Consider the following 72,089-nt stretch of genomic DNA (forward strand, 5'->3'; position numbering starts at 1 on the left):
AACACATAAACTAATTTTCAAGAGTTGAGAGAGAATCACCAAGGCTCCACACACCAAAATGAAGTGAAAATAAGTGTTTATAAACTTCTGGACAAAGTGCATGGTCATGCACAAAAAGTGCATGGTCGTGCGCCAAATTGGGTAACTCAAACTTTCACTTTCGGCAGCTTAGAGTTGCGGGTTCCAAAATAGTGCACGGTCATGCACAAAAAATGCATGGTTGTGCATTTCCGGCACTAGCTAGTGCACTTTCAAAGTTGATATGTCTTGTTCTCGGCATCGGATAGTGCATGGGCCCGTGCCCTCGGAAGTGCACGGTGGTGCACAAAAAGTGCATGATGGTGCAGTTTCACTTTTGGCATGATAGTAGATGTGCACGAATTTCAATAAAGGTGCACCATCATACACATAAAGTGCATGATGGTACAGTTTCTCAGCATGGTCATGCACTTTCCTTGAATGGTCATGCACTTGCTCAACATGGTCATGCACTTTCTCGGCAAGGTCATGCACTTTTGGCACGGTATCAGATGTGCAAGGTTTCCAATAAAGGTGCACCATCATACACATAAAGTGCATGATGGTGCAGTTTGGGCATCATGGTCATACACTTTCTTAGCATGGTCATGCACCTACTCAGCATGGTCATGCACTTTCTTAGCATGGTCATTCACTTTTGACAGATTCTTGATTTTTGTCCGAAAAACGCCATCTTTTCATCGTTTCTTCGTCGGGCAGGCGCCCGGACCTGCAAATTCATAAATAACTCAAATAAGTACTAAATACAACGAATTTGCATGGAGTTTTACCAAAATCAGAGGGAAATTTGATGCTAAAGGTGTACACTTTGTGTTACATCAAACATCCCCACACCTGAACTTTGCTTGTCCTAAAGCAAATAAAACAATAATCATTCAAAATTTTTAAAATTTTTAAATGATTTACAAGAAAGCACTATTGATGTTTCCAAACAAGCCTATTAAAGATGAAGACATAGTCTAAAAAACATTACATTTGTTGCCATTACATTCCCACCTTTCACCCCTCACAATTTTCACTCATACACTCGGCTATTTTTAGTGATCATACATGTAATATTGTATGTTGAGAACACTCGATGCCAAGACGATGACCAGACAAAGCATAGGCTTGCTCAAGGATCAAATCTAACCGACACATACATTGTATAAAACACGAGTACTTGAGGGTTGTAATTTGGCTTAGGGATAGGGTGGGGAATTTTTGGGAAAAGTGGCTAAAAGGCTAGAAAATCCAGAACTAAGCTAGCTATAAATAAAAACTAACTAAACCAAGTGGTCTAAACGAACCGAGAGCTAACTAATCAAAAATTGCTCTTTATAATCAAACTTCATCAATTTAGGATTAACTAAATTTCTTATTCTTTTCTTGCAACATTTTTTTTTGTTTTTATTTTCTTTTTTTTCTTTTCTTTATAGTTTTTTTTTGTTTTTTTGATAAAGACTATACAAATGAATACAAACTAATAAAACACTTCGGGAGATAGCATTGTGCTTCTAATATTCCCAAGTGATAAAATACATGACAATAAGATGAAAAACAAACTAACTTACCCGACTCACTCAATTTCCAGCAAAAACATGAGAAAAAACAACTGACGAGGCTAACTCACAGAAACGGGCGGAATGGGTAATTTTTGCAAAGTAAGAATGTGAATCTTTTTGTTTGTCATGTTTAATGGTATGTCTTTTTAAAGTTTTTCGGCTTGAATGTCATAAACATTTGTGCTTCAGGACAATGCAATTAAAGTTTGAATTAAAAATTGCTTAATGGTTATTATTTGTTACAAAAATTTATTTAGGAGTTTTGCAAAAATGTTTAATTTTAAACAAACAAAGTTCAAATCCCTCCCACACTTGAATTGTACAACTCCCTCGATGTACAACAAAAAACTATAAAAGTAAAGTGCAAAGAGAGAACAGAAAACTCCCCTGAAATCCAGAAAACTGCCAGAATATGACTCCTAAGACTCGGCAATATGACAATCCAAAGACCCGACCATGCGACCACAAGCGTTCAACAACCAACCTGGTAAAGCAACCAAAGAAAAACAAAACAAACCAAAATATGCCCATGACATGCTCGGTAAACACAACAATTTCAAATCCATAACATAACAAAAGAGCCAAATCCACAATACTAGAATTTTTTAGTCCTCTCCTTGTAAATTCTAGAATTTTCATAAGCTTGGCCTCTCAATTCTTCAAGCTAATGAATCTGACCAAACCTGCTTTTGCCCGCACATGCAAGATCAAGATTAGCACTTTTCAAAGCCCAATAAGCTTTATGCTCGAGCTCAACAAGGAGATGACATGCTTTCTCGTACACCAATTTTGACTAACCGTCTTTTCAAGGATTCTTTTGATACCCGATCGGTGACCTCGACCCGTCCGCTCGTCTGCAGGTGATATGGTGTAGAGAAGCGATGATGAACACCATATCGGGACAATGCCTTTTTCCAACTGGGCATTACATAAATGTGTCCCACGGTCACTGATCAATGCTTTGGGGCACAAAAGAGAGAAAACAACTTCTTCAAGAATTTCACAACCGACCAAGCGTCATTAGTAGGCAAGGCTTTCGCCTCGACCCACTTTGAAACATAGTCAACGGCTACTAGGATGTAACAGTGGTTGAATGAAGTCGCGAAAGGTCCCATGAAATCGATGCCCCACACAACAAAAACCTCGCAAACCTGAATCGGTCGCTGGGGCATCTTGTCTCGTGATGAGATGTTGCTTACCCTTTGGCAAGCATCACAGGACTGAACCATGTCATGAGCATCACGAATGATGGTTGGCCAAAAGAAATCAGCGTCAAAGACCTTCTTTGCGGTGGATGTGGCTCCATGGTGTCCTCCGGTCGGGCCCTCGTGGCAATGACTCAGGATTTTGCGTGCTTCATCACCATACACGCACCTGCGCAAAAGCTGATCAGCTCCGACACGAAACAAATAAGGATCCTCCCAAAAATAATGCTTAACATCAGAAAATAATATCTTCTTTTGCTGGTGAGTAAGGCCCTTTAAAACGATCTCACTCGCGAGAAAATTCGAGATGTCCGCAAACCAAGGATAATCTTCATCTCGCGTCTCGACATGCATGATAAACTCGTGGGGAAAATTGTTATTTATGTAGACCCGCACTTGTTCCGATGAAGCTGAGCACTCAAGACGAGAAAGATGATCGGCCACGACATTCTCAGCGCCTTTTTTGTCACGGATCTCAATGTCAAACTCCTACAGCAATAAAATCCAACTAATGAGTCTTGGCTTCGCATCTTGTTTACTGAAAAGATAACGAAGTGCTGCATGATCCATGAACACGATGGTCTTGGAATGCAAAGACAATCGCAAGGAGCTCTTTCTCGGTATCGTGTAATGCTCCTGCGCATCATTTAGAGTCCTGCTCGCATAGTAAATCGGGTGAAAATGCTTATCCCGTATTTGACCTAAAACTGCCCCGACTGCAAAATCGCTAGCATCACACATCAACTCAAAAAGAAGAGTCCAGTCTGGGGCTACCATGATAGTAGAGTTCACCAATTTTTCCTTCAACAACTCAAATGCACGAAGGCACTCGGAGGAGAAAACGAACGGGGCATCCTTCTCGAGGAGCTTAGTCATCTGGCGGGCGATTTGGGAAAAGTCCTTTATGAATCACCAATAAAAACCCGCGTACCACGAAAACTCCTAATAGACTTCACCAAATTCGATGGCGGAAGCTTAGATATGGTATCAATTTTCGCTCGATCGAACTCAAGCCCCGCCTGTGAAATCTTATGCCCTAACACAATGCCCTCCTTCACCATGAAGTGGCATTTCTCCCAATTAAGAACAAGGTTGGCTTCTTCGCACCTGGCCCACATTTTCTCCAAATTTTTCAAACAATGATCAAAAGAACTCCCAAAATAGAAAAGTCATCCATGAAAACCTTCATGGAGTCCTCGATCGTATCATGAAAAATAGACACCATACATCTCTAAAACGTAGCTGGGGCATTACACAATCCAAAGGGCATCCGCTGGTAGGAGAATGTGCCATAGGGACATGTGAATGTCGTCCTTTCTTGATCCTCATGAGAGATGGGGATCTGAAAATATCCAGAGAAGCCGTCGAGAAAAAAATAGAACATTTTTCCCGACAGTCGTTCTAACATCTGATCGATAAAGGGGAGGGGAAAATGATCCTTTCTCTTGGCGTCATTGAGTTTGTGGTAATCAATGCAAACTCTCCATCCTGTGACGGTACGAGTAGGAATTAACTCGTTTTTCTCATTCATCACAACCGTCATACCGCACTTATTAGGGACAACCTACACAGGGCTCACCCATGGGGAATCAGAGATTGGAAAAATCAACCTAGCATCGAGTAGCTTGATGACCTCTTTCTTCACAAAGTCTTGCATATTAGGGTTGAGACGCCTTTGATGCTGCACCACAGGTTTGTAATCCTCCTCCATCAAGATCTTATAGGTACAAAACGATGGGTTGATCTCTTTTATATCCATGATCTCCCAAGAGATCGCATGCTTGTGCCTTTTGAGAACCGTAAGCAATTTAACCTTCTTCTCACTCGACAAACTTGAAGAAATGATAATAGGCAAGCAGGACCCATCCTCCAAAAAAGCATACTCCAAATGGGATGGAAGTTCCTTAAGATCAATGGATGGTGGGTCCTCAACAGAAGGTTTTGCCTTAGGCTCGGCAACACGATCAACATCATCAGTTTTCTCCAAACACTCAGAAGGCATGTGGTCTACACCATAGACCATATCCTCAAGTAGAGGATCAATGGCAAGGTTAGAACCATCTCCACTAATCAATTGAGTATCTAGAGAACTCGCCTCACACGTGTCCTGAAGGTGTTCACACACAAAAGAATCAATGGTATCAATGTAATGTACGTCATCATGATCCTCTGGGTGTCACATGGATTTCCCAATATCAAAGGTCACAACCTCGTATCCAACTCTAAGAGTGAGTCAGCCGGTGCAGACATCAATGAGAGCTCTAGTAGTAGCTAGGAAAGGGCGACCTAGGATTGTAGGTTCCCAGCCGGATCTACACAGGAGTATCTCGTAACACGAGGGTGTGGAATCCCCACGTATATGATACGAATGTTGAGACAATTAACACATTGAATCTATATAAACACACGAGGATATATGATAATACTTGTTGTATTGCGAAGTGTAATAGCCAAAGAAACAAACACGTGACTCAAAGAATCACAAGACTAATCGCTCTCCCAAAACTTACATAAACTGCCGAAGTTATGTGTTTATATAACTCGACAACTTCGCCTAACATACTAGGCGAAGTTGTCTTAACTTCGCTAATCTTCAAGTTCGCTTAACACACTAGCGAACATACAATAACACGTTCAATATAAACTAACAATATAAACGATTACAGACACAACTAAACACGAGATACTGAACTACTGGCACCATGCACCAACAGACTCCCCCTTGGCAGTAGCTTCATATCTTTAACATATTTCTCGTGTCTTGTAATCAAAAAATCACGTACCCACCATCTTCAAGCATGAACGCCTTGTCTCACGCAGACAGAGACCACCCTTTGGTATTTCTTATCATTGAGTAACTTCCATCACAGCTTCAGCAGTCTGGCAGTCGACATACCACCACTTGAGATCCTTCAACGCATCTTGAGGCATAATCTTCATTGCATCCTGAGGCAGAATCACCCAACACATTATCCTCCAGTATCTCACCTTCCTCTAAGTCAGACCGAAACAGAGGACTCCCCTGAGATGTGGAAGCCCCAAGAGATTGTGAAGTTCTTGGCAGCTCACCACCTGCACCTTTTGATGCATTGGGATCATCGTCTCTGTCTTGTCTCTTCTTTGTCCTCAGCTCATCACCCTTGCAACTAGTCTCCCCCAGAGACACAATCCGCTCGGAATCCATCAGAGAAGTACTAAACGCAAACGGCATATGATAAATATCCTTAATAAGTGAACAAAACCAGATTTGATCAAGGTTGATTCCGATATTAAATTCGCCGAGGGTTTTAAGAGTAAAGTTTGACCTATTTTGACCTAACTTGTTTATAAACCCTTTGGAAAACCCAAGAAGTTAAATCAACTTCGCTGGTTTAGAAAACTTCGCCATAGCGAAGTTAATTTTAGAATTATTTTGAAAAAGATCAAAAACGAGTAACCAAGAAATTAAAGAGGAAAAACCATAAGACAAACCACATAATAACAGGACGGGATCAAATTTCAGTCTTGATTGTACCCTGCATGTTTTTAGAAAAGATCCGAACAGGAATCATACTGATTAAGAGGTTGTCACACGGATCCATGTTCAGCAGTATTATGACATAGAGAAACAAGTTGTAGGCAGGTATCAAACTTAGTATGGTTTTCATCGCTTCTGTGATACATATTAGGTTCAATTAAGCTCAAAATTTAGATGGACATCACATGAGAGATTGTGATGCCTCCTATCTATTCTCAAGGCGTATTTGGCTTTCCCCAAGTCACCCCGAGTTGACTTCGACCCGTAGTGTCTGATTAATCAATGAGCACACGTCAAACTTCAGATTCGTCTTCCCGATATATCTTATACTTAGAAAATATTCTTTCTTGATATTTGTAAAGAGACTGGCTTCAAAGGCTCAAACAATGATAACTATAGATATATATTATTTTTTTTTTGTTAAAGACAATAATACTACTGCAAGTCTAATATAACTGCAAATCCCGAATCTGGATCACTGCAGATTACATAACACTATCTTCGTGGGAATCAGAACACTCACGGGCTCGTGTATAACTGGGTAATCACTTTTCTGCCTATCATTCATAAAGATGTATATGGAGACATGCACAACTCAGAATGATTCTTCACATTAAATCGAGAAGATTTAGTTTGTATCACTTCTACTTTTACGCACCATAGAAAGCTACCATAACATACAATGACTGTTCTAGAGTCTTTTAGGCCTAATTACTTCACCAGTTAAGCACACAAAATCAGTTTATCTATCACTTTCCAAGGTTGGATCAATTTTCATTTTAACACCGCATTGAAACTTCTTACGAAGTTATAGACTGAAAAATTATATCATCTCCCCAAAAGAAAATTTTAAAATTCTAGCGCCCCGATCAAGTCAAAGTCTTTAGGTAAACGGCTATCCTGAAGATCCAAAGGATCAACCGGACCGACCACATACGAGTGTGTGTCCCTCTGACTAAGTATGAACGACTAATTTTAAGCGAAAGAATAAAACCCATCATAAACCGCCCCGGTCACTTTCAGTCATCTAGTTAATGGCTATCCTTATAATTTACACGTAGAAGTAAGGACCAACCATATCCTTGGATATGTCCTTCAAACTTGAGCAACCGACATAAATTAAGCGATAATGATGTTTTTTAAGATAAAATAATAGAGAAAACACGGTTTCTCGGGATTGATCATCCCATTAAGCTCAACAAGATTTTGAAAACTGGATCGGTCACACGCTTTAGTAAAAAGATCGGCAAAAATATTCTTAGAATCAACCTTTTCAAGCACGATTAACTTCTTCTCAGCATAATCCACGGTTTGTCTTTTATCTTCAACCTTTAAGTTATGCGTGAAGCTCTCTTCTTCGACAGTTAACATCTGAGTGTCCATCCTTTCTCCCATATCAACGCCTGAAATACTCTTTTCACTTTCACCTACAACACTCACTCTTCCTCCTTGTATGACTTTCCAATCACGTGACAATTTCTTGTTACCAGTCATGTGCCGGGAACAGCCACTGTCAACAACCCACATATTGTTTACAACCCTGTTTGACTGTTTCTGCACAATTAAAGAAATAGATTAAAATGTGGGGACCCAAGACCTTCTGGTCTTGGGTTGATTAAACCTGTTATCCGGCATCCAGTACCTTGGTTGCCCAAAGTCAGTTTGAGGAGAGTTTCTATAAGTTCTGAAAGGAAAATTTCTAGATGACTGGCTATGAGGCCATCCAAACCTTCGTGAATTAACTGAATTATAATTGTTGGTTTGGTAATTTACCAGGAAAAAACGAGACTGGTTTCTTTGAAATCTTGGATTAGTCCAATGATTGAAATTTGGTGTGTTCACTTTCTTACCAGCATCATAATTTGTATTCGTTTTATTCTCAGTTTTAGTAGGCCTCATATTTCTAGATTTTCTCTGTTTCAAAGGACAGTCAGCGACATGGTGTCCTATCCTGTTGCATCTAAAACAACTTCTGTTCAGACTATTTTGTTTGTTTTGAACTTTCGTCTCAAAAGTTGTTGCAGATGTCGAGGTTGCGTTACTATCCGTTTGTCTCACATATGGTGGGACGAACGGATTTATGGAAGATTTCTTCTCATCAAACTTATAGTCCTCCCCTCATTTTAGTAACACAACTTCCTCTTTTATCTCACCCGATTCGGACGACTTGTCCGAATCTGACGAGACAGAATTAGATGCAGAACTGGTGACATTAGAACTTGTCTTACTTGTTTCATTCTCATTAACTTCAGTTTCTTTAGCAGAAACCTTTATTGGAACTGTCTGACTACTGTCAACATTTGCAGATTGCTGATTACTAGGATCATAAGTATAGTTATTATTGTATGGTGGTGGTACTTCTGAGAATCCAATTCCCCCTTTGTTAACCGGGGAACGTTGAACACTTATAATGTGATCTAACATAGCAGAAGAATTTCTAAATTGTTCAATTTTTCTGTTCATTTCCACCACTTTTACCTGGTAATTAGCTATCTGTTTATCTTTTTCAGCAATTAGTTTGGTCTTTTCTTCCAACACTTCATAACTAAGATCAATCACTTGTATTTTTTCAGCTAGGGTTGCTTTAAGACTTCTGATATCCTTTTCACTAGCTTTTATTTTTACCGAGTAACTGTTTTCTTTAGTTTTAGAATAGTGATGTTCTTCTTTTAAGTTTTTAAGTTGAGTTTCCAAACTAACAAACTGATCAGTTAATGTTTTCAATTGATCAGACAGGTTTTCACATTTCTCACAATGGAGTTCAGAACTTACCTCTGAAAGTTGATCATTCACTTCTGCCATGTATGCTTGATCTTCTCCCATTTCTTTGTCACTTCCTCCAGTTTCGATGTTTACCAGATTTGCCTGTTCGAACACCTCCTCAACTTGTATATTCCAGTTGTATCCATCGTTCTGTTGAGATACCATTGCCTTATTTTCACTACCACTCCCATTCTGTTGAGTAGGCCTGTTTTGGATTGGTTCGACCCTCTCATTTGTACACTCTTTAGCAAAGTGACCATTTTGCTTATAGTTATAGCAACGAACTTTTGACTTATCAAACCCCGGTCTTTCGCCAATGAACTTTCTACCAGTTTTCTTCATAAATCTTTTTACCCTTCTTACTATCATAGCCATCTACCACTGCAGATCCATTTCTTCCAGATCATCAGCGTCGATCTGATCATAGTCTTCATCCAAAGTTGCAGGGTCGACTATTTTTCCTTTTATGTAATTCTCATATGATGCAATGAAGGACGCATAAAGAGCAAACTGTTGTTCAGCTGATTTCACACTCATATGCATCTGTGAGTAGTTCTTGCTAGAAGCATTGGTTGAGAAATTACCAGTTGTAGTTTGAGGTTTTGAGGAACTACTACCTCCTGCTACGAAACATACGTCACCATCCATATTGAGAATCACATGACCATCTGGAGTGGAGTTTGGTTCCCCTTTTGAGTAGTAGGCTGTGGATTCTGTTTTAGAACTTGAGTTTGGAGTGACTTTAGCACCATACATTCCCGGATCCTAAACCTGATCAGTCGGTGTCTCTTTTCGAGCCATATTTAGTTCAAAATTCCGTAACTTATTTACCACCGTCTCCAAATCAATCTTATCAAAGTCCTTGTCTTCTCTCATCAGAACAGTGTACATCTCCCATTTTGGTGGGAGAGCATCAATAAGCTTTTCTACTATCTCTTCTTCCTTGTATTCAATGGAGTAGTTATTTAGCTCGGTCATCAGATGATAATATCAAGTGATTCGTTTATAATAAAATATTAATATATCTTTTGAAACATTAATTTACTTATAAACCTTTATTTATAAAAATATTTAATTTATTTGGAAAGCTTCTCGGATAATAAATACCCGAGTTTTTGATTTATAAACCTCATTTTGATTTTAAAAATCATAAATATTTTTACAATATTTTAATGATTTAAAACTGAGCCATCTCTATCGTGTGAGTGTCTATCTTCTTGAATGACTCTAATTTTTTGCTACTTGTGCTTAACTTTATTTCCTGTAAGGTTTGGGGAAAAATACGTCAGCGATTTGCTGTTGAATCGTTGACTCTAAAAACAATTTAATAAATTTTTCTTTGACTGAAAAGATATTTTCTTGAACACACTCAACAGAAACGTCTATTTCTGGGATTGTGCCACTGCCATACACACACAATTACGGTTCTTCGGGAACTGACGCCCATTGGAGAACTTTTATTACGATCCCTAGTCTGCGGCCACGTAGCCTTGATTGATAGACTAGATTAATTATGTTTGGATCCAGACACATGTGTACTCGGTCTGAGTTGCTTTTATTTTCTATGTTGTATTTTAATAGGGATCACGTAATCCCATAAATCTTTATTTAACTGACTTTGTTTAAGATAAACAACCCGTTTATCTTGACTGAAAAAGGTTTAACGTTATTCACCTCTGATTGTCTTTTCTGAATGATGTGGTGATCTCGTTTGAAAATCTTTGTGAATGAATGAATGATTGACCTATAATAAATTAGGTATATATAAATATCCGGATCGTCTTTTAATCTGGCTACAAAACTTTAGTCTGGTTTTGATAGCTTTAAACCTTTATTGATCTTTTGTGTGAATAAAATATTTAGATCTAAATCTTTCTCTTTATTTTCTTAATCAAGTACTATATTTCTTCTTTAAGAATAAATGTATATGATATGTTTCTTCTTCAAGAAGAAACGTCATTGTCTATAATCTTTCTTTATAATTCTTATGTTTCTTAATCATAAAGAGACACTATTTTGACTATAACCTTTGTATGTAAACTTTTACTTTTCTTAAATATTTCAACTATACCAATTGTATGTAAAAGCTTAGGTTTCTTAATTATGAAGAAACTATATTTTTGCTATAACTCGTGTGTATATTATTTTGTATTTCTTAAACATAAAGAAATCTTATTTAGTTATTTTCTTTTAATTTGATCAAGGTCTAGGCTATACCCCCGACTAGGGTCTAAGCCTTTGGAATAATAATATTTTATTTGGTCAGAACTCCTACCTTGCTTAGCTTAATAATTACCTAGACTTTCGGCAACACTTCCGCACTTGCACGAATGTCGGGGTATTCTTGATCTACCTTTCTTGGCACGCAAATTGAGGCATTGTTCAAGGGTCGCCGGGTCATGCATGTACTTCGAGGAAGAATTTTGGGTTCTTTTAGGGTGGCACACACATCGAGGAAAAATCGGGTATTTGACACAGGTTACGAGGTTCGACGCGCCAAACGATTCTTGGCACACAAAACGATGTAGAGAGAGAAAGTGATTCTATAGAGAAAGTGGGATTTTGGTGTGTCGAATGAATGTCGTGACCCTTTCTATTTATTGAAATCCGGTCCGTCACGATACGCAATGGACCCTTTCTTATGGTCATCGCGTATTGCGATGACTCATATAGTTCAGAGGTTTCCACGTGTCGCCACATGGCCTGATACATCTGCTACGTGGTCTACCACGTGTCACTTGAATGCTACATGTGTGTGATGCTTCATAATGGACCATCGCGTTACACGATGGCCTTGTTCTTGGACTCATCGCGTATCGCGATGGATCCATGGATATATTTTTTTCATTTTTGGTCTCTTGTCTTTTGGTAGCTTGTCACGTCGGGGTCTAACTCCGAATGTCCAAAAATACTAAGGCGGCTCTCAAGTGCAAAGTGCGCCATCAAAGAGCCACATTGCGCCCTTCGACGTCGCCATAGTCCTCGCCCGATCTCAAGCCTGTGCGCGTGCGCGTCGGGTCTCCACACCCTCTGCTAGGACCACTTGGTGCATGCTTGACATAAAAGAATATTACTATGGAAACTTTCTTCCTTATAAAGAGCTTTCATTTCTTTACCACTTTCCATGTGGGATGAGTTTTATCTTCCTTATTTAAACCCATGTGAAATGCTTCCATTTTCTTCCATCTTTCCATGTGGGATAGATTTTCCTTTATCTAAAACATGGGATGAGTTTTTTATGGAATATTTTTACTTTCCTTATTTCCTTTTTATTTCTTTATTTATTTTTTTTCCATCACTTAATTTTAAGAATAAATTTGATCCTTCAACTTTCCTAAGTTGTCAAATTTTGATCAAAATTTGGGGGATGTTACATCCTCCCCACCTTGGAATGAATCTCGTTCTCGAGATTCGTTGTGAGTGATTTCTTGCTTATCGATTAGCTATCAGACTCTTTCTAATTTGCTGCTTGAGATTAACTTGAACTGTTTGCATGGTTGCAATTTATGATTTGTTGTTAACTCACATCTTTGGATGATGCATTCAGTTAATAGTTCAGAATATCATAAATAATTGTAAATTGCTAAGCACAGTGGCCAGTTGTGTTTAACTATTTACCTTACCTTTTGTATTCTTAACATTTACTGATGTTAACAAGATTGCTTCTTGGATTCAGTCTATCGAATCCTTTAAACTTATTCATCTTGATACCTTTCAAGATATTCATACTTGAGTAATGATATTCTTTTACTTCATGATCTTGATAGATTTCTTTCGTTTATGTCCATTAATCATTTCTTTGAACATTCGAAGTTTGGATAATTGATCTTCTTTGAAAAGACATGTTCTTATGTCTTTGTTTAATTCATTTATTTCATCTTTCTATAGATGATGATTGTTAAATAACATAGTTTCTTGTATTTAGAAAATTTTCGAGATTTAACTATATCTTTTCCTTTGCATATAAGCATTCTTGTGTAAAGACACGATCTGTATGCTGATATCTTTCTTTATATACGTTAGGGGTTTAAATATCCTTATATGATTACAAAATTTCTCGTTTAAAACGAGATTACAAACAGTTTACAAGAGCTAACTAAACTATTAGTTATTTCTAATGCCTTTGGATCTTGAGCATTCATTTGGCATACTGTTGGGATGAGAAAATGGATTAAAAGAAGATTGGAATCTTCTCAACCTCCATGAAAATGGCTAAGTATGGACATCTGGCACACTTGGACATCTGAGTAAGCTTTTACTTAAACCTAGCAATGTATTTTGCCTTCCGGGCAAAGTTATCTTCTTGAAGTCTTCTTTAGTGACTATCCGAGCAGGGTTCACAATGTCTAGCAAGGTGTTCTTCATAACCAAGCAAGTTTTTGCTTCCGAGTAAGCTCCTGGCTAACCAAGCTTTTGAAGCCAAGTACTTTGGAAGATCTAGCAAGGTATTCATTAATAAACAATGGTTCGAGTATGCTTGAAGAAAGTTGATAAAGAATGATCTTAAGGAATTTTTCAGGCAAGGTTCAACTCCGAGCAATCTACAGTGTTACCACCAGGTTTGCTAAATAAGTTATTCTTTAACAAGAGTTGAAAGGATCTCTGAAGAACAAGTTTGCTCGTTGGATCATATCGAGAAAAGTTTGCTATGGTCAAGAAGATTGAAGTCTGCTAGATGAATATTTTCTAATCAAAATATTCTAAGTAAAATCTACCCGGAGAACTGTTCCCCAACACACTTTGGTTACCAGGTCTATGCGTAGAAGACAAAGGCTCCAAACCCTACCCGAAGACCTGGTTTACACTTAGAACATTTTGTAATATGACTTACTGAAAATGTATCATTAATTAGGGTTTCTAGAAGGAACGACAGTCACTACAACAAAAAGGGCTTTTTAGTACTCACAAAAGCGTCCTAAAATGCTATATTATAGGACATTTCATTTAATAGGACTAACGAGAAAAACGTTTCATATAAAAGGGTCGTAATAAGTCTCGGAACTCAAAAAGCGTCATGATATCCCAAATAAGATTATGAAACCAATTTTATGGTCGCATAATATATCCATTAACACCCAAAAAGCGTCCCAATAAAAACATAGGATACTTTTACAATGTTTTAACATGTACTTACCTACCTTTAATCTTTTGATACACATACAAGCGTCCTTATAAATTAGTTTATAGGACACTTATGATGTAACATTATAGGTATTTTAGTACCAAGAAAAAAGTCCTGATATCCCAAATAAGATTATTAAACCAATTTTATGGTTGCATAAAATATTCATTAACTCAAAAAGCGTCCCAGAAAAAACATATTGGGACGCTTTTGCAGTTATTTTAACTAGTTTTGTCCTTGGTGCGTTGCGCCGATGTACTCTGGTTGCGATTGTTCGGTGAAATTGTTTTGTTATGTAGTGGGTTTGCATTTAAGCATTGGTTTATAAATTTCGTTACAAAAGTTTACCTACGAATTTATAATTTAATATTTACATATACACACTGCCTAATTTGTTGATTGTTGTAGTATTTCCTTCTATTTATCGATTTAGGCAGCTGCGTTCTTGCAAAAGCTTGTTGTCTTCAGATTACATCCCAGTTTGGGTTCCTTGATTTTTTCGTTTCGCTTACCCCTGTTTATGTTTAACAATGTGTTACTGTTTTGCTATTGTAAAATGATGTATGTATAATAGGATTGTGACATTTGATACCTGTTTCATTAAAGGTGGGTTGTCTTTTCGCACTTTTTTCTTACGTGTTCTGCGTTGTGCCTTGAAGTACCTGTTCCGGTGGTTGGCTTGTTGTATATGCCACTGTTGCAGTTTCATTGATGGGAACCAGTTTGTTGTTGACTGGTGTTGCTTAATTAATACTGAACAACCGACAGACTTAAATAAGAAAAAGTATACCTTAAACCACCCAAGTAGCCTAATTAAAGCCTTCAATCGTAAGAACCATCTTCTGTAACAACAAATAAGTTAAAAGAAATCATTAGACAATGCTTTAAAGTTCAAACCAAATTATAAAAACAATTAAACATGCAAGAAAGAAAAAATAACATGCAAGAAAGAAAAAATAAAATTATAATCACAAAACCCCAAATGAAGGCCAGAAGTACCTGCCATAATATGTACGTAAGTTAACATTAACTAATGTACATTATACAGTGTAGCATTTCGTAAGTTATGTTAAGTTGTTTGACCCAAAAATTCAAATGACTTACGCTTTTGACTTATAAAGTTAACAAATAAAAACACAACATGAAAGATATTGGGGTTTAGCATAGCATAACATGAACTGATGTATATTATACAAAGTAGCATATCCTAAGACATACAATTATTAACCTTAAAAGTAAGTTGTTGAGCTAAAAAGTCAAATGACCTTTAGCTGCACAAATGAGGTACATTTGTGTAATATTTCTTAATTTCATATCTCCTTAACTTTGCAGTTGTACAAATGAGGTAGAGGTGTGTGCTCCAAATACCAATTGTCTTAGTTTTTGATGTTTTACAAATGAGGTAAATTTTTCTTAACTTTAGGTAACTAAATTCACTTTCCAGGACATACTCGCATAACACGCAGTCGCACAAATTAACAGAATGTGTGATGCTATCCAATCAAAATAAAAATATTAAGAAATATATAATCCATAACATGTGTGTACATGCACCGTTAATCTTTGGTCGTTTATGAAAATTTAATGAGCACATTAGCAACACAATGACACGGCCAACAACAAACTATACGACAGTAACGTTTATTGGATTTGGGAAGACATTCAATTCTGCAACATAGATTATGTGAAAATGAAACAGCTATTCAATGATAAGATTATAAACAATAATACCATAAGTTAAGGTAACACATTAGCAATATATGAACAGGATCAACATAGATATTACAACTATAGTATGCAGATCAAATCATACATATCATATGCAGTAGGGATAAATACGTGTAATAGCAATGATACAAACCGTGAAACCAAACCGTTAGTAACGATTCGGTTTGGACAACCTTTTCATTTTGGACAACCTTTTCATTCTATATTTTATGCACTTTTATAGAGACATAATTAGTCCAAACCGTGAAACCAAAGCGTTAGTAACGATTCGGTTTGGTTCGGTTTTTATTTTCAGTGGTTCGTTTCGGTTTTCGATTATCAAAGCCATTACTAACGGTCAGGCTTACGGTTTAACTTGAAAACCATCAAAACCGTACCATGAACACCGCTAACTTTTTAGTTGCTATATATTTTGAAGTTTTATACCCGGACGTAGATCATTAAATTGCAAAATTTCTAATAATATTCAATTAGGAAATTACATAAGTAATCTATCCATATGCCCAATTCTTTTAACTTTTTTTTTAAAACACAATCCTAAATAATATGTAAACGCACCAAAACAATTTGCAGCAAATAACACATACTACAACACATCAACTATAATGGACCGATGTGTACCTGCAACTCAATTGTTAATCAACTTCTGATCAGCTGCGATTCTTAAAAATACAGGTCAATATGAAAAACCATAAAACCTCTGTTTATAACTTAACAAAGTTAGTTGACATGCCTACAAAATTTCAGAAAAACAACAATTAAGGCCACCGACAATGGAAAGAAAACAACATAGAAAGGCAAACTAGAAAATAAAAAAATCCAATGATGAAAGAAAAGTAAACGAACAGAAGTGCAGACATATGGAATTGACTTTGCGATAAAGATGTTGTAAACTGAGAACCGTGTGGGTGAAATGAAGCAATCCATTTCATTCTAAACAACAAACAAACATAAATGCAAATAACAAACTACAGCAAACAAAACAAAACATAAATGGGAAGGAAACAGAATTGTTACCTTCATCTTTTATATCTAAAACAAAAATTAAACATTTATACATGTTGCAAGTAACCAATATGTTGTAAAAATATTTCTTAAAACTAAAGCAAATAAACACAAACGTTAAGCACAAATCGGTATAACCATACACAGTCATGGAAAATGAAACACCGAAATTATAAAATCGCGATACATAAATGACAATTAGAAATACAGAGGAAGACATATTATGATACAAAATCATGGAAATCGAATGTAAATGAAACACCCAAATTACTTGTAGAAACACAATAACCACCCAATAGAACTTAAGGAGAAATAAAAAAGGCAAATCTCACCCAATCAAACAGCAATCGAAGAAGTGGATTATAAATTAACAATCAAACGTGCACCAAACTACATTAAATATTGCAGGTTAAATTGAAACCCACATCAGCAATCGCAAGAATGGAGACTAATCAGAGTTTAACCATACAAGAAACATAAAAGAAAAAATAATTGACAATTTCTAAACAATCATGCTACCCTTCCAGCTACTCAATTGCAAATTACATAGATGAAATAAACAAACCCAAAAAAAATGCAAATTGTGGGAAAAGGGGATTTGGTGAAGAAACCCCAACCTACAGGACTGGATTATTTAACATGTATACAAATGTTTTATCCTATAAAGAGTTTTTGTATACCACCATCACCGTTTAACCCACAATTACAACTTCTAATTTTTTTAATCAAAGTACTTCCTCCACTACAAAATCACTGTTCTACATGACGAATTAACTATCAGTTACATGTGTATCAATGGTGAAGAAACAATTAATTGGAGAAAAACTAACTGAACACATGTTGGCTGTCGCCGTCGAGCCACCTCTACCTTCACCAAACCGTAGCTCTTCCTTTTCTCTCCCTATGTCTTCGAACGATCCATTGCCGGAGATGTACATGTGTGGTTCTTCGCAGTGTTGGCCGCTGGTGAATTTGCAAAATTAACTAGCAGTTAGGTTTTCCTTTAATATATAATATAACATATAATATAATTATAATGTGCCTCTGGGGATGTACCCCGGAACTAATTCATCATCCTTATTGACAACGTCGAATATTAGGCGATGTCACAATCTTTAGCGAAAGGGTTTCTTGATGCTACAATGCAACATTGGTGCCAAATGTAAGTTAAAATTTTCTTTGATAATCATATTTATTTAAAATATAGACTTGAATCGCAGGCTTCACCACTGTCACTGGTGAGGGAGATCATCAAACGTGCAGTCCAACCGGTATAATAAAATTCTAACGAATAAGCGTTATATAAAAGTGATGTTTAATGAATCAAATATAAAGTATCCTATTACAGTATATTATAATAATACCACAATGATTAATTGTGTTATAAAGTTTAAAGTTATAAAACCAAGTGTCAAGTGTCACAATAAGTTATGCTACAATGAAATTCTAGCGAATAAGCGTACTATAAAACTGATGTTTTATAACTCATATATCAAGTGTCCTATTACGGTGTCTTACAATAACACCAAAATGGTTAAACGTCTTGTAAAGGTTAAAATTATAAGACCCAAGTGTCAAGTGTTATATTAAGTTATGTTATAATAAAACTCTATCGACTAAGCGTCCTATAAAACATATGTTTTATGACTACAATATCAAGTGTCCTGTTACGGTGTATTATAATAACACCACAATGATTAAGCGTCCTATAAAGGTTAAATTTATAAGACTTAAGTGTTAAGTGTCCTATTAAGATATGTTATAATAAAACTCTAGCGAATAACGTCCTATAAACCAGATGCTTTTTGACTAAAATATCAAATGTCCTATTACGGTGTATTATAATAACACCACAATGATTATGCATCTTATAAAGGTTAAAGTTAAAAGACGATAGTGTAAAATGTCCTATTAAGTTATGTTCTTATTTGATTTCGACTAGAAAGTGTCCTATAACACCGAACATTTATGACTTAGCTACAAAGTATCCTATTAACTTATGTTATGTCACACCCAACTTAGGGCCTAGGCGTGTGACCACAAGTTGGTACCTGTTTTGTAAATATATCAGAGTTTATGGGTTAATTTTTAGCGGAAGACTTTAGGTTGAATATAATATTAATTTACATTGAAAATTTACTCGGGAATTAAATACCCGAGTATTGGTTTACAAAAGATATGTTTTCATATTACAAGGATTTTATATCAAAAACGAAGCCATCTTGTACGCGCTTCTATCTTCAATAAGACTCCAATCCTTGTTAACGCTACTTATGCTTAATTATCTGCAATGGGTTTGAAAAATACGTCAGCTATATGCTGGTGAACACGTATGACTCAATAAAACATTTTGAATGACGACTATAATACAAACATAGTTTTCTTGACAAACTCAGCGGAAGCATTTCTACTTCCGGTATATGTACCACTGCCCTACACACACAACAGTATTCCCCGAGCCAAACGACCCTAAACTGAGAACTGGTCATGATCGTTTAAGCTCGTGGCTTCATTGCCTTTGATTGATTGATTGAGCTTTCACATTTGTTTGGATCCAGACACATGCGTATTTGGTCTGAGTTGATTTTATTCTCTACTTTGTATTATAACGTTTTAGAGATTACTCGATCTCATGTAGACATTTGATTGACTCGTTAAGACAAAACACCCTTTCGTCTCATTGAGTATAAATATGTTTTGACTGATTGAAAAGGTTTGAACGTATTCACCTGTATCGTCGGTGTTGTAAACCTTGACTGATCGATTGATTGATTGTGAATGATATTAACCTATACACAATAGGTTTGTATAAATACTTGAATGATGTTTTGATTAAGCTATGATTGCTAAGCTTAACCTTGAAATCGTTTATCTTAGATTGTGAATGAAAACACTTGTTTTATGTGACGTTTGATATAGCATGCTTTGGCCTAATAGGTTCTATCACGTTGGTAAGTTGCTCCAAGTAAGTAAACGGGTCCCTCGGTTCATTGGGATTTATACGAATTACTTTTCCTTAGGCAAGAAACTTATTACTAGTGATATCCCCCTTCCAGTTACTACATGCCCGTCAAAATATATCTTTTGTTTAACATTACTTAATCATGAAGTAACATTTTATGAAAACTTGATTGTGAATGAATGTTTGTAAAATACGATCAAGGTTAAAGGCCATAGCCTCGATTGATAGTCTAAGCTATAATTCAAATAACTTAAACATAACTCCTATCTTAATTTGGATGCTTAGATTGATAATAAGAAAATGGCAGGATCTTGATCTACTCACTTAAGCGATTTCTACTTGATAATAACTTCGTTTCTTGCACGAAATACGAGAAAACAGCATGTCGTCTTGTTACGGCAACGGGGCACGCTTTCCAATGCTATGTGTGTGTAAATAGAGGTGTATTTTGGGATGAATAGGTTCAATCCCGTAGCCCTCTATTTATAGGCTGGAATCGGACCCTATCGCGGTACGCAATGGGTTCTTTGAGACCTGTCGCGTACCGCGGCACCGAAATTTTACGCCGCCTTATGCGGTGGTGACACGTGGCCTTTCATATCGTGCCACGTGTTGACACGTCGTTGGACACGTGTCCACTGACTCAGCAAGCCCATCACGCTACGCGATGGCTTGATTGTTACCCCGTCGCGTACCGCGGTTGAAGAAGATTTTCAGAATTTGCACTTTTAGTCCTTATACTTTCTAAGTTAGTGTATTTAGGCTAAAACTTACAGGGTAAAAGACGCGGTGTTACATCCTCCCCACCTTTTGAATAATCTCGTCCTCGAGATTTATTGGAATAGATAGGGATATTTCTTCTTCATTTCTGACTCGAGCTCCCACGTATACTCGGGTCCTCGTCTTGAATCCCATTTGACTTTCACGAGCTTGAGTTGTTTGTGCTTGAGAAACTTGATCATACTGTCTTCTATTTGAATAGGTTGTTCCACAAACTTAAGCTTCTCGTTGATCTTGACATCTATTAATGGCATTGCATGGGTTTTGTCGGTTAAACACTTGCGTAGATTGGATACGTGAAACACGTCGTGAATTCCTTTCATTTCCTCGGGTAACTCTAGTCGATAATTCTTTAGAGTATCTTGAATGGTCCAACGAATCGTGGACTCAATTTTCCTTTCATTCCAAATCGGACTACACCTTTCTAAGGCGACACTTTCAATAAAACTCTATCGCCTTCTTTAAACTCTAATGGCTTGCGACGAACGTCCGCATAGCTCTTTTGTCTATCTCTTGCTGCCTTTAATCGTTCTCGGATTTCTATGACTTGATCAGTGGTTCTTTGAACAATTTCAGGTCCTGACAACTGACTATCACCTGTTTCTGACCAACATACAGGTGTTCTACACTTACGCCCATACAATGCTTCGAATGGTGCTGCTTGGATACTCGTATGATAACTGTTATTGTACGAGAATTCCATCAGCGCAAGATGAGTGTCCCAACTTCCTCCTAATTCGATAACACAGGCACGACGCATGTCCTCTAAGGTTTGAATTGTACGTTCACTTTGGCCATCAGTTTGGGGATGGTAAGCAGTACTTAAGTTTAATCAAATCCCCATAGCCTTTTGAAAGCTTGACCAAAAATTCTAAGTAAAACGACTATCTCTATCAGAAATGATGGATAGCGGCACGCCATGTAAGGATACTATGTTTTCGACATATAAGTGTGCTAACTTATCCATACTAAACGTTTCTTGAATTGGAATGAAATGGGCAGACTTGGTAAGTCTATCGAAAATAACCCAAATCGCATCATTTTGATGAGAAGTTTTTGGTAACTTCATGATGAAATCCATAGTTATCATATCCCACTTCCAAATTGGTATCTCAGGTTGTTGTAACAATCCTAACGGCTTTTGGTGCTCATCTTTTACTTTAGAACACGTCAGGAATTTAGCTACATACAAAGCAATGTCATTCTTCATCCCGATCCACCAATAATCATCTTTTAAATTGTGATACATCTTGTCGCTTCCTGGATGCATCATATACTTTAACTTGTGTGCTTCTTATAAAATCTTATCTCTTAAACTTCCGACCATTGGTACCCAAATCCTAGTACCAAGTCTAAGGATTTCATCACTTCCTTTTATCAACTGGTCAATTGTGTCGTTTTCTTTTTCAGCCTTAATATTTCCTTCTTCCAGTGCTAACTTCTGAGCTTCTTTGATCTGACTATCTAAATCAACTTTAAGTTCTATTCTAAGAGCTCGAACTCTCTTTGGTTTCTCATGTTCTTTTCTACTTAAGGCGTTAGCCACAACATTCGCCTTTCCTTCATGATATATGATCTCACAGTCATAATCATTAAGCGTTTCCATCCAACGCCTTTGTCTCATGTTCAACTCTTTTTGATCAAATATATGCTTCAAGATTTTGTGATCAGTGTATACTGTGAATCTTACACCATACAAGTAATGTCGCCATAACTTCAACGCGAAGATTACAGCACCTAATTCAAGATCATGTGTGGTGTAATTCTTTTCATGGACTTTTAACTGCCTCGAAGCATAAGCTATCACTTTCTTCCCTTGCATTAAACACATCCACTTCCTGTGTGCGAGGCATCACAGTGAATGGTAAAATTTTCTAGCCCATCTGGCAAAGCCAGAATCGGTGCATTGGTTAACTTTTATTTTAGTGTTTCAAATGCTTCCTCTTGCTTCGGTCCCCATTCAAACTTAACTGCTTTCCTTGTGAGTGAAGTTAATGGAACAGCTATTCGAGAGAAGTCTTGAATGAATCTTCTATAGTATCCGGCAAAGCCTAGAAAACTTCGGACTTGAGTCGGTGTCTTGGGTTTCTCCCATTTGGTTATAGCCTCAATCTTTGTTGGGTCTACTTGAATACCCTTCTTATTTATAACATGACCAAGAAATTGTACTTCGGACAACCAAAATTCACATTTCGAGAATTTGGCGTATAATTTCTCGTTCCTTAGGGTTTCAAGTATGATTTTAAGATGAACTTGATGATCGTCTTTGGATTTTGAATAAACAATGATGTCATCGATGAAAACAATAACAAACTTGTCTAAATATGGCTTACAAATCCGATTCATCATGTCCATAAAAGCTGCCGGAGCATTAGTGAGTCCAAAAGGCATAACGGTGAACTCATAATATCCGTATTGGGTTCTAAATGTTGTTTTAGGGATATCTTCTTCTTGCACCTTCAATTGATGATAACCCGATCTTAGGTTAATCTTGGAAAAACAACTTGCTCCTTGAAGCTGATCGAACAAGTCGTCGATTCTTGGTAATGGATACTTGTTTTTTATCGTGACCTTGTTCAGTTCTCGGTAATCTATACACATCATCATCGATCCGTCCTTCTTCTTTACGAACAAAATTGGAGCTCCCCATGGTGACGAACTCTGTCGTATAAATCCTTTCTCCAAAAGTTCATCTAACTTTTTCTTTAGTTCTTTCATTTCCGTTGGTGCTAGACGATAAGGTGATTTGGCAATTGGTGATGTTCCTGGCACGAGGTCAATCTTAAATTCTACTTCCCGATCAGGCGGGGCTCCTGGTAGCTCATCAGGAAATACATCTTGAAATTCGGACACGATTGGCACTTCCTCCATTTTCTTTGGTTCGGGTTCTTTGGTTACATAGGCTATGAATGCGAGGCATCCTTTACCTATGCAATGACTTACTTTGATCATGGAAATGATTCCTACTTTTCATCCTTCTTTATCTCCGGTTATACGAATGGTTTTGTTATTGGGTGTTCGAATGTCGATGGCTCTATCGTTACATAGGATACGGGCTTGATTAAACGATAACCAGTCCATACCTAAAACTACATCAAAACCTGCTAATGTCATAGGTAACAATCGTACAGGTATGACGTCATTGGCTAAATAAATTGTGGCATTATCTAAAGCCTCGGTTATTCTACTTACATTTCCATCAGCAATCTCGACTTCGTAATGTTTATCTAATTTAACTAAGGGCTCATTTAATAGACTACCAAATTTATAATCTATAAAGCTTTGGTTTGCACCCGAGTCAAATAGAACTCTAGCATAAACATTATTTATAGGAAACGTACCGGTGATCACATCTAGTATATCGGCTGCTTTCTGGGTGTCTAGCATAAAGACACGAGCGTTTCCTTTTTTGTTATCGGTCTTCGCACCGCTGCCACTTGCACCTGCTGTATTTGTCATTGGCTTCTTCTTTGGGCACTCAGTACTATAGTGTCCCTTCTCACCACACTCAAAACATACCCCAGTCTTCTTCCTACAATCTTCTTTCGAGTGTCCTAATTTCTTGCAAAATCCACATACAACGGTGTTAGTTGGTCGAAGTCATCTAGCGAAATGTCTCCTACCACATGACAAGCAAATGGGGCGACTATACACAAATCCCCCTTCTCTTTTATTCTCCGTCTTCTTTATCTTTCCACCCACATTTGTCTTTCCATCATCTTTCTTTTTCTCATCACGATTTCTAAGCATCCCATCTATCAGATATCCGGCCAACTCCATGGCAGATTCCGTCGTGGAAGGCATATGTGAACGAACTAAATCACGGATTTCTGTAGGCAACCCGTAAATATAGCGCTTCACCTTGTTGATTTCAGGAGTGACCAAGTGAGGTACGATTCTACAATACTCAAGAAACTTGGTGTTATATTCCTTGAGATTGGTTCCAACAACTTTGTGATTCCAAAGTTTAGTCTGAATCTGATCCATTTCGTTGATTGGGCAAAACTTCTTCACTATCAAGGCCTTAAACGTTTCCCAGTCCAGATTATATAAGCTTTCTCTACCCTTGATTCCAATCAGGGTATTCCACCACTATAATGCCTCCCCCTTGAACATATGGGAGGTATATTGCACCTTCTCACTTTCCGTACACTTGCTAATCAGCACAATCGATTCCATTTCCTCCAACCATCGGAGGGTATGCATCGCTCCCTTATCCCCATGGAACTCTTTGGGGTTATAAACTTTGAACACCTTGAAATCACAACCTTCGTGTATCTTTAACTTCTTGGTTTTATCACGGAGGTCGTTCTCAGCATTTAAGCTTTCATCACTCGCTTCTTTCTTTTTCGGTTCTTTCTCTTTCTTACTTTCTTTTTTTCCGATTCCTTTTTCTATTCTTTCTTTGATTCTCTTTTTGAAGTAGCAGATTCGTTTTTACTTCGACTTGTTCTTTTGTTGGAATGCGAGGCGGTACGACTTTGATCATTTTTCAATATTTCATAGATTGGATTCACAGCCTCTTTTATTAGATCACGGATACCAAGCACATAATTTTGTGGTATGACTTGTATATTTTCCGCAGTTGCTTTTTCTTGAATGTTTTCCTCGATAGTCTTTCCTTTATTATTTAGTTGAGTTTCTTGATTACAGTTTGCTTTAGACATGCTGTTACATGAATAAAACAAAATTTTAGAAAGGACACACTTTATATCACATTATTTATCTTACAAGAAAAAGATCACAACTACAACAATACATAGCTATGATTTCTAATCCTTAATCCATTTTGTAACAAGATTTTTCTTTTTGTCGCATTTCTTGGCAATCTTTCTCCCTATTCTCTTTTTGTCCACTTTCTCATTTCTTAGCTTGTCCATCACCGAATTTGGCGGGTTCGGATATCCCGTTGGTGCGGATGCGGCTGGAAAGAGATAAGCGTTCTCTTGTGGATAGAGATGCCGGTTAGCAACGTATGCATGCATTTCTTCATGGGGATATTATTGGTGTAAAACTCCTCGATAAGATTTGCTTCCTCCCGAATCTCTTTTGCTTGTTGGGAGATTGAAGGTCTCGGTCCTAAGTATGGAGGAAAATCAGGATTCTCGTCCTCCTCTTCCTCGGGATCTTCCTCGGATTCATAAGGATTCTTGATTGTTGCTTGAAAAGTTATCTTTTCATGGGGCATTGTAACCCTCATTTTTGGTTTCTGACTTGGTTCAGCGATGGTCGGTGGGATCTGGTATTGAGAACCCAGTAGTGGTGATCCGAATTGCCATCTCTTTTGATCAGAGTGACAATTCATCCAGCTTGATGATTCTGATTCAGTTTCTTGTTTGATTTTACTCTGCACCTCATGTTCCTCGGAAGGATGGTATGTTGGAATGTCAGAGGGGTAATACTGGGAACGTTGTCCTCGGTATTGTCAGAGATTTCAATTGGAAATTGTTGACTGCCTGGGAGATACACGGGTTGGCTCCCATACGGTAACACCAGATTGATGGGTTGTTCACGATTGAAAAAGCTAGTGTAGTAACTATTGCTACTTTCCATATCGGATGGTTCGTGAATGCTTGTCGGTACTGATCGAATGGCTACTCGGTGTCTACGACCAAAGTAGTTAGTATAAGACATCTGCACTTTAGTTAGATTAGGGATAGGAGGTTTACCAATCCTATCTATCCCTACGAATAATGATAATAATAATGGTTAAAGCCTAGGTACTAATGTTTAATACCTAATTCGCTGAAACCGATGACTCTGATACCAACCTGTCACACCCCAACTTAGGGCCTAGGCGTGTGACCACAAGTTGGTACCTGTTTTGTAAATATATCAGAGTTTATGGGTTAATTTTTAATAGAAGACTTTAGGTTGAATATAATATTAATTTACATTGAATATTTACTCGGGAATTAAATACCCGAGTATTGGTTTACTAAATATATGTTTTCATATTACAAGGATTTTATATCAAAAACGGAGCCATCTTGTACGCGCTTCTATCTTCAATAAGACTCCTATCCTTGTTAACGCTACTAATGCTTAATTACCTGCAATGGGTTGGAAAAATACGTCAGCTATATGCTGGTGAACACGTATGACTCAATAAAACATTTTGAATGACGATTATAATACAAACATAGTTTTCTTGACAAACTTAGCGGAAGCATTTCTACTTTCGGTATATGTACCACTGCCCTACACACACAATGGTATTCCCCGAGCCAAACGTCCCTAAACTGAGAACTGGTCATGACCGTTTAAGCTCGCGGCTTCATTGCCTTTGATTGATTGATTGAGCTTTCACAGTTATGTTTGGATCCAGACACATGCGTATTCGGTCTGAGTTGATTTTATTCTCTACTTTGTATTATAACGTTTTAGAGATTACTCGATCTCATGTAGACATTTGATTGACTCGTTAAGACAAAACACCCTTTTGTCTCATTGAGTATAAATATGTTTTGACTGATTGAAAAGGTTTGAACGTATTCACCTGTATCGTCGGTGTTGTAAACCTTGACTGATCGATTGATTGATTGTGAATGATATTAACCTATACACAATAGGTTTGTATACATACTTGATTGATGTTTTGATTAAGCTATGATTGCTAAGCTTAACCTTGAAATCGTTTATCTTAGATTGTGAATGAAAACACTTGTTTTATGTGACGTTTGATATAGCATGCTTTGGCCTAATAGGTTCTATCACGTTGGTAAGTTGCTCCAAGTAAGTAAACGGGTCCCTCGGTTCATTGGGATTTATACGAATTACTTTTCCTTAGGCAAGAAACTTATTACTAGTGATATCCCCCTTCCAGTTACTACAAGCCCGTCAAAATACATCTTTTGTTTAACATTACTTAATCATGAAGTAACATTTTATGAAAACTTGATTGTGAATGAATGTTTGTAAAATACGATCAAGGTTAAAGGCCATAGCCTCGATTGATAGTCTAAGCTATAATTCAAATAACTTAAACATAACTCCTACCTTAATTCGGATTCTTAGATTGATAATAAGAAAAAGGCAGGATCTTGATTTACTCGCTTATGTGATTGCTACATGATTATAACTTCGTTTCTTGCACGAAATACGAGAAAACAGCACGTCAGCTTGTTACGGCAACAGGGCACGCTTTCTAATGCTATGTGTGTGTAAATAGAGGTTTATTTTGGGATGAATAGGTTCAATCCCGTAGCCCTCTATTTATAGGCTGGAATCGGACCCTGTCGCGGTATGCGATGGGTTCTTTGGGACTTGTCGCGTACCGCGGCGCCGAAATTTTTCGCCGCCTTATGCGGTGGTGACACGTGGCATGTTATATCGTGCCACGTGTTGACACTTCGTTGGACACGTGTTCACTGACTCAGCAAGCCCATCGCGCTACGCGATGGCTTGATTGTTACCCCGTCGCGTACCGCGGTGGAAGAAGATTTTCAGAATTTGCACTTTTAGTCCTTATACTTTCTAAGTTAGTATATTTAGGCTAAAACTTACAGGGTAAAAGACGCGGTTTTACATGTTATAATAAGACCTCCATTGATAAAGTGTCCTATTACATTACCACATAATGGGACACCAACAACTGCATGTCTTATAGATTACTTTATTAGGATTTACATTTTAAGTGTCTTATTAAGTTATATAATAATACGACCCCAATGAATCATTCATCCTATTAAATAACTTTTTAGGACACCGGTTCTGTAGCGTATATTATAAAAGGACCCCAAATGCTCATTTGTCCTATTAAATAGATTTTAGGACCCTATTTTACAAACGTCCCACACAAAAGGTCCTAAAAGCCCTTTTTGTTGTAGTGAGTTGTCAGGTAGGCCTATAAAAGGAATAATTAGGGCATGCTTAAAAAGCGACGAATGTAGACATATTATTCTTAACATTGATATTGACGGATGCCCTTTGAATACGACTTGACAAAACATTCCCTTTCTGTAACCCTGATTGATTCCCGTTTGTATTAATATTACTATAAATGAAAATCTTTTGAGTAACAGACTGTGTTTTGTTTACTTTTGTATTTTCAAGCAATACATATAGTGCTAGTGATGCCGCCATTAACATGATATCCTTCTTAGCTTAAAATACCAAGTCATTAACGTATCTTGTCAACACCTCACGGTGTGGGTTAAGAAAGTGGTGTATCGATCGTTATTATATTGAAAGAGGACTGACAAGTGGTATCAGAGCTTGCGTCCTGCTATTTGGGTATAGAACCATTGCTTGTTGTTGAAGATTTGAAGATGAAGCGTGACGTCAGCTGAAGCACTGTTTCATTGATCCGTGTCGTAAGCAACTCTGTTTCTTTTCCAGATCTACAAAGTTTGGTGTTTTCTTTCTCTCTTTTATATTAAAGTTTGAATCTTTATCTTAGATCTTGCTCTTACTTGACCAGATACATCAGATCTGAGGATTTCATCCACAGACCTGATTTCTTTTCAAAAGAATTTTAAGAATTTGTTTAATATTTTCAACTTTTATCACTAAAATATTCTGAAATCACAATAAAAAAATATGTCTGGTTACGAGGAGCTGGATGTCTCTACTAACAAGATACCTTGGTTGCATTGACAGGAGAATTTCATTAAGTGGAAGGTACTCTTTGAGGCTGTTGTTTGTTATAATGATGTTGAAATGTGAACCTCTATCAAAAACGGACCTTACACAGCGCCTGCTGAAGGAACCAACAGTATTAATATTGTTGTAGCACGAGTGAAGAAGGTGGACGATAGAGCGTTGGCCATGTTGAAACTTGGTTTTGTAACAACTCGGGTTTTCCATCTAATATATTATATCCGTTACTCGACCCATTTGCGTTTTTGTTAAACTAATCACTAAAATATTATATTATTTAATTATATATATACTTAATATCCTTTTAACTTTGATTAATAAACAAAATTACCATAAACCAAACTTTAACCCCTTATTGTTTCCTTTCCCATAGTTCAAGGGCCTTATTGCAAATTCTAGAATTTTATAATCCATAAACCCATTTCCCCCAACTTGTATCCATAACCCGGGAACCAAACCCGTAACCCATGTATGTTGCTTGCACCTTAATCCTCGCGTCTATTATGGAATTGATCTGGGTATATTAATCTCCTTACCTTAATTGTTCTCACCGACGATCTTAATTATGTTAAAACAATTAAAAGTGATACGTAATGCCTAATTATAATACAACGTCCTAATTCGTTTCTCAAAACGTAATATACCAATCACCAAAGTTCAATTAAATCTGCATACACAATCATTATTTCATCGCGAAGCAAAGCCCTGTATTTAATTAGTCTATCGTAGTTATTGGATCGTCTTATTGGAACTTCTCTGGCCGTCGCCTGTCTATACAAATTAACCCTCGTCCTTGCATCGTTTAAGGTAATCTAATTCAGTAACATGATCGTTTTAATTCATCAAACGTTAACCCTGTGGTTAATTGAACCATCAATCATCGTACTGATCGATTTGATTATCTAGGGCTTATGTTCTTGTTGGGTGTATTGTTTATAACGTTTGTGTTCTGGTTTTAACCATCTGATACACCCAGCGCAGTTGGTTGGCTGGTTGTGTGTTGAGTTAAGCCATCATACCGACCGTCCACCTGGGTTCGAGTCCTAGCATGATGCGTTTTTGCTGCTTTTATTTTTTTAATGTTTTACTTAATTAAATTATTTATAAACTAATTAGAATTAATATTAGATATAAAATAAACCTTATTATATATAACCGACACCTATAAAAGACATTGTTCCTCGTAAATTTATCTCGTGTATAAGTTTTTATTATATATATATATATATACATCACGTTAATTCACGTATTAAAAATAGAGTTCAAATGTTTTATAAAATATTATATATAAACATTATTATTTATTATCTATTACTTATTATTAACGATAAAATGATATTTAAATACATTAAATCATATTTTTAGTTAAAATAACAATTTAAAAAAAATATCTCTTTATAATCTATAAAGTTTAATGCATATTTGTTTAAGTATTTTATGCAATTAAATCATGATTATTACTATAAAACTTTGCTAATAAAATTAACATTTATGAAATAAATAGGTTTTTTAAGGTTTCACTCGATCATCAAATCCCGAACCTCCATCTAGTTTTAGCTTTGTTATACAATCCATATTTATATTCTCAACTATTGTTATTTAGGATTTCTCATCGATGATTTCCGAAGAGCGTAACGCTTGTTTACTACCATTCTTACCGCATTCGTTTATCTTTTGCTAATTGCTAAGGTGAGTAACACATTCCCCTCTTTTTACTTGTTTTCTCATGTTTTGGGGACATATGCGTAAATATACTTTCTCATATATACTTATACACAAAACTGCAACTTTGTCTTATGTGTTAACAACTTATACCTTACTTGTTTATGTGCTTATTTGCTTTGTATGCTTCCTCATTCGGAGAGGTCCAACATAATCTTAATCTAGTATGATCATTCGCCAGTCGTTAGCCTTTGTGCTTCTCGACATCTCAGTTATACTTGCTCATTTGGTTAATTTGTTATTCTCATATGACTTGTTGCAACTACATATTTTTGTTATATATTATATGTATATTTAAACTGGTGTGTTGCTCACTCAACCTTGTGTTGACAAACTATATTATTTTCAACGCATATGCAGGTTATCGTGTGACGTGATTATCAAGACTGTTTGAAGCAACTTAGGATGCATGTTAGAGAAAAGATACAAGAACTTAATTTTGGATGTCTAATTTAATTATTTATTTATAACATTGATGTACATGAATATTTGTTTTATTTGAAATTATTTAATAGATATTGAAACTTATATTGTGCATGATAGTAACCTTGAGAGATGTGACAATCAGTTCGCGCCCCGGCATTTCCGCCGTAGGTTGGGGTGTGACAGGTTTGTCTTGGGAGATCCTCACTAAAGTTGCTCACCATTAGACAGCAAAGGCAATGTATGATGACATACTTGAAATGTTTGAAGGAAACACTGAATTGAAAAATATCAAGAAGGAAAGACTCAAACCACAACTTGATAGGTTTAAATACAAAGATGGTGAGAGATTGAAATCTGTGCTGGAGAGATTTTTGGCTATTTTGATTTAGATTAAAAAAACTGATTATGTTGTTTCTGACTCTGACCTGAATACGAAGCTATTGTCATCATTGTCAAATGAATGGTATACTGCAAGCAAGTTCATAAGGCGGAAACCAAATTATGACACATTGAAACTTGATGATGTGATTTGCTTTCTTCAAGCTGCTGAAATTGAAATGATTGAGAATGAAATGATCAGAGAAGATAAGCCCTGCTTCCATGTATTAAATGCTTTTATTGCTCCCATGGGTAATTTATCTACTAAAAGTCAGCAACAAATTCCAATAATTGAAGAACCAAGTGAGTATGGTGGTGTAACACCAAGAGGATTTGTAGTTGGGAGCTCAAGCAATCAAGAAAGCCAGTCAAGGTTTAATGTTCAGCTTATTGATGATGACTCTGCCTCAATGGCAAGAGGACATGTACCTTTTGGTGGTGGAAGTGAAAATCAAGGAAATCAAGGAAATGAGTACCAAGCATTGTTTACAATGTTTACAGACTCGCACAATGAATTTGTAGCAAAGATTATGGTTCACACTAGCATCGTTTAAGATGAATTAGAACAGATTGATGCAGATGATCTTGAAGATATGGACTTGAAGTGGCAAGGAGCAATGTTATCTTTGAGAAGTAGAAGGTTGTACAATAGGACCCGCAGATCCCTTTTATCAAGACCTAATGAAAGAATTGTGTTTGACAAGTCAAAGGCCATTTGTTATAACTGTCAACAACCTGGACATTTTGCCAGAGAATGCAATCTGCCAAGACAATTTAACAACAATCAAAGTCAGCAATTCCAATCAAGAAATCAGAACCAATTCCAGAACCAGTACCAACAAGGACAGTCAAGATCATACAACAACAATTTCAACAATAATCCCAACTTTAGCCAGAACTACCTACATCCCCAATAGAATAATCAACAAGTAGTTCCCGAAAATCAGAGCTACCAAAGAAATACCAATTAAAACCCTCCACATGCTCTCAACAACAATAACACCAACATAAATAACAACAATCAACTGAGAAATCAAGGGTTGTTGCACTTGCAGTTAACCAACAAGATGGGAACTTTGATTGGAGCAATCATGAAGATGACATCAGCAAGTCAAATGTGGCATTGATGGCTCAGATAAAAAATGAAGCATCTTCTTCTTCTTCAACACAGGTACATTCAAACTCAACACCTGAATTACTTGAAATCATTGATACTTTAAGTTGAAGATATGAAAACTGGAAAGTGAATGCTTTAGAAAGTAGAGCATGATAAATGTTTATGAATCAAGTGATCTGGCATATGTAGATAGAATTAAAAGCCTAGAAGAAGACTGTATGTATAGCTACAGAATTCAGTCAAGGTATGTCACTAAAGTTGAAGGATTGAAAACAATGGTGGTAGAAGAGAAAGTGAAATATACCAAACTTCAGGTGAAAAATGAATATATGAAGAATCTAGTGTCAACTGGTAATATCAATGGCATCCTGAACAAAATTAAAGAGGAAGATAAGTATAAAGCAGTGCCTCCATCTTTCAATGACAACTACACCTTAAAGGTTGACAAAGAGATAAGGGAGGCTTACCTTAACCAGTTCAGGGATGTTTTTCAAGACAAGGAGGAATTTATTAATAATTAAAATATGGTTGAAGTAAATGAAAAAGGAGAGTTTGTTCTGAAAGAAGATGTGAAAGATGAAAAGTCTGTTGGAATTCAAGTCTCTGAGGATGACTTTGATGATGAGTGTCTGAATGTAGATGATTTGGTTGATACAAGTGATGAAAGTTCAACTGATGAAGGTGTCAAGCACAAAAGAAATGGAAAACCTGACAAATTTTATCAACTTCCATTGTTACCACCTGCTACACCAAAGGTGAAAAGATATTATGAGAAGATGAGAATAGAACATGTGTCAATTGACATATATGAAGGTTCAAAAATGTCTAAGGTTGCATACAATGCAGTAAAGCCACCAAGCAAAGAAGTGTTGAGGAAAATCAAGAATAACAACAAAAAGAAACCAAAGGAAACTTTCTCAAGTGATAAATTTATTCCAGTGTACACTGTTTTCTCTAGTCAATAATTGTTTGACATTGGTGAGGTTGAAACTGTTGACGAGTATGAGAGAAGACAAACCAGGTACAAAGGAGTCTGGATGAGATGCCTATAAAGATGGAGAAAATCAAATTTGTGAAAGGAAAAGTTGATAGAAAAGTGTCACACCCCAAACCTCGGCCTAGGTGTATGACAAATATGTCGGTACCACATTTGAAAATAAATCAGAGTTACGTTTAAAAGCGGAAGTCTTTAGAAACATGTGGATTTAAAATATAATATTTACATACACAAAAGACGGGATTTAAAAGTTCCTTGTTTTAATTACAAAACCACCATTAAGATTATTTAAGTTTAACAAAAAGATCCGAGCCATCGGATATCTTGAGTACTTCGTCATACCAAGCTCTAACCTTGATCACTTGCAAAATGTTAAGAAAATACACCAGCAACGAATGCTGGTGAATATGCTGACGCTAAAAATATTTTCTTTTACTTAATCACCCCTCGAGACTACGTAGGTCTCGGCCCATCGTGGCTTAGGAATAACCAAGTTAAAACAACACAATTCATAAACTCGAGTCTCTACACTCGAAACCCCAGCAAACACCGCAGCGTTCGACTAGTTGAGTACCTATTCGTATACTCAAGGTCATACTCCCCGCAGGCAGCGTAATTGTGACCATGTGATGTGCCCATCACATATGTAAGGATCCAGACAAACATACACGATAGCCTGAGGCCAGTGTTTATACTCTTTGTTTATAAATGTTTTAGAGGCACTTAGTATCATGCAAATCTTTTCATTTAACTTGTTTGACTCGTTTTAAAACAAGTTTGTAAAGTTGGGGTGTATTCACCTTTTCGATTTGGATCGGATTCAAACACCGTCTGAGGGTCTTTCCCGTTGCTATCTCGCACTTATAGTACGAGTATAACCTTTTGTTAGTCGGATATACAATCTGGCTTAAGACCTTTAGTCTTATAATCTTTCACTCGATGAACCTTTAGTTCAAATCTCATTTTCTTTACTTTAAAACCTTTAGTTAAAACATATCCTTTTCTTTTATAAATTAAAAGTCTTTCTTTTAACTTATATTCTTTTATAACATAAACATTTAGTTTATTTCTTTAAACCCTACGTTTCTTCTTCTCTAAGAAACGTATTCTTTTCTTTTCTTTATTATTTAAGAATAGTTATTATTACTTAAATAATATTTTATTACAAAGAATCACATATATATATAAATATTCATAATTTCCTTCTTTTCTTTTCTTTGTTGTATTTTCTTTTATTTTATCGAGGTATCGAGTATAACCTCGACTTAAGGTTTAAGCCTTTATTTTATTATTATTTTATTTGCCATTATGCCTGCCTTGGTTGACTTATAATAACTCTAGACAATCGAGCAGCACTTTGACGCCTTTTACCCTTTTCAACCATTTCTTGCTCAACACTTCACTTTGGCACGCCAAACGATGTACACCAACACTTCACCACTCGTCGACATGCTTCACGAGGTGGGTCGTTGGTACATCGGGAAAGGCAACACCTTCTTGATTAGAAAGCCGGTGGTAAGTGGCACGATTATTGAGGAATCAGGAATGGAGATCGAGTAATATGACACGCTTTTCGAGGTGGATCGAGGGTATGATTGTCAGGTTCTAGAGAGATGCTAGAGAGAGAGAAGTGAGTGAGTTTTGGTGTGAGAAAGGCTTAAAACCGAGCTCATTATATATAGGAAAATGAGGTAGGGCATCACGATACGCGATGGCCTCCTTGGCAAGCCTGTCGCATATCGCGACGTAGCGTTTCGTAGTCACCATGTAGACCTGCCACGTGGCGCCATGTAGCAGGCGTTGTGCCAAGTGTGGACACGTGGAGGACGTGTTGACACGTGGCGACTGTTGTGCCACGTGTGGACACGTGGCAAGCCACATTTTTGTGTATCAGACAACCCATTACGATACGTGATGGGTTTCCCTTCTGATCCATCGTGTATCGCGATGGGTCAGGAAACCAGAATTTTCATTTTGAACCTTAAGGTTTAGAATTTGTCATTTTTGGTCCTTTGACTTTTAAACATGATATTTTGAACTCAAAATTTTCATGGTGTTACAAAAAGATATCAAGATTGAAGAGTTTGTGCCCTTTTCAATTGACTTTGATGGGCTCAAAACACATATTGGTATTGAAATCCCCAAACCTAGTGAAAGGTTCAAGGGAGTTTCACTTGAAAAATTTGAAGGAAATGTATGGTGTAAAAAATGTGATGAGTATGGAAATCACACAGATTCCTCACATGAAAGGTTCATATACAAACTAGTTTTTGTTCCAAATGAAACCAAGTTTGGACAAGATTTTGGTTTGTACAAGAAGATTTATGATGAATACTTAAGCAAATGGAAGATGTGTGAGAAAGTGGAAAAGAAAGGTGAAAGTCCAAAAGCTATGCAGAATGAAAAAGTTACTGTGGTAGTTGAAGAAAAATTTAAAAGGACTACAATACAACAAGTAAAAAGAAACAGTTCCCAAAACAAATATGATGTTGTTATGAAGAAGAATACTCATCCCATCAGAATTGTTACAAGGGGTGATTCAAGATCACTAAAGTTAGATGATTCAGAAAATTCACCAAGAAATGGAAAGAAAAATGACAAGAATGTGTTCTCAAAGAAAAAGGCAAGAGAACTAAAGGTGATGAGAAGTTTCTGATGAAACATGGATTTGAACTACATGGTTTCTTGTGGAAACCAAGTTGTGTTGATCAGGTCTCTAGCAGAAAAGATGTAACAGATGTATCAAATGAAAAGGATTATGTGGTGCAAGAATGCAAAAGCATAATTCCTTATGTGAAAACACCAAGCCCAATTGATAGTGACTATGAAACAGACGAATCAGATGTTTGGGAAGTAGTTTATGAAGATCCTAAGCCTATTTCCAACTCATATGCACCAATTGTCCATGTCACTGATGATTTGCAAGTTGATTCAGCTTGCACTTCATTGCCAAACAGATCATTTTTCTTTGATATGTGTAGGAACAGTCCACATAAGTCAATGGAGTATGGTATACGGACAGTGGATGTTCCAGGCACATGACATGTGACAAGATTTCACTGGTGAACTATGAAGAAAATTTGAAGGCCCAGTTGCATTTGGGAGTGATGAGAATGGTGGAAACATTGTTGAAAAAGGCATACTAACCAATGGCAAAATGTCATTTGATAATGTCATCTATGTAGAAGGATTACAATATAACCTCTTAAATATATCTCAAATGTGTGATAAGGGTTATAAGGTTGGTTTTGATGATTCACAATGTTTCATCCTCAAATCTGAATTTGTAATTCCTCCTGACATGATTATGATGATGGCTCCAAAGAATGGCAATCTGTATGAACTGAATATGAAAGAAGCTGTTTCTAGAGGAGGTACATGTTTTGTTTCTAAAGCCACTGAAAATGAATCCAAATTGTGGCATAGAAAGTTGTGTCATGTAAATCTAAAGAACATGAACAAACTTGTGAAAGGTGAGCATGTAAATGGTTTACCTACAATAGAGTTCAAACTTGAAGACAATTGCATTTCTTGTTAGAAGGATAAGAAACACAAGTCGTCTCACAAAACAAAACTCATAAACTCAATTGATAAAGTACTTGAAATGCTTCATATGGATCTTGTTGGTCATGTGAGTGTACCAAGTATTGGTGGAAAGAGATATTGTTTGGTGATCATTGATGATTTTTCAAGTATTACTTGGGTTTATTTCCTAAGTACCAAAGATGAAGCTGCTGAATTGATTAAGGGATGTGTTACAAGGGTTGAGAACCAATTGAATGCAAGGGTAAAGATTATGAGAAGTAACAATGGGATTGAGTTCAAGAATGGGGTAATGGAAGAATTTTTGCAACGTAAAAAGAATTATTCAACAATTCTTTGTTCCTAGAACTCCTAAACAGAATGGGGTTGCAGAAAGAAGAAATAGAACACTTATTGAAGCTGCAAGGACCATGTTAGCAGATCCTTTCTTTCCTGTTACCTTTTGGGTAGAAGCAATCAACACTGCCTGCGATGTTCAAAACACAGTCCTTCTCAACAAAAGTCAATACAAAACTCCTTATGAGATTTTGTTCAAGAGAAAGCCCTACATCAAGTTTCTCAAGCCCTTTGGTTGCAAATGTTCTTTGTTAAACACAAAGGATTATCTCAACAAGTTTCAGTCCAAATCACCGGATTGCTTCTTAATTTGATATTCAACACACTCAAAAGCTTACAGAGTCTATGTGAAAGACCACTTGAGTGTGATTGAATCATCTGATGTTGTTTTTTATGAAACTCAATTTAATATTGTTGATGGAGCAGCTTGGCTGTTTGATCTTGAGAAGTTAATCAAATCCTTCAAGATTTATCCTGAGGACTTTGATGAAACTTATTACAAAACCAGTGTGCACATGGAAGAATCTTCAAAGAAAATTGATTTGGACAAGTTGTGGTCCAAGGTTTCTTGTAAAAGACTTGAGTACAATTTCATAAAGGTTCCCTCAATTTCGATAAATGAACAAATTCAAGAACAGGTCCAAGACAATGGTAACCAGGATAATCAAAATGACCATGTCTTGAATAAGGAAGATCCTAGCAACCAAGGTGATACTTAAGAAGCAAGAAGAAATGAAAGATTTGAAGACTTGTTTCAAAGTTTGAATATTGGAAATAATGGTGCATCTACCTCACAGCAGAACAATGAAGAAGCACCAGAATTTCATGATGCAGCAACTGATTTGATCATTGATGAACCTGATATCAATGACACAAATCTTGATTCTACTGCATCTATGATTTTATTGTTAAAACCTCTTATGATAAAAAGAATCATCCTCCTGAGAATATCATTGGAAACATTAATGAAAGACTAATAAGCAGTGCTTCTGAATCTGCAAACATTTGTTTGTACTCCTGCTTTCTATCCCAAATAGAACCCAAGAACATTGTTCCAGCATTGAAATACAATAGTTGGGTAAAAGCTATGCAAGAGGAGTTGACTCAATTCAGAGATATACAAGTGTGGGAACTTGTAGACAAGCCAAGAAACAGATATGCTATTGGAACCAAATGGATTTTCAGGAATAAAAGAGATGAATGAGGAATCGTGATTATGAAAAAAGCAAGACTTGTTGCATTGGGATGCCTACAAGAGGAAGGGATTAACGTTGAGGAAGTCTTTATACCAGTTGCAAGACTTGAAGCAACAAGAATTTTCTTGGCTTATGTCGCCTCAAAGATTATAAGGGTATTCCAACTAGATGTCAAATCTGCATTTTTAAATGGAAAAATAGAAGAGGAGGTGTATGTAACTCAGCCACCAGGAATTGAGGACCCTGAATATCCTAAGGTTTCTCATATGAATGCAGTAAAGAGGATCTTTAGATAATTGAAAGGAAGACCTGATCTGGGAATTTGGTATCCAAAGAACCAGTCATTTGATCTAGTTGCCTATACGAATAGTGACTATGATGGGTGCATTATGAGCAAAAAGTCTACTTCAGGAGGCTGTCAATTTTTAGGTGACAGATTGGTGTCATGGCAATGCAAGAAACAGACTACAGTGTCCATCTCAACTGCAGAAGCTGAGTACATTGTTGCTTCTGCCTGTTGTGCACAAGTCCTCAGTCTTCAATGGGAGTTTGAAGAGGTGATGAAGTCCAAGTACAACATGAGCTCTATGGGAGAAATGAACTTCTTTCTTGGATTGCAAATTCAACAGAAAGCTGATGGTACCTTCATATACTAGTCTAAATATGTAAAGGACATATTAGGCAAGTTCAAATGTCATGATATAAAAACTGTTTCAACTCCTATGGACACACATGAGAAAATGATTGCAGATGAAAAGGGGGAGCCAGTAGATGAACATGAATACAGAGCAAAAATTGGATCTCTGATGTATCTGACTGCTTCAAGACCAGATATCATGTTTGTTGTACGTGTTTGTGCTAGATTCCAATCAAGTCCTAAGGTTTCTCAAATGAATGCAGTAAAGAGGATCTTTAGATACTTGAAAGGAATACCTGATCTGGAATTTGGTATCCAAAGAACCAGTCATTTGATTTAGTTGCCTATACAGATAGTGACTATGATGGGTGCATTATGAGCAGAAAGTCTACTTCAAGAGGTTGTCAATTTTTCAGTTGACAAATTGGTGTTATAGCAATGCAAGAAACATACTACAGTGTCCATCTCAACTGTAGAAGCTGAGTGCATTGCTGCATCTGCCTGTTGTTCACAAGTCCTCAGTCCTCTATGGGAGTTTGAAGAGGTGATGAATTCCAAGTACAACATGAGATCTATGGGAGAAATGAACTTCTTTCTTGGATTGCAAATTCAACAGAAAGCTGATGGTACCTTCATATACTAGTCTAAATATGTAAAGGACATATTAGACAAGTTCAAATGTCATGATATAAAAACTGCTTCAACTCCTATGGACACACATGAGAAAATGATTGCAGATGAAAAGGGGGAGCCAGTAGATGAACATGAATACAGAGCAAAAATTGGATCTCTGATGTATCAGACTGCTTCAAGACCAGATATCATGTTTGTTGTACGTGTTTGTGCTAGATTCCAATCAAGTCCTAAGGTTTCTCAAATGAATGCAGTAAAGAGGATCTTTAGATACTTGAAAGGAATACCTGATCTGGGAATTTGGTATCCAAAGAACCAGTCATTTGATCTAGTTGCCTATACGGATAGTGACTATGATGGGTGCATTATGAGCAGAAAGTCTACTTCAGGAGGTTGTCAATTTTTCAGTGACAAATTGGTGTTATAGCAATGCAAGAAACAGACTACAGTGTCCATCTCAACTGCAGAAGCTGAGTACATTGTTGCTTCTGCCTGTTGTGCACAAGTCCTCAGTCTTCTATGGGAGTTTGAAGAGGTGATGAAGTCCAAGTACAACATGAGCTCTATGGGAGAAATGAACTTCTTTCTTGGATTGCAAATTCAACAGAAAGCTGATGGTGTCCTCATATACTAGTCTAAATATGTAAAGGACATATTAGACAAGTTCAAATGTCATGATATAAAAACTGCTTCAACTCCTATGGACACACATGAGAAAATGATTGCAGATGAAAAGGGGGAGCCAGTAGATGAACATGAATACAGAGCAAAAATTGGATCTCTGATGTATCTGACTGCTTCAAGACCAGATATCATATTTGTTGTACGTGTTTGTGCTAGATTCCAATCAAGTCCTAAGGTTTCTCAAATGAATGCAGTAAAGAGGATCTTTAGATACTTGAAAGGAATACCTGATCTGGGAATTTGGTATCCAAAGAACCAGTCATTTGATCTAGTTGCCTATACGGATAGTGACTATGATGGGTGCATTATGAGCAGAAAGTCTACTTCAGGAGGTTGTCAATTTTTCAGTGACAAATTGGTGTTATAGCAATGCAAGAAACAGACTACAGTGTCCATCTCAACTGTAGAAGCTGAGTGCATTGCTGCATCTGCCTGTTGTGCACAAGTCCTCAGTCCTCTATGGGAGTTTGAAGAGGTGATGAATTCCAAGTACAACATGAGCTCTATGGGAGAAATGAACTTCTTTCTTGGATTGCAAATTCAACAGAAAGCTGATGGTACCCTCATATACTAGTCTAAATATGTAAAGGACATATTAGACAAGTTCAAATGTCATGATATAAAAACTGCTTCAACTCCTATGGACACACATGAGAAAATGATTGCAGATGAAAAGGGGGAGCCAGTAGATGAACATGAATACAGAGCAAAAATTGGATCTCTGATGTATCTGACTGCTTCAAGACCAGATATCATGTTTGTTGTATGTGTTTGTGCTAGATTCCAATCAAGTCCTAAGGTTTCTCAAATGAATGCAGTAAAGAGGATCTTTAGATACTTGAAAGGAATACCTGATCTGGGAATTTGGTATCCAAAGAACCAGTCATTTGATCTAGTTGCCTATACGGATAGTGACTATGATGGGTGCATTATGAGCAGAAAGTCTACTTCAGGAGGTTGTCAATTTTTCAGTGACAAATTGGTGTTATAGCAATGCAAGAAACATGTTAGGACATGAAATGTCATGTATATGTCCCCAGTTCTATCAGGATGGTTCGATATGAAAATAACGATCGTGAAACCAAGTTAACGGACTGAAAATGTCAAAAGAAACTGATTCGATCGAATCAGTGACTGATTCGATCGAACCAGGACTCATTCGATCGAATGAGATACTCATTCGATCGAATCAGTATTCGATATATAAGCGAAACTTAGGAAATTTCACGAGCGAGAGCACACATTACACACAGTCACGAACCTGCTACTGCCGAAAAACCTCTCTGCCAATCTTCGTCGTGTCGGCCTTTTCCTCCGTCCCTAGGTGTCAAACCGTCTTAGGAATCGTAACCGTGCGTTGTTGATCACCACCGAATCGCCGTGTTAGAGGATTCCGCACTCTAACACGTTGCCCCGTGAATCGTTGGGAAACCGTGTCCCGCACCGGTCCGACAAAGTGGTATCAGAGCCTTTGGTTCTTGATTCACGTTAGATTCGTGGTGAAATTCGTGTTTTTCTCGCGAAAATCGTAATTTTTGCCGGAAAATTCCGAATTTTTGGTGTTTTTGATCTTGGTGTTCGTCGTGTTCTTGTCAAAAACTGTTAAAATTGTCATATTTTGGTGTTTTGATCTTAGAATTGTGTGTTAAAAGTTCGAGTTTCGTCAAGAACGTTCTTCGCGTTCTTCGTGTTCTTCGTATTTTTGGTGGTTTTGATCCGTTTTTTGGTTGGTCTTAAGTTGTTTTTGTGTTAAAAGTCATATTTCGATCTTAATTTGCCTCTGGATCTTTCAAAATTCGTGTTTTTGATTCAAAATTCGAAAATCCGTCAAAATCTTCTAATTTTAGAATTTCCAGAAATTTCGATCGAACCAGTCTATTTTTGGAACTCATTCGATCGAATAGCCTTCCTATTCGATCGAACAAGTTTGAACTTTGACCGAATCAGTTTTTCCCGCCGAGAATTACTCCTAGTTCATTCGATCGAACCAGATTTGTTCATTCGATCGAATTAGTCACTATTCGATCGAATAAGTCTTTTATTCGATCCGTCGATTCGATCTTTGTCTTATTCGACTGTCAGAACCCGTTCGATTGAACCAGAAACTCTTTCGATCGAACTTCTCAACCCATTCGATCGAACCAGATTCACATTCGATCGAATAACTTTCGGAAGATCAGATCTGTATTTCAGAGAGACATTCGATCGAACCAGAACACATTCGATCGAATAGGTCACTCATCCGATCGAATCAAACTCATTCGATCAACAGTTCAACGTTAAAGCAAAGAAACAAAGATGGCTACAAGTTCGAGTACCAACAAGAGGATTCAATCGATTCTCGAAAGTGATTCTGAATCGGGAAGCTATAACAAGCCACCAAAGCTAATGACTTTAAACGAATTTACAACCTGGAAGACAAGATTTCAAATTCATATAACAGGTGTAAATCCTGGACTTTGGGAAGCTGTCCAGACAAGTTGGGTGCATCCAACGAATGATGATGGTGAGTCGTTGAGCTACTTTAGGCTATCTGAAGAACAAAAGATAGCCTTCGATGCTGAGAAGAAAGCCTTCTCCTTACTATCACAAGCACTCTCCATTGATCTTTTTCATCAGTTTAACCAGTTTACTACAGCGTCAACTCTTTGGAACGCACTGGTTGACCGATGTGAAGGATCTGATTCCCTTAGAGAAATTCACGCACGGGAGCTCAAGCGTGAATTTGATCTGTTTAGTCCAGAGTCGGGAGAAGATATTGAGTCGTTACTGTCGAGATTTTACCATCTAATGTCAGAACTCAAGTCCTATAACGTCAAAACTACAGGGACTGAGAAAGTTAGATGTCTTGCACAAGGACTTCCACCTAGCTGGAGCACCTTCCTGACAGTAATGAGAAGAAGTCATCAGCTGGAGACTATTCTCCTGTCTGATTTTATTAAAGAAATCAGACACGAAGAGGCTGAACTAAGAGCCTCCTCCAGAAAACCGAGATCAACTTCTGACAAATCACTTTACATGTCAAAACCTCCTATGTCAGATTCAACTGATCATGCTCCGATGAAGACCGCTTTTGTCTCCTCAACGTCAAATCAATCAAAGGGGACTGAAACGAGATCTTCCGTCCCACCATTAACTTCTGGAAACTCAAGTACTAACTCCGGACCCAAGTCAACGGAGAAAGCAACGTTGAATACTGAAGGCTTGGGAACAGTAACAGTGGAGGTTGCCAAAGAACACATGGCAACTCTAGGCACGATAATTGAGTCCTACAGTTTAATGGTGGCGGGTAAGCTAGGAAATAGTCATCTGGACAGCGATGACTATGAACAGCTTGACGAAGATGATATGGAACGCATAGACATTATGTGGGCTCTTGGCAGTGCGTTCCGAAGGGCCAGAAAGTGGACGAAGAAAACAGGTCAGGCCCTCTCAATAAACAACAAATCCAAGTTCGGCTTTGATAAAAACAAAGTAAAATGCTACAACTGTGGCGAACTTGGTCACTTTGCCAAGGAGTGCTCGAAGCCAAGAAGGGAAGGTCACCAATATCCCTTCCGAACCACTTCATCATCATCCACTCCTGCTGCAGCAGCTGCAACTGTCAACCTTGAGAGACAACTGGTCCCTCAAAATCAAACCGCAGCAAACAACGTCGACATCAACAACGAAACTGCTCTTGCAGTTCAAGGGGATGAAGGCGAGACATGGAACTTGAGCATCAACATGGCTGATGTCACAATAGTAGATGAAAACTCTGAAACAGAGTCTGTTGTTTCCTCGACCAATGAAGAATATATTGTCGATGAACCAGCTGCTGAAGTCCATGAAGGAGAACCTGAGGTTGAAGTGGTATCTTTGGAGATTAAGGAGGATCACGAAAAAGAGTCAAATGTTCCTCAAATATCTCCATGTTCGACAATTCCCGCAGAGGCTGCTAAAGTTGAAGAAGTCAACGAAGTAGAGTCTAAAGCAACTTCTGCATCGTTTCTGGAAAAAGCTGGGAATCTTTGCTTTGCATTCATGGCAGAGACATCAAATGCCAAGGTAAGTTCTAACCCATCAACTCCCAAACCAGAAAATGTTAAATGTTTAAAATGTGAATTGTATGAACAAGAAATTCAATTTCTAAAAGAGAGAATTGAAGATCTCGAGGCTTACAAACAAGCAGCCTCAAGATCTTTAATGGAACTGACTGACGCGCTTGCACAGAATAAGGCTTGGAAGCAGAAAGAGTCTGTTTTTAAAGAAAAGACTGATAGCCTTAAGCGTCAGAACAAGGAACTTGAAATATGTGTTCTGAATCAACAAGACTCTATCAATTTTCACATAAATAAGAATAATGTTTTGAAAAAAGAATTGGAAAACTTGAAAGCTGATTTTGAATCATTGAATTTCAAATTAAAAAGTTACTCAAATTCATCTTATTTATTAGAACACATCATTCCCGAGTTCCAAGGCAAAAAGGAAAGAGGCGTGGGATATAACAATGTCCCACCCCCGATCCTGAATCAATTTTCAAGCACACCAGGAGCTGTGCCAGATGATGAATCAAATGATTATATACCCGAGGACACAAACCAAATTTCTAAGTCTAAGGGTAAAGAAGTCATTGACCCGGCTCCTGAGTCCAAACAAAATGTTGTTGCCACAGACTTAGGTTCCACAACTAAATCGGGCCCACCACCATCTAAGTCAAAGGCAACAACAACAAGAAATTCTCAGAAGAAAAAGTTTAATCCTAAATCTGAGAAAGTCTATGTGGAACATAGTACCCAGTTTGTAAAGGAGGGTAACGTTAATGAAAAACATAATTTCCCAAAACACCCTCCTAGACAAACTACACCCCAAAATGTCAAAAGAAACTGATTCGATCGAATCAGTGACTGATTCGATCGAACCAGGACTCATTCGATCGAATGAGATACTCATTCGATCGAATCAGTATTCGATATATAAGCGAAACTTAGGAAATTTCACGAGCGAGAGCACACATTACACACAGTCACGAACCTGCTACTGCCGAAAAACCTCTCTGCCAATCTTCGTCGTGTCGGCCTTTTCCTCCGTCCCTAGGTGTCAAACCGTCTTAGGAATCGTAACCGTGCGTTGTTGATCACCACCGAATCGCCGTGTTAGAGGATTCCGCACTCTAACACGTTGCCCCGTGAATCGTGTCCGGATGAGGGGGGAGGCCATGCTCGACCTCCCCCTGCCATAGATCGTGATTTCAGTGTTTAACAAGCATGTAATCTTTCGTTTTTATCAATGAAATCGTTTGTTTCGTGTTTGTTTCTATCCGTCTTTGGTTTTCAAACCTTCCGTCTCGAACGCGCTCGGATCGTCTCGGTCCCGGGCCGAGCCAACAATTGGTATCAGAGCCACGGTTACCGCTAGAAAGGTCTAACAACCGATCTAGCAAGCCGAGCTCTTGATTTTATGCGTTCTGGACGTTAAAAAGTTGGTGTGTTCTTCGTGTTCTTCGCGTTTTCTGGGCTGGCGTTGAAGGAGTCGAATCAGTCCATTCGATCGAACGAGTTCCCCATTCGATCGAATAGGCCTATTCGATTGACTGATTCGATCGAATCAGTCTTCCCGCTCAAAAGTGTCAAATTCAAACGCCAGTTTTCCCGCCCATTCGATTGACTTCATTCGATCGAATCAGATTGTATTCGATCGAACTGGTTTTCCCGCTCAAAATGTCAAATCCAGGGGGTACTATGATAACAGACAAAACCAGAGTTATTTCTCTCCACCAAGTCAAAGGGGGAGAAACTACTGTTTTTCGTGTGGAGAGGTAGGGCATATAGCAAGATTTTGCTATAAGTACACGGATCCTAAGCAGTACATATCGACTCCGGATCCGAGGTATGCCAAGTCACCTCCTAGGAGGCGACCGACCATTGACGTTCAAGGTCAAGAACGGTTTCACACACCGAGGTCGGTTTCTCCTCGGAAACCTCAGCCAACCTCACCACACCAATCCCCAAACCCCTCAGATCCAAATGTTTCCACTTCGACAAGTGAAACTCAGTCTTCAACCAGCTATCTCAAACATGTTGAGAAGAAGACTGACTTTTGGAAACCAAAGAAAACTAACACTGTTGATAACAACGTCAAATCTGAAAACAGTGTTAATGAGGGTAAATGGATTGAATTGTTCATTCGTGATGAAGATGGAAAACCCAAGACCGTAAGGGCTTGGGTTTCCAATGATATTTAAACCTTTTGTTTTTGTGTGCAGGTTGCTCTATATGATCCAAGATTCAACATGTGGATCATAGACTCAGGAGCTTCTAGGCACATGACTGGAAACATGAATCTCCTTTCAAGTGTCAGACAAATAAAAGGAGGTGCAGTTTCCTTTGCAGGAAATCAAGGAGGTTATATCACGGCCCAAGGAATTGTGTCTAATGGGCGAATTTCGTTTGAGAAAGTTAATTTCATCAAAGAGTTGGAGAACAACCTGTTGTCGATAAGTCAAATCTGCGACAAAGGTTTCAAAGTTATGTTTGACGACCGAGATTGCCACATCTTGGCTAAGGATTTCAACTTTCCTGAAGACAAGGTTTTAATGTCAGCTGCACGCCAGAGTGATCTCTACATTCTGGATATGGCTAAGGCAGGGTCATCGTCTCCAACGGCGACATGTTTTGTGTCCAAGGCATCCGAACGTGATACTGTCTTATGGCATAGACGGATGGGACACATAAATGTCAGGAACATGAACAAGCTTGTGCACCGCAGACTAGTTGAGGGAGTTAATCTGAGAAGTTTTCGTCTCCCTGATTCGTGTGTGCAGTGCAAAGCCGGAAAGCAAATAAAAAGGTCCCACAAGTCTAAGAGTTTCCACTCAATTGATATTCCGTTGGAACTCCTTCATATGGATCTTTTTGGCCCAATAAGCGTCAAAAGTATCTCTGGGCACTCATACTGTCTAGTGGTTACTGATGAATATTCTAGATTCTCTTGGGTGTTTTTCTTGAAAGTAAAATCAGAAACGTTTGGGTGTATACAACTGCTGGTTACAACTATTGAGTCTCAATACAATCTGAAGGTTCGAAGAATGCGGTCAGATAACGGTACAGAATTTAAAAATGCGAATGTTGAAAATTTCTGCAAAGAAAAAGGGATCGTTCAGGAGTTCAGTGCCCCATATGTTCCACAAATGAACGGGGTTGCTGAAAGGAAAAATCGTACGTTAATCGAGACAGCAAGAACAATGTTAGCCGACTCAGTGTTACCTGTTACGTTTTGGAGTGAGGCAATTGCCAACGCCTGTTTCACATTAAATCGGGTAGGCATCGTCAAGCGCCACGGCAAGACAAGTTTCGAGCTTCTTCAACGACGAAGGCCTAACTTAGAGCACCTGGAACCATTCGGGGCTCTTTGCACGTTACTTAAAAGGCAAGTCGATAATAAGTTCGAGGAGAAGATCATCAACGGCTATTTTCTGGGTTACAGCATACCTCTCAAAAGGGTCTTCAACAGAACAACAAAATTAGTTGAAGAATGGTACCATGTCGATGTTCAACGCTACACAGAACCAGCCAAGGGGACAGGAGAAGACTGGTTGTTTGATTATGACAAATTGTTCAAGTCATTCAATCTGTATGAGATTGCTATTCAAATGATGTATGAGGCGCAAAATGCACCTCCTGATGAATCTTTGCAATCTTCAACTCATCCTGGTCCGTCATCATCTTCCTCCACAGAGTCTAGCGATCAAGTTCAAGAATCTTCCGAATCTGAATCTGAAGATGAATCTCCAGCAGATGATGTACAATCGGCACCAACTCAGGTTACTTCACAACCTTCATCGTCAAATCAAGAAGTGCCGAATGCAGATCAGCCTCTAACGTCTACTTCAGAGGCACCACAATCCGCTCCAGTTCCTGAGCCGAACTTAACTAACTTGGAACAAAATGTTGTCGTTCCTGACAATCCGGTTGTTTGAACTGAACGTGATCATCCACAAGACAACATTATAGGGGACATTCAACAGGGTGTCAAAACTCGTCGACAGCTGAATTTTGGTCTCTACACAGAAATGATGGAGTCAGGATCAGTTGCTCTTAATGCCCATGAATGCTTCTTAGCACAAGAAGAACCACACAGCACCACAGATGCGCTGAAAGATTACAACTGGGTCTCAGCCATGCAAGAGGAATTATTGCAGTTTAAAAGACTTGGTGTGTGGAAGCTGGTGGATCTCCCTAAAGGACAGAAGAAAATTGGCACTAAGTGGGTACTAAAATGTAAACGTGACGATCGTGGAGTGATTGTTCGCAACAAAGCCCGCCTGGTGGTCCAAGGGTTTAGGCAAATCGAAGGCCTAGACTACAATGAGGTATATGCTCCGGTTGCTCGTTTGGAGGCAATCCGGATGTTCTTGGCGTATGCATCTTTCAAGAATTTCAAAGTATATCAGATGGACGTCAAGAGTGCCTTTTTGTACGGTCACATCGAAGAGACCGTATATGTGGCACAACCTCCAGGTTTTGAAGACCCATATCACAAGGACAAAGCCTATCTGCTCAACAAGGCTTTGTACGGTCTTCACCAAGCCCCGAGAGCTTGGTATAAAGAACTATCCAAACACCTTCTGAACAACGGGTTTAGAAGGGGAACCATTGACTGCACGCTATTCACAAAAGAAAAAGAAGGAGATCTAATTATGGTACAAGTGTACGTGGACGACATCATCTTCGGGTCCACGAATAAAACACTTTGTAAGGAGTTCGAACAAGTGATGAAAGAAAAATTTGAAATGAGCTCCATGGGTGAGATGAAGTTCTTCTTAGGACTTCAAGTTGATCAAAAAGATTCCGGTATCTTCATTCACCAGACAAAATACGTCAATGACATCTTGAAACGGTTTGAGATGTTGAGTTCTTCTTCACAGGGAACTCCTTTAGAGGTTAATCACGGGATTAATCCTGACGAGAAGGGTGAATTGATCAATCCAACTCACTATAGAGGGATCATCGGATCTCTAATGTACCTGACTGCTTCCCGGCCAGACATAATGTTTGCTACGTGTCTCTGTGCACGTTACCAGTCAAAGCCGAAGGTCTCCCATCTGATTGCAGTCAAAAGAATTTTGCGTTATCTGAAGGGTACTCCAGATTGGGGTCTTTGGTATCCTTATGATGACAACTTCGATCTTCATGCGTATAGTGATTCGGATTATGGTGGTTGTAAACTCGATTACAAATCAACAACAGCAGGATGTCAGTTCTTTGGAAGTCGTTTAGTAACGTGGCAATGCAAAAAGCAGACGTCAGTCTCCACTTCAACAGCTGAGGCGGAATATATTGCGGCTGCCAGTTGCTGTTCTCAAGTTATTTGGATTCAGCAACAAATGCGTGACTACGGTATTGAATGTTCTACTACTCCCATATATATTGATAATTCTGCTGCAATTTCAATTACCAAAAATCCGGTCCATTTTAGCAAAACGAAGCACATCGAAATTCGATATCACTTCCTTCGTGACTGCTACGAAAAGAAGTTAATCGATGTGATAAAAATCCCCACTCAGGAACAACGCGCTGATCTCTTCACTAAAGCATTTGATAAACCACGGTTTTTATATTTACTAGAGATCAACGGCGTTAAACGTATATCAGATGATGTTCCTGAAGATATCATTTAAATTGTTTTCCTTTTTTTCTTTTCTTAAAAATTTGAAAAAATCCAAAAAGATTTTGTTTTTTATAAATTCTAGGGGGAGAAAGGTTTCAAGAAAAACCAAAAACAATATAAAATACAAAAACCAAAAAAAATTTTTCAAAATTTTGAGAAGTTGATCTTGTTACAAGAAAAGTGATAGTACACAGACGCTATCATACTGAGACATCAAAAAGATTTGCTATCTCTGTACAGCTTATTTTCATTTTTCTTATATTAAATTTTTATACATCACTATCGCTTAAAATTATGTCGATTACCTCAGTTTGATGGACACATTTTCGGATGTGTTTTGGTCCTTACTTCTACTAGTAGATTATGAGGATAGCCATTAACCAGATGACTGAAAGTGATCGGGGCGGGTTTTGATGGGTTTTTATTCTTTCGCTGAAAAATAGTCGGTTATACTTAGTTAGAAGGACACATACTCGTATGTGGTCGGTCCAGTTGATCCATTGGATCTTCAGGATAGCCGTTTACCTGAAGACTTTGACTTGATCGGGGCGAAATAATTTAAACGTTATATTTTTTAAAAGACATTCATATATATTCAGAAAATGAGAAATTGATCCAACCTTGGAAAATGATAGATACACTGATTCTGTGTGCTTAACTAGTGAAGTTATTAGGCTTAAAAGGCTTTAGAACGGTCATTGTGTGTCATGGTAGCTTTTTATGGTGCGTAAAAGTAGATGTGATACAAACTAAATCTACTCGATTTTGCGTGGAAACTCCTTAAGAGTTTTGTATGTCTTCATATATATCTTTCCGAATGATAGGCAGAAAAGCGATTACCCAGTCATACACGAGCCCATAAGTGTTCTGATTCCCGTAAAGATAGTGTGTGAAGAAACTGCAGTGATCCAGATTCGGGACTTGCAATTGTTTACTACTCTGAAGTCTATGTAAAAAAAAAAAAAAAAAAAAAAAAAAAAAAAAAAAAAAAAATTTACCTTATGAGTGATTGAAACATTCTAGAGTTAACAATGTCAAGACTTCTCAATCATGGAGTAAGAAAGAAAACGGGAAGCAGATGAAGACACTTACAACCTTAATCAGACACTATGGGTCAAGGTCAATTCGGGGTGACTTGGGGAAAGCCAAATACGCTTTGAGAATAGATAGGAGGCATCATAATCTCTGAGTTGTTACCCACTTGAATTTTGAGACATAATTGAACCTAACTCGTATCACAGAAACGATGAAAACCATTTTAAGTTATTTACATGCTCACAACCTGTTTCTTTATGTCATAATACAGCTAAACACGGATCTGTGTGACAGTCACGTAATTAGTATGATTCCTGTTCGGATCTTTCTCACAAAAAGAATATTCATTATGTCTTGTTTAACTTCGTATATTCTGTTAAAAAAAAAAAAAAAAAAAAAAAAAAAAAAAAAAAAAATATTTGAAAAATCTCGAAAAGTCTCAGTAGATAGTCATATACGTCTGTATGATTTCTTATTATAGATCCTTCTCAACCAAAAATAATGTGTTTTAAATTTTTGTACAGTTGTTTATTTCAGTTTGAATATTATAAAAAAAAAAAAAAAAAAAAAAAAAAAAAAAAACATACAAAAAGATTTTTATTCTTAATCTTATTCTGCTTTAATGTTGATGAGAAATCATCGTGACAGGTAGTCTGATCCCTGTCCCACCCTGTAAATATTTTGATAAAAACCAAAAAGATTTTATTTCTATTTATTTTTCATTTTATCTATTTCTGTTTGTTTGAGAATCGATGAGAAATCATCGTGACAGGTAGTCTGATCCCTGTCTGTTCCTACTAAATGTTTATCCAGTGTGTAGGAATGAAAGAAAACTTCATGCAGGTTGCTAAATGTTCATCTGTGCAACAGGCTGTGCATGAAAGAAAGAATGAAGTGACAAGAAAACCCAAAGATGTTTGAGCCTGATATTTTTCCATTTGTTACTAATGTATTATGATCTATATGTTCTGTAGGAACGAAGCTCTCAGGATTGGAAAATGTCTAAGAAAACTAACCAAGTGTCAAAAGTTTATGTTTTCGTGCAGGTTCAAAGGCATCACGATCGATGGACGGGAAATGAGAAATTTATAAAATTTATTTTTCAAATGTTTTCCCTCATTCGATCGAATAGGTTGCTATTCGAATGAATAACTCGATCGAATGAACTGATTCGATCGAATCAGTGTGTGAGAGAATGCGAACAGTTGTGAAGAGACTCATTCGATCGAATAGAATCTCATTCGATCGAATGATCCAAACGAATCAGTGTGTGAGAGAATGCGAACAGTTGTGAAGAGACTCATTCGATCGAATAGAATCTCATTCGATCGAATGATCCAAACGAACAAGTCCATTCGATCGAATAAGTCCAAAAACAGTATAAATATTCAAACTTATTCGATCGGACAGAATTATTCGGAAAAATATTACGGATTCTCTCTCAAATTTGTTTTTCTCAAACCCTCTTTTTGATCCGATCATTTTATCCAGTTTTTCACGTAGATTACAAAAATGTAAGTTTTACTTGTTTTTAACCGTGTTTTGATCGGGTTTTTGGTCGTTTTGGTTCGGGTGTTCTTCATTTCCGGGTTTCTGCTTGAATGAGTCGAATCAGTCTATTCGATCGAACGAGTTTCTTATTCGATCGAATGTGACTTATTCGATTAGTAGTTCGATCGAATCAGAAGTAAATGATAAGATCTATCTCATTCGATTGTCTGTTATCGAACCAGATCTCATTCGATCGAATGAATAGCTCACCCGATCGAATGTGTTGCTCGTTCGATCGAACTAGTCCAGAAAATTTGAAAATTTTAAACGCATTCAGTCGTTTCGATATATGTTCGTTCTAACACGTTTAAGTTTACAGATTCAATGGCTGAAGTTGCAGAAGTGGTTGCTCCATTCAAAACGTCTATCAAGCACAATATCGTGGCTTTCCTGGACGAAAAGTCTAGCCACGGGAAGGATTTTGCAACAATTATCAAATTTCTGAAGAGGTCGAGGATTTCTGGACCTATCTCGAGGATCGTTGAACCTATAATGTCAATTCAACAAGAGTTCTGGAGGAATGCCACGCACGACAAAACAGTCGTGCCGTCGGTTATTCGCTCCACGGTCAGAGGGCATGCCATCGTAGTATCTGCCCAGGTAATCCGAGAAGTCTGCGGTTTTGAAGACTTAGAATCAGATCCTACATCCTTACATCCTGCGGCAACTAGAGGATGTTTTGCAAGAATGAAGTATGACGGCGATCTCAATGCCGGTCTGCTTCACAAAGCCAACCTGTGCCCCGAATTCAAGTATCTGGCACACGTGGTGATGCATTGCTTGGGGCCTCAACGAACTAGCTTTGACAAGCTGAGGGAAAGCATGCAGTTCACCGTAGCTGCTCTGGTGATGAACCGCCCCTACAACTTCTCTCAAATGACGTTTGGTCATATGGTGGAAAACATCACGTTGAAACAAGGGAAGAGCGAGAAGTTTCTTCAGTACCCGAGGTTCGTTCAGATGATAGTTGATACTCAAGCACCGGGTCTACTGAAAGAAAATGAAGGTGATGTGGTGAAACTGGACCACATGAAGAATGAGACTCTCAACCGTCTCAAATCCTACAAAGAACGTCCCACCAGGCCACCACTCAAACGATGCTTCGGGCATATTGTCAATCGGTCCTACAGGGCCCCTCCGAAGAGGAAGTGGAGAAATGCTGCCAGTGATTCAGACGTCGAGAATTTACCGTATCAGGAATCCAGCGACGATTCTGACACTGAGGAGGTGGCGGTCACGGAAGACACAAGGACAGAAGCTGAAAAACAGGCTGATTGGTATTTAAATGTTGAGGATCTGGAGGCAGGTGAAGAAGTTAGAGCCGAGAAACAACCGGCTGAGGTAGATGCGAGTGAAGAAAGGCCTGCAAAGAGGCAGAAGAAGAAGGTTACAAGAAAGTATCGGAGTTTATTTTCCGATCAACCACGTCCTTCAGTTGGGACTTCTGCTGCCCCTCCTGCTCAACCAGCACAGCCACCAACACCGCAGTCAGCACCACAACCTACTCCTCAACCTCAACCGGAAATGGCTATACCTCAAAAGGTTGCATCTGAAATTGCTGATCTTCACAAGGCTATGATGAAAATGTTATTGTTCAAGACAGAGCAAGAAGAACAGAATCGACTCAGAGATGAGCAGATTGCTAAACTTCAAGCTGAGAACGAAATGCTCAGGCTTGAAAACAGTCAGCTAAATGCTACTGTCGCTGAACAAGGATCTTCGATCAACGAGCTGAAAGAGTCAAATCTAAGCCTTGAAGCAAAGATCACCGAGCTGAAAGGAGATGTTCTTCGTCTGGAAGGTCCAACCAATGTCGATGTGGACACAGACGAACTGGACTCTTCTGATGATGGAGGTGAAGGTATTTAAGAGTATTTTGAGTGAATGTAGTGAGGACTTAAATGTTAAATCTTTTTAATTAATGATTTGTGTGTAAATTTAGTTTCATATGTAATGGTATTGTATTTCATGTTTATGATATTACATATGTTTATTTAAAATTTGTGTTACATTGTGGTTTTTAATCAAACAGGTGATGCTGATCCGTTTAATGTCCAACCGCTGCAATCAAAAACAGCAGCGGAATATTTCACGTTTTTACTGGACAATCCAGGTGAGCAGCAAAACTTCGCAAGTGGAGACTTGGAAGAAGGTGAAATTTCACACAATTTCACAGAAGAAGAACTGGAACAAATGTTTGAGCTATACAATGAAGAAACAGGCAAGTATCTGGCTTTGCCTTCAACAGAACAAACATCTTCTTCGGCTGCTACACCTGACTCAACATCATCTACGGCCGCTGATCCCTCTCAATTTGATGAAGTTGAAATGGAAGACTTGACACAGGAAGAATATCCAGAATACTACACGTCTCAAACTGACAATCTTCCTAACTCTGCAAGTTTCTTCCAAAATGTAACAGAGGAGGAAATACAGAAGAAGGCTGACGAAAGGTCAAACACAATGAAACAGCCTTCTGAAGCAGATCAAGCCGAATTCGTTGAGAAAACAGAAGAATGCAAGAAAGCTTTCAACGCTATTCTTCAGAAGATAAGGTCCAGACGACAAGCAAAGCCGACCATTCCTCACACAACGTCTTATAAGATGAAGGGTCGTAGAACTTCAGGAGAGATTATTGCTTGGGCGTGTCTGAAGGATCTTAATTGCATTGCTATCAAGAGAGAAAAAGGGGTTGAGTACTTTCAACGTATCACTGACTTGAAGACTCTTCCTACTTATGATCTAAACCGTCTGAACTATCTTGATATGCTTTACGCCAGTTCATCTCCATTTGCCACGTACTATCAGAGTGTATTGCGAAAGGAATACAACTCAAAATGGAAGATGATCACTCCACAGAGGCCAAAGAGATATACAAGTAAAAAGGAGATCGATCCGATCACCAACAGGCCAAAGATTATCTTGAAGTACATGCCACCACTCACGATGAAGAAGATTCCTCTAAGAAAGATGAAGCAGGACTTCTACAAAGCATTCAAGCATTGGTACTATGATGGAAGACTGCATGAAGCAGTTATCGTGCTCAACGACAATGGAAATTGGAGCACAATTCGCATTTTTGATCCTATGTGGCTCACAAACTTGTCACGGGAGGATGTCTATACGCTATACAAGACAGAGATTCTTTATGCCCCCGAAGACAGAGAGCAAGCATTAACGTATAGAAATGTCATTAGGATTTGCTTTGCCTATGACATACATGCAGGATCAAACTGGAAAGAGCAACAGAAGAAGTATGCACAAGAAACTGAAGCTTAATTGTCATGTTTATTTTGTTTCTTGTTGTAATTCAAGGTTTAATCTTCTGATTGTAATTGTTCTTGAGTTGAATGTAATTTGTTTTGGAACATTGGGATAGATTGTGCTTAAATGTTTATCTAAAATTCCAATTGACAGCTTCTCAAGATATGCGGAACCTATGGTAAGTCTGACTGACTGAACCATTTGATCTTGAGAGAACTTCATGAAGAAAGGAGTTCGTGGATGCAACGTGCGCACCACTAGCTTTGAGAAAATAGAGAGTGAGATAACTCCAAGGGGGAGTTACGATCGAGCAAGAGAACTCGATTGATTATAAGTAAATAGAACTGGCTCCAAGGGGGAGTTTGTTAGGACATGAAATGTCATGTATATGTCCCCAGTTCTATCAGGATGGTTCGATATGAAAATAACGATCGTGAAACCAAGTTAACGGACTGAAAATGTCAAAAGAAACTGATTCGATCGAATCAGTGACTGATTCGATCGAACCAGGACTCATTCGATCGAATGAGATACTCATTCGATCGAATCAGTATTCGATATATAAGCGAAACTTAGGAAATTTCACGAGCGAGAGCACACATTACACACAGTCACGAACCTGCTACTGCCGAAAAACCTCTCTGCCAATCTTCGTCGTGTCGGCCTTTTCCTCCGTCCCTAGGTGTCAAACCGTCTTAGGAATCGTAACCGTGCGTTGTTGATCACCACCGAATCGCCGTGTTAGAGGATTCCGCACTCTAACACGTTGCCCCGTGAATCGTTGGGAAACCGTGTCCCGCACCGGTCCGACAAAACAGACTACAGTGTCCATCTCAACTGTAGAAGCTGAGTGCATTGCTGCATCTGCCTGTTGTGCACAAGTCCTCAGTCCTCTATGGGAGTTTGAAGAGGTGATGAATTCCAAGTACAACATGAGCTCTATGGGAGAAATGAACTTCTTTCTTGGATTGCAAATTCAACAGAAAGCTGATGGTGTCTTCATATACCAGTCTACATATGTGCAGGACATATTAGACAAGTTCAAATGTCATGATATAAAAACTGCTTCAACTCCTATGGACACACATGAGAAAATGATTGCAGATGAAAAGGGGAGCCAGTAGATGAACATGAATACAGAGCAAAAATTGGATCTCTGATGTATCTGACTGCTTCAAGACCAGATACCATGTTTATTGTGTGTGTTTGTGCTAGATTCCAATCAAGTCCTAAGGTTTCTCATATGAATGCAGTAAAGAGGATCTTTAGATACTTGAAAGGAATACCTGATCTGGGAATTTGGTATCCAAAGAACCAGTCATTTGATCTAGTTGCCTATACGGATAGTGACTATGATGGGTGCATTATGAGCAGAAAGTCTACTTCAGGAGGTTGTCAATTTTTGGGTGACAGATTGGTGTCATGGCAATGCAAGAAACAGAATACAGTGTCCTTCTCAACTACAAAAGCTGAGTACATTGCTGCATTTGCCTGTTATGCACAAGTCCTCTGGATTCAGAACCAAATGCTGGATTATGGTTTGAATTTTCTAAACACCCATATTTTCATTGATAACACTGCTGCATCATTTAATGTTAAGAATCCTGTACAACATTCCAAGACCAAGCACATTGAGATCAGACATCATTTTATTAGGGATTGTAGTAAAAAAAAAGGTCTAATTGATGTTAAAAGAGTTGACACAAGTGATAATTTGGCTGACCTATTCACAAAACCACTTGATAGAACCAAGTTCAACTTTCTTCTAAAAGGCCTGGGAATTATCAGCTCTAATGAGGTCTGATTGATGATGTGCGCTTGTTGTGGAAGCTGACTATCTTTTAAAACTCTTATTGAATGTTTGTTTGATTGATGATTGATTATGGGTTTATTGTTTGCTGATAAGTGATTCAAATGACTATTTGTGTATCTTATATATTCTTGATGCTTAAGAGAATTATTAGTGAATGTGTGATGTCATGATAAGTACTTGATTAGATTCTTTGTATGTGCGTATCTGATATCTTGATTATGTGAATTAACTGATATAATGATGTTGTTAGGATATGTTAGACTATACATTGTGTGATGTCTGCTTATTTTGATGATATCATTTATATTGAGATTTGATTATGTGTTTTGAATATGTTTCAAATGTTCGTGTCGAAATGTGTTTTGTGTAAAAAATTGGATGCTAAAATGAATATATGCTAAGAAAATTTTTCTCAAAACAATTATGTCAAAACTGAGCAAATTCAATGGTGTGAGATATGATAAGATTATTCAGTTCAAGCTTTGTAGAAGCTTAAGAAAGGGTTATTTTCAAATGAAAATTGATCCAACAATTTAGGAAATGATAGTACATTGACTATTAGGCCAATCATATGGATTTAATAGGCTAAAAAGACAATTAGTGCAGTCGTTGACATGTATGGTTGCTTTCCCATGATGTGTGAAATCTAAGGTGATATAAACATAAAGAAACTGCTAAACTTAATGTGGTGTTACATTGTTGTCTATGCATGTTCCAATATACATCTTTCCGAATGATGGGCAGACAAGTGAATATCCAGTCATACACGATCCCGTTGGTATTTGGTCACCTAAAATGAAGTATCTTATTGAGAATGACAAAGAACAAATGTGAACTACACTATTTTAATATTTATTCAACCATAAGTTGATAAATGTTCACAAAATTTTTATAAAAATACAAACACGAGGGTTAATTATAGAACTACGGGGGTGGAGGCAATCATATAAGTCCTTTAAACATTCTGAATGAAAGGCCTGTAAGTCCGACTTATGTGGCCTTCAAGTCCAACGTTCAACCTCACATATGTTTGTAAAATTTGAAAAGAAGTATCTAAATCTTAAAAATGTTCTGTCATTAAAAGTATTTTGACATATATCCGGGGGTCGGAGTCAATTCGGGGTGATATGAAGAAAGCAAAATAAGCCTTGAGAATAGATATGGAGCATCAGAAAGTAATATGTGTTATCCATTTAGTAATATGCATCTTAATTTAACCTTAATCACATAACCAAAGAAATGAAATTCATGTTAAGTCTAGACCTGTTGTTAACCTGTCTAAACTGTCATAATAATGCTGAGAATGAAGTATTGAGAAACAACTTAGTCAATACGATCCCATGTTGAGATATTTTCAGAATAAGAAAGAAAACGATTTGAAAGGAAAGATAACTGAAATTTGATCTCTTAATGCACCATTTGCTCTTCAACAATGATCTTTAATGATAAAACTATTTGATATTTAGTTTAAAGACAAAAATAGTTGCATTTTACCTCAGAAAGGTTTGAATATGTTATTTTCGAGTATTGTTTGATGTATCTCAACCTAATCGAGTAAACTTAGATGTTTTTGTCTAAGTTTGTCCATTTCGAGCATGCTTTGATGTTTTACATACTTTCGGTTAGACTTAACTGATTTAGTTGAAGCTTAACTCTTTCGGGAAAGCTTGAAATTTGAATATGTTTGATTATGTTGATTCGAGCAAGCTTGGATGATTTCTGAACTTTCTAGCAAACTTAACTGTTTTATAGGATCTTTAGCTCATTCTAGCAAGCTTTGTAACTGTTTATGCTATTTCTAGCAAGCTTTAACAAGTTCATGTTATTCTAGCAAACTTAGCTATTTTATAGGATATTTGACTTATTCTAGCAAGCTTTACATTTCATAATGTTGAATATGAATTTCCGAGCACACTTGGATATTTTAGGCAATTCTAGCAAACTTTGTTGTTTTTCTTAACCAGTTTGAAATATCCAGGCAAGCTTGATGATTATGAATGTTCTTACATGATTTATTCATACTTTCGAGTACACTTTGTGTTTAGAATATACTTTTACATCTTATGATAGACAAGTTTTCTCTAGCACACTTTGCACTTCACAAATTGTTATTCGGCACAATTTCGTTTTAAACAAATGTACTTAAATGAATATGTGTTAACTGTTTTCGAATTTCGGGTAAGGTCTATGGTATGTTTAGTAATTCGAGCAAGGTTGACTATTAGAATTATTTCTAAGTTTTTAATTTGGGTGTCTTCATTGATTCCTAGCAAGGTTGACTATTTGATGATTTATACTTGATTATTTGTCTTGTGATTTATTTCTCGAGCAATCTTGTATTTTGAGTAAGCTTCCTTCACTTTACTCACTTAGATTTAGTTTTAAACTTTATTATCTGAACTAATATTGGAAATGATTTGTGAAAAGTATACTTTAAAAGTGTTGAAATTAAATGTAGGTCATTGAACGCATTAATGAACTAAACGACAAAACATTTTAAAATCTGGCGTGTTAAAGAAAAGAAAGAATCAAAAGAACCTTTTCAGAAACTTTCTTTCAACCAATGATATTCATGTACTTTAATGACTAGTCATTTTCATCATATCTGATAATTTATTTGTCTCATTAATGTAATCTGCCTTACTTAAAGGTTCTTATTTCATATTAAACTCATATTGTTTGTGTTATGTGTAGGTATCTATATTGTTCAAGGAGACGGTTTGAATCGAAACATTCTAATCTTTTATTCTCTTTAATTTTTAATAATTTTGCAACAATTGAATATCTATCTGACTAACACATTTACTCTGTGTATCTCTTGACTACAGATCCCAAAATGGATCACATCTCATGTAGTTCCTGCTATTACAAAAGTCATTTGTCAGAATTTGGAGTATTGCTACTGATTGAGGCATTGATTTTGATGAGGTAGCTGCATTTTTAATTTTGAATTTCTAATTTCAGTTTAATAAAAAGTGTGTAATGAGACTGAGTTCAGTTTATTGGTATGCATCCTGGAATTTATAATCTAAATAGCACATACTGTTTTATTATTATGATGATATGTTAATATTGACATAGTTTTAGATTGATGATGACGAGTACTTAAATCTAAAGACTTTTTTAATTGCGTTGGATGAGTTATATGTTTTATCAGATCATCTTACATACGATAAGTTTAGGTTTAGGAGCTTATTTTTTTTTTTTTAATTTTAGGTACATTTATTATCTTTCTATATGTCAATCTAATTTGAGGTGTAGGTGTTGAATTACTTTAAGTTTTACTTATTTTGTTATGGTGTGAACCTATGCTAATATAGATCTGAATATAATTTCATAGATACTCTAAAAATCGGGGAGTGTTTGTGTTAGTGAGGATTGTATTGAAACGATTTTGTTATTGAACCTGTTAATTTTGTAAAGGAACCTGTTAATGAGGATTGTATTGAAAGTATTCTTGTGTCACTTGTATATTAAAGGAACCTGTTAATTTTGTAAGCATCATATCAATACATTGTAATATTGCTATTGAACCCTTTGTTGATTCATGTATTTTGTACTTTTAAAGCAAAGAGTCCCAACAACTTTTTGACTGGGCCTATCCCATTCCATCTGATGGTGCTCTTGATCGAGTTGGAACGATTGGTGAGTTTTGAGTTTTCAAATAATATTTTAATGCAACTTTAACATGAATTCTTGAAATACATTGTATTCTTTGGTTGACCGTTCACGGTTTTGTTGGAAGTTTTGGCTGTTGTTGAAAAAATATTAATCAGTCGTGCAATAATGATGGAGGTTTAGCTGGCTTACAATTCTACTTGTACGCTATGTTTTCGTGCATGATATTGCATTCTTAATTGTTTTTTATAGTGATTTATTGACTTACATTACAATTTATGTTGATAATATCATGTTATTCTAAGATTTGTTTGTTTTTTCTTTTACCAACCAAATTTAAAATTTGTTTGTTAATGGTGACCAGGCGGATACTCGAGCTTTCAAGTTACGTGCTTGGAAAGAACTTGAATACAAAAAAGGTATAATTGCATTTGTATATGTCAAAAAAAGATACACGAAAAGTATATTCAGTTATGCATGAGCTTCGGTTTAATGTCATGTGAGCCATTGGTGAATTTGAATGACCAAATACCCTTGTTTTGCACTTGCAGGCAATAGTAACAAAGGAAGACGGGATAGTTTCTATGGATCATAAATTACTTTTTGCAGTAGTTAAAGTAAGTTTTCTTCTCAATGTTAATATATGTTCTCAATGTTCAACTTGTTGAGTTCTGATAGAAAACACCCAGCCGGAAACCTAAAAAAAAGTAATTAAAACTTCAGTTGAAGCGAAACAAAAAACCAAAAAAATGAAATTGAACCAAAACGAAACTAAAACCTGAAACCGAACCGAATCCAAAAACCGAAATATTGAAACCAAACTGAAACCAAACACAACTGAATCCGAACTGAAAACAAAAAAACATAAATAAAAAACTGAAAACCTTTAATCGAGCGAAACAATACAGTGAAAAAAACAAAACTGAACCGAAACGAAACTAAAACCTGAAGCCTAACCTGATGCAAAAACCGAATATATTGGAACCAGACTGAAACGAAACACAACTGAATTCTAACTGAAAACCAAAAAAACATATATAAAAAACTGAAACCCTTTAAACAAGCGAAACAAAAAACTGAAAAAAATGAAACTGAACCGAAACAAAACTAAAATCTGTAATCGAACCGGATCTAAGAACCGAATATATTGAAACCAAACTGAAACGAAACACGACTGAATCCGAACTGAAAACCAAAAAACATAAATTAAAAACTGAAAACCTTTAATCGAGCGAAAGTGCGAAACAAAAAACGAAGTTGAACCGAAACGAAAGTAAAACCTGAAACCGATCAGGATCCAAAAACCGAATGTATTGATACCAAACTGAAACGAAACACAACTGAATCCGAACTGAAAACCAAGAAAACATAAATAAAAAACTGAAAACCTTTAATCGAGCGAAACAAAAAACCGAAAAAAAACGAAACTGAACCGAAACGAAACTAAAACGTGAAACCGATCCGGATCCAAAAACCGAATATATTGTAACCAAACTCAAACAAAACACAACTGAATCCGAACTGAAAACCAAAAAAACATAAATAATAAACTGAAAACCTTTAATCGAGCGAAACAAAAAACCGAAAAAAAAACGAAACCGAACCGAAACGAAACTAAAACCTGTAGCCGAACCGGATCCAAAAACCGAATATATTGAAACCAAACTGAAACGAAACACAACTGAATCTGAACTGAAAACCAAAAAAACATAAATAAAAAACTGAAAACCTTTAATCGAGTGAAACAAAATACTTAAAAAACAAAACTGAACCGAAATGAAACTAAGACCTGAAACCGAACCGGATCCAAAAACCGAACATATTGAAACCAACAAAAACTTAACCGAAACAAATAACCGATTATTGGTGATTATTTTCTCCAAGATGCAACCAAAACTGAACCAAACCTTGTTTTGGTTCCTTTCATGGGTAGAAAATGCAGGGCTAAATGGGTCAATTTGATATGCAAAAAAAGAGATTAAATGCACTAAGATAAACCAAACCTATTTGGTATGAACCGAACCTATTTTGTTCACTTGTTATTATTTGTCAGCTCAGTATCGTACAAATGCACTAATGTTACTCAAACTTGTGTATATAAGTTTATTTATTAATTAGTCATTTCATCGTATTAATGCAGGTGGTTTTGACACTTCTAGCATTTATTATATTAGACAGAAGTCCTGAAGAGAAAGTAAACCTATAACAGTACTTTTGTATAGTTGGCTCACTCATTGGCATGTTTAGAATGAATCACAAATTTAATAATACTCATTGGCTTGCCCAAATCGAACACAGTTTTAATATATAAATAATATACCTAATAATAATACATATAAAATATAAAATATGCCGTTCATTAATTATGTGTGATACTAATATTGTTTATCGTGTATATATATATATATATATATATTTAAACGTGTAGTAAAATAAATAGTTTTAATAAAAAATAAACGAGTTGGCCTGAACTCTTTACGAGCGAGCTCTAGATCAACATTTTAGCCCGTTAAGATAAATGAGCCGAGCTGGTCTGTTTGTAAAACATCAAAGTGCGCTCGGTTTTTACAAGCCAAGGTGAGCAAAGTTCATTGGCTTGCTTATTAAGATCTTTTAGCTGGCTAGATCATTGGCTTGTTTAAATTAAATCATAAATTCTTTAATTTTAATATATATAAATTATAATTCAAATATTAATAACATATAAATTATAAAATCAACCGGCAATCTAGCACGTAATAAGCAGCAAAAATTAATCCTAAAACACCCGTGACTAAAAAACATGAAGTAAATATTAAAACAAACTATGTGTAAGATCTGCTGAATTTAACCTCTTTGAAAACAAGTACAAAATTATGGTTTGTTGTGATATGAATACCAAATTAAATTTGTTGTGATAATCGAATATTGTTTAATAATAATAATTCTTGTTAAGTTATAAGGAACTTTCTTTGACTCTTAAAAGGTCAAATATGGATTTAATTGCCTTTTGTTTACAAGCAGATGTTGGTTAGCTTAAAAGCCGGAGCAAGGATTATAAGTTTATGAATGGTTTGGTTAGGTGAATGCGATTAGGTCTCATAATATGGTAGAAATACGTTAAAAACTTTATTTTTTCAACAAAATATTTGTAATGTTAAGGTTATAAAAAATATTTGTTTACATTTTTATGGTTACTTTTGTTAACCATTGTTTTACACAATTTTGAATACTCAGTAGTATTAGGTTACAAGTTATCTAATATACCAAAACTGGATGAAAGAACGGTTAAAAGTTGTTTATTTCATCTAAACCCAATGTCTCTTGTTCGCCTTTGTCTCATCAACAAGCATATTTCCGGATTTATTGCGGAATGGTTCAAATAAGTAATTATTTTGTTACACATTATCAAACATACTGTAGTTATACTTTTGAGCCCAGTTTTCTTTTTATTTTTATTCTAACTCTTTAGAAATAAGTAGATAACTCATGACCCAACAAAAGAGATAAATCATATGCTAAATCGAGACATATGTTCACAAGTAAATATGTCTAAACTGTCACATCAAGAATATCTGTGTGAACGCTCTTCAAATTTAAGTGATTATTGAAGAGAGTAATTTCCGCAGTTGATAATCAAGGGATGTGTTATTGACACAAACAATTGAGTAGATCCTCTATAAGTCAAAGTTGTGTATTAAACATAAGACTACTTTCTATTTTTATACTTTTATGTATTATCTAATATAAAGTTTCAATATTTAAGTTGATTTTCAGGGTAACTAGGTCTAGGATCGTATAGTCGGTGGAAAGATATATTAATGGACAGGGCCGATTTTGAGAAAAATTATTCTGAGCGAAAAACACCAATACGGACCAAATGGCCGCAGCTAACAAAATTCCTATATCTATATAATACATCATAAGAGAATCGATAAACTAACAAGAAAATAAAACGGTTTTGTAGATTGTTGGTGCCGCCGCATCGCGCGGGTGCCCCCCTAGAATATATATATATATATATATATATATATATATATTAAAAACCATCTTATGGTTATCTCACGAAATTTTGTGTTCATGAATATTTTCAAGTTATGTTTTTACGCTTCTAAAAGATAATGGAAGTTTCAATATGACGGGTATAATATATTTATGCATTTTTCTTTTCCTACTATCTTTCCATTGTCACGTGTACAAAAAAAGCCCCCGTCCCCCCCCCCCCCCACCTACCTAAAATAACCTAACCCTCAACCCGGAAAACCTAAACCCCTAAAAATATATCCCTAAAAGCTAAACTAAACCCCGAAGGCTAAATCGAGTTGTTTTTTTGGAACGGGGATGCAAGATATTTTTTTTTTTTGGTTTTTTACTTTTTTTTTTATTTTTTTCCATTTTTATTTTTTTATTAACTTTTCATTTTTTTAATGGTGTTTTTATGGGGGGTGCCAAATAAACATTTTGGGTTTTTTTATATATTTTATTTTTTTTTGTTTTATAATTTTTATAATTATTTTTTTGATTTTTTATAGTCCTTTTTCTCTTACAAAATTGATGTAATATAGCTGATTGATTGTGCAACATAAGGATGTGAGGAATTGATCAAGGGGTGAGAAGGGTGTACCTCAGTTCCTCACGTTTTTGGAGTTCCTCAATGAACTCATCGATATATATATGTGTGTGTGTGTGTGTGTATAGACTTAATTTCATGAGAGAAATCAAATTATTGCGAGAAGTGTGAGAAGTCAATCCAGTCAATCAGAAATTTTCTTTTCTTTTTTTTTTCTTTTAAATAAATCAAGGGACATGATAGTAAAGATGAGGTTATTTTCTTTTGGTAAGTTTTAATTTCTTGAAATTTTTAATGCTTTCTTTTATCAATTTATATGTGTGTTAATTTAGTTTAAAAATGTCACGATAAATATTTGTTTTATTCATCATATGCATTATAATACTGATGCTAGCTCATTAAACATATTTACCTACGTGCATACTAAATGTCAGCTACGCTGAGTGATTTCTAGTTAATCAAGCAACATACACTACCTTCACATATCATACATATATACGTATCCTGTTACCCTTCTTACATACATACATATTTACTTACATGTGTCCGGAGACACATATTAATACCTTGCCCTTGAATTACCATAAGAGGATCATTACACAACATTCATTTCATAAATGTCTGCTATAGTCTATAGAAGGAACACTATATATTATCCACAGAATACAACGTGTATTATCCATAGAATGAACACTACATATTATCCATAGAAGAAACGTGTATTTTCCATAGAAGGAACGCTATATATATTATCCATAGAAGGAACAAAATTTATTATCCATAAAAGTAACATACACATAATCATATAATATCCATCTAAAGAGCACTAATGGGTTCCACGGTCCTTATCTACGCTGTTACATTCCACGCCTATGTCCAAAGGAAGTTAGAGGGATTTCCATCCTAACTTAGTATGTCGAACGTAGAATGTACCCACGTAAACAAGTATACCACATCATAACATACAGACGCATTGGGCATCCTTCACATTAATCTTCTAACCATCACTTTCCCTGACAATACGTGCAATATCCGAAGATCATTCACGTACCAACAAACATTCATATTTATCTTCAATAACTTTCACATAAATCATATATGACATACACATACCACTTAAGGTAAGTGTATTAACTAATCACATTAAATATGCACACAGCCCCGAAAACATAACATCGAAATGGGGCTAGAAAATCACCTGAACTCGGTTCCTTTTCAGAGTTAATGGTAACTCCTTTCTTAAACTGTGTACGACTAATTGTATAACAATTACACGTATCAATCATCTATCACCATCCATATCTTATTTCAGTTTGATATAACCATCAACGAACAGGTGTCCGGGGCAGTGCCCCTGGCACTGGGTCTAGGGGCGGAAACCCCTAGCAGGGTTCAAGGGGCAGAGCACCTGGCCGGGGTCGAGTTGCCAGGTCAGCTTGGAAAAAAATTATTTTCATTAACTTCCTTAACAAAAATTTCATTAGAATTATTAAATTATTATTTTATTCAATAATTAATTCGCTATAACGAATGGTCTGATTCGTTAAGAATCTTCATTCTGGGTTAAGTATCAATCGTTATACCATTCGCTATGATGACTGATCCCTTTTGTTATAATGAATGGCTAGATTCGTTACTTTATCAAGGCGAATGATGAATAACGAATGAGTAGTCCATTTGTGACCTCTATTAGACGAATGAAGGGTTCATTCGTTACACATGCATTCTCATTCGTTATGTTTGCCTAACGAATGACCAGCGATTCGTTCAATCATGACAAATGAGCATCGGTCTTATCCAAAACTTTGACTCAGGGGTCAAGGTCAAAATCGTCAAGAACAAAAGTAGTCAACAGACACCAGGTTTTTCAATTAATCCTTATATCACGATGAAACAACACGTATCTGGTGTCAATGGATTCGTGTTCCCAGCGCCAACAAACCCTAATCAACCCAACATCCAAACACGATGTTTGAAAGGTGTTTTTTATTGCTAAAAGCCTACAGCCTAACGTGTGATTAATTAACCCACTAGATGTTAACGAATTTGGACGAGATTCGTTACGTTTGATTCGTTTTTACCATTTTTATATAAATCTAGGAATACTAAACGAACTGAGCATAAACGAACAAGTTTATGTTATATATATATATACCTTTAACGAATCGGTTTCACGATCCCAATCTAAGCTTGATGTTGGTTTTAGCTCGTTACGACATTCTAGCACCAACAAGCTCGGGTTTTCACCTTCGGATCATGGCTCGGGATATATGAGGGTGTTTGTGTGTGGTTTTGAGGGTCTAGGCTAGGGTGTAGAGATGAATGGAAATGGAAAAGATCAGGGTTTAAGAGGTATTTATACTTTCCTTAAGCCCATGGACCTTAGGCCCATATGTCCCTTTTGGTCCATATTTATTTCCACCTAATAAGCCTACTTAACATATCTTTATTGTTTTGTTACTTCTCTACTAATTTAAGTAAACTTTCCCACCATAAATAAATAATATATTAAATATTATTTTTTGGAAATTTTGGGATGTTACAACTTAACTTTAAAAAGTGTTTCAATTAAGTCACTCGGCTTTTATATTTTCTTAAATTAAAGATTTTAACATATTTTTTAGCCTTTTTCTTTTTGTTCACATAGGAAATTTTTATTTTCTTATGTTGAAGTAGAGTGGCGACGTGAATTTTATTTTTTAATTTTGAATTTTAATATAATTAACGTTTTCTAAAATTTTCTAAATTTAACTATATATATTGAAAATCAACCCCCACATCTTATCCTTCATTTATTTCTTGACGCAAAAAAAATCGGTGAGACTCTACTTGAAGATTTAGTGACCCTAATTGGGAAAAACATGCATTAGTAACCTAACTGAAACACTTTTGAAAGTTGATTACTATTCCATGAGATCTTCCCTTTTGTTCATCCTACATATTATCACGAATTATAATTAAAGATTAAATATTATTTCTTTAAACTTATTCACTACTTCAAACATTCAATAAAATTACACATTAAAAAAAATACTTCACATTAATTCCAAAATCCATAACTGAGTTACAAACACTAAACCTATTTCTATATATGCATAATTAAAACATATATCAAGTGTTTATTATACTCCTTATTATAGTCTCATCGATCTTCAGTGTTCGTTTAACATTGTGTTCACCAAGCACGCCTCTTTTGTCTATTAGATTTTAACCACCATGTGTCTTTTATTTTGTTACAAAGAAAATCATCATCAACAACAAATCCTACACAAAAAATAGAGATATCCACATCCATACTCAACAATCAAGTTCCCTATATACCATAAACAATTAACAAACCATACATTATTTCCTACACAATACCTAACATACACAACACTATAAACAAATTATACCCTACAAAACTGATCAATTCCATATACAAGAAAAAAAATTAACCAACACCACTAAAATAGGTCCTACAATACATAATAGTTACACATAAACTATATCATACAAAATGACTTCCTACATAGCATAACTTATATATCCTACATTAGAAAAATGTTAATTAATTTTATATAATTACATCGTATACAACAGACATGTCATTCAAAATGAGTTCTTAAATTGCATATGTAACTCCTACACTAATAAAATGTTAACAAAATTCGTAACTATGGGTCATCATACACAAAACCATGATGTGCTACACAATAAAACATTATATGCTTCACAAGATAACTTACCTACACAACAATAATCTAAATAACAAAACTGGGGAAGTTCATGCGTAGGGTAATGTATGATGTGTAGGGTATTATAGTGTTTGATTATATTAAAGTAAGATGTTTGTATAGGGTATAGTTTATGGCTACATTTGTGACATTTGTCAATTTCGGGTATCGAATCGTATTCGTCTTGTAAACTTTATTGATGTAAACCGACCCGTTTTGTAAACCGAAACCATTTATATAATAAAAATGATGGATTTTATGTTACAATATTGTTTTACACTTGTTGGGTCTTGAAAACATTCATTTCGGTCTTTAAAACGCTTAAAAATCACTTAAAACGAACTACGGGGACCAAAACTGCCATTTTTGAAAAATCAGGAAATAACCCCTTTGCGGGGCGCGACGGGGATGGTCACGGGGCGCGAAGGGAGCCGAGACCTGCACGTTTTGTTTGTTGTTTTGTGTTTGTTTTTGACCCATTTGCATGCAATTTCTTGTGCTTAACACCCATATTTGACCCAACTCTTTGCCCTATATATACAATCTCATTCCCCCTCATTTACACCTGCTACATCTTCATTTTCTCTCCCAAATACAAAGATCTTAAGGTTTTTTTCTTAGGGGGTGTTTGTTTTTTCTTCAAACATCTTCAAGGGAGCTAATGTCTGCAGGCGCGCAGACATTACCCTTGAAGACTGTTTGTTTTTTTTCTTAAAACAGATCTGAAGTTATCTTCTTTCATCTTAAAAGAAAAGCAAGGAAATCTTGCTTAAAACATCTTCACAAAAAAACCCTACTCTTCTCCCTTTGCAGCCACCCTCTCATCCACTGCTCCTACCACCGTCCGCCAACACCACCACCCACCGTACGCCACCACCACCGTCCACCACCCACCATCCATCACCACCACCGTCCACCACCCACCATCCATCACCACCACCGTCCGCCACCACCACCACCATCCATCACCGCCACCACCACCATCCATCACCCACCACCACCACCATCCATCACCGCCACCACCACCACCATCCATCACCGCCACCACCACCGTCCACCACCCACCATCCATCACCACCACCGTCCACCACCCACCATCCATCACCACCACCGTCCGCCACCACCACCACCATCCATCACCACCACCGTCCACCACCCACCATCCATCACCACCACCACCATCCATCACCGCCACCACCACCATCCATCACCCACCACCACCACCATCCATCACCACCACCGTCCACCACCAACCAAAACCATCCATCACCACCACCCATTGTCCACCACCACCATCCACCGCCACTACCCACCGTCCGCCGCCACTACCACCATCCACCACCACCACCTTCCACCACCCACCAAAACCAAATCGGCATGGAAAGCAAAGACTAAAAACTAGATGTAACTTGAATAAATGACTTCTATCTTGTGAGATAAGTTTGACAGTTATGCAGACAGTATCAGCTTATAAAAACAAACAGTCTTATATTTTCAGCTTGCAGATCTTCAGACCACATCTTCAGTTGCAGACATGAAAACAGATGAAATCAGCTTGCAGACAGTTTATGTCTGCAAAAACAAACAGCACCTTAGTGTTCTTGAGTGTTTGACTTCCAAAAGTCAAATTGAGTTTTATCTTTAATTCTAACTTGTTCATCTAACATTACTAACTCTTGAATATGGTGGTACAACATATATATAATACACACCCCTTGTTTCCTTTATTTGTTACTTCACCGACTCCGGTTGGTTAAGTTTCGAATGTCATAAGGCAAGGCTTCATGGAGGACTTCGTGTTCTTGAATATATACATACACACACATAACTTATTATACATAACATTTATGCCTAACTTCTGCTCATTTTAGTTTGTTAGTCACATTTACAAGTCTTGGGAATGTGGAATCCGTCTATGAACTCATTGTGAGATGGAAACCGAACCAAACTGAACTTTTGT

Source organism: Bidens hawaiensis, unplaced genomic scaffold (genome assembly GCF_021521415.1).
Source record: "Bidens hawaiensis isolate Kalapana, Puna unplaced genomic scaffold, B.hawaiensis_p1.1 tig00030775_1, whole genome shotgun sequence".
In the NCBI taxonomy this organism is placed as follows: Eukaryota; Viridiplantae; Streptophyta; class Magnoliopsida; order Asterales; family Asteraceae; genus Bidens; species Bidens hawaiensis.